Source organism: Mustela erminea, chromosome 10 (genome assembly GCF_009829155.1).
Source record: "Mustela erminea isolate mMusErm1 chromosome 10, mMusErm1.Pri, whole genome shotgun sequence".
Lineage (NCBI taxonomy): Eukaryota > Metazoa > Chordata > Mammalia > Carnivora > Mustelidae > Mustela > Mustela erminea.
The window spans coordinates 37,192,463-37,257,297 of NC_045623.1; the positions used below are offsets into that span (position 1 = coordinate 37,192,463).

General features: G+C 38.4%; 1 protein-coding gene and 1 long non-coding RNA gene across 4 annotated transcripts; one reads left to right on the plus strand and one right to left on the minus strand.

The window, feature by feature from the left end:
* Window positions 1–730: 730 nt before the first annotated feature.
* On the minus strand, window positions 731–51,836 carry LOC116568046 (calcium-activated chloride channel regulator 2-like). 3 transcript variants are annotated; one of them, XM_032303496.1, is made up of 14 exons: window positions 51,102–51,836; window positions 50,078–50,215; window positions 47,335–47,485; window positions 44,732–44,840; window positions 43,501–43,660; window positions 41,242–41,469; window positions 37,353–37,583; window positions 36,339–36,516; window positions 35,224–35,330; window positions 32,656–32,880; window positions 29,839–30,109; window positions 26,638–26,808; window positions 22,574–22,807; window positions 731–1,115 (listed from the first exon to the last, which is right to left on the minus strand). In XM_032303496.1, the coding sequence occupies exons 1-14, from the start codon at window positions 51,285–51,287 to the stop codon at window positions 1,087–1,089; spliced, it is 2,418 nt and encodes an 805-aa protein (XP_032159387.1). In that variant the 5' UTR covers window positions 51,288–51,836; the 3' UTR covers window positions 731–1,086. The 3 variants fall into 3 exon arrangements, with proteins under 3 accessions (XP_032159387.1, XP_032159385.1, XP_032159386.1); XM_032303494.1 differs by lacking the exon at window positions 731–1,115 and adding an exon at window positions 13,413–14,843 and having other exon boundaries at window positions 51,102–51,834; XM_032303495.1 differs by lacking the exons at window positions 731–1,115; window positions 51,102–51,836 and adding exons at window positions 13,413–14,843; window positions 48,701–48,778 and having other exon boundaries at window positions 50,078–50,166.
* LOC116568049 lies at window positions 34,600–41,198 on the plus strand. The gene is made up of 4 exons (XR_004276485.1): window positions 34,600–34,817; window positions 35,188–35,485; window positions 36,364–36,424; window positions 40,668–41,198. It is a non-coding gene; the product is annotated as an uncharacterized LOC116568049 (long non-coding RNA).
* Window positions 51,837–64,835: the final 12,999 nt, after the last annotated feature.

Consider the following 64,835-nt stretch of genomic DNA (forward strand, 5'->3'; position numbering starts at 1 on the left):
AGGAGGAAGCAAGCTGCCTGCTGAGCAGAGAGCCAGATGCAGGGCTCCATCCCAGGATCCTGGGATCATGACCTGAGCCAAAGGCAGAGGCTTTAACCCACTGAGCCACCCAGGTGCCCCCTTAAGAGTCAATTTTAAGCTGTTTGTCATGTTGTACTCCAATCTGACTCCTGCCTCTACCTTTCAGTTCATTACCTCTTCTAGTAATGGCCATTAAGAAGCAGGCATTCATACACTATTGATGGTAGAAAAATTGGTACAAATGCTCTGAAGGGAAATGTTTACCAAAATTTCTGTGTGTTTATCTTTTAACATAGCAATTCCACTCCTAGGAATTTACCCTACAGATATACTCACACAGGTACATAAGATTATATGTACAAGTATAATATAATTTGTCCCTCAAAGCCTATTTTATAATAGCAAGAAACCAAATTACTCAAATGTCCTTTAATAAGGAAACAACTAACTAAGCTTATTTATTTCACATCTATTTTATTTATCACATCCTACATGATCATCTGTATTTTTGTGACAGCATGTATTTTTTTTTAATATTTTATTTATTTGACAGAGATCACAAGTAGGCAGAGAGTCAGGCAGAGAGAGAGGAGGAAGCAGGCTCCGCATGAAGCAGAGAGCCCGATGCGGGGCTCGATCCCAGGACCCTGGGATCATGACCTGAGCCAAAGGTAGAGGCTTTAACCCACTGAGCCACCCGGGTGCCCCTGCTTTTTTAATTGAAACACATTTATACGTAAAAATAAAAATTTTGGATTAAAGACCATTATTTTGAAATCCTAACATGGTCTCATAGGTCTCATAAAAGTCCTATCTTCTCTACCCTAAATTTCTAATTTTTTTCATTACTTTTCTATTCCACTCTCCTTTTTTCCTTTTATCTTCTCCATCTTCTTGCTTCTTTCCTATACTGGTGTGAAATGAGCTCATGTCAATTCTAGAAAAGTTCCTTTAGGATGTTTGTCAATTTATATTGCTTCTGCTCCACAGAGCCGGGGAGGTAGAAAGCAATTGCCCACTGTACTGGATGGCTTCCTCCTTCTTGTGCCCTTGAGGCAGTTGTTTTCAGAAAGCAGCAGTTTTGATAAGACCACCTGTAGGTAAGAGGGAATGGGAAGTAAAATGAGCCACAATCTGGGTCAGTCTCCACCCAACCCAGGAACCATCTTGCTGATAAGAGTTAGATATTCTACAAGCAAGAGGGATTTAAGGAGGGAGGCAATCCTTTTGAGCCTTGGAATCAGGCTCTAATTACCTCCGTGGATAAGAGCATATGTTTCTGTATCCTTGAGTGCTTCTCTCTCTATCATCATGTACTCTATAATCAATATCCTTAACTTTCATGTTATTTTTGTCTCTCTCTTTGTGCCTGATCTATGCTTTTTCTACATCCTAAGATACACGATAGATCAGATTCTCATTTCATCAGAGCCCATTTCTCATCTGACGTTCCCTCTGCTTCTATTCCACGTTTCCCTATATTTTAAATTCATAAATCATCACACAGATCTTATTATGTAATGCACTATCCCCCAGCTTTATATTCATTCCCCTTTTTAATTTTTTATCAGTTAGATTTTCTACCAGCATTTTGAATCTGGATCCTCTAATGTAGATCATCTTTATTTGAATTATTTCTTCTCTTCATTCTTGTCTTCTCAGCCACACTTAAATCTGCCTCACAGTTTTGTGTCCCCTTTCCACCTCACTAAGTCCACTTTTTCTTACATTAATGTATCAAATATCCTTATAAATGACCCCTTTCCCTTTCCTACTATAAAGCATGGTTTTTCGGTCTTGGAACTATTGACATTTTCACTGAGTAATTATTTGTTGTGGGGCTGTTCTATGCATTGTAGGATGTTCAGCAGCATCCCTGGCCTGTACTTACTAGAGAACTCCCTTGCCTGTGAAACAAAAATGTCCACAGGTATTGCCACATGTTCCGTGAAAGGGTAAAATCACCTCTGGTTAAGACCAATTGCTATAAAGATTGCTATAAAGGTAAGGATATAATAAGTTTATTCATATTGTTTCTTTGAGTTAACATTTATGTACAATAAAATGCACTGATCGAATGTACACAAATAAATGAATGTTGACAAATGTATATACCCATGTAAACCACCATCCCAATAAATATATATAAATTTTCATTACTTCAGAAAGCCTCCTTCTGCCCCTTCCAGGCAACTCCAACACTTCTGCTCTGAGACAACCAACCACTATTGGATTTCTGTGTTCAAAGAATATTACTGTTCTCGAACTTCTTAGAAGTGGAGTCATACAGTGTGTGTTCCTTTGAGTCTGACTTCTTTAGCTCAAGATAATGCGTCTGAGATTCATGTACATTGTAGCATGTGTCAGTTGTTTGTTTCTTTTTGCTGCTGAATGATATAGTTCCTTGTGAATTCATATAAATAGCAACATTTATTTTATCAATTCTTTTAATAGAAACTTGATTGTTTTCCTGTTTGGGGTTATTATGAATAAAGTGGCTATAAAAATTTTTATTTTTTTTTAGAAGACTTTATCTAATTGAGAGATAGAGAGTATAAGCAGGGGGAACAGTGGAGGGAGGGGAGAAGCAGACTCTCCAATGAGCAGGGAGCCTCACATGGGGCTCTATCCCTGGACCCTGGGATCATAACCTGAGCCAAAGGCAGATGCCTAACTGACTGAGCCACCCAGATGCCCCTAAAGTGGCCATAAAAATTCTTGAGGAAGTTTTTTGGAGGACATCTTTTCATCTCTTTGGAAGTGGAATTGCTGGGTCATGAGTTAGATATATACATAACTTTAAGAAACTGCCAAGCAGTATTCCAAAATGGTTGCACATTCACCAATGTAGGAAACTTCCAATTGCTCCATATCCTTGTTGACATTTCTTATTGTCAATCTTTATTCTTTAGTTGTTCTGGTGGGAATGGAGATGTATTTCATGATACTATTTTCATTTGTTAATGACTGGTGGTGTTGATAGCCTATATATGTGCTTATTGGTCATTTATATATACTTTTTGAGAAGTGTCTATTTAAATTTTTGCCTATTTTTATTGGGTTCTTTGCCTTTTTATTACTGATTTATAACAGTATTTTAAAATATATATTTTATTTATATAATTTTTACATATTCTAGATAAGACTTCTTTGTCATATATACATCTTGTGAATATTTCTTCCACTCTAGCTTGCCTTTTCATTATTAGCCATGTCCTTTCATGAGCACAAATATTTAGTTTTGATGCAGTCCAACTTTTTTTCTTTTATGCTTAGTGCTTTCTCTGTTCTAAGAAACCTTTCTACACTATAATTGTGAAGACATATTTTTTCTAGAAGTTTATATCTTAATTCTATTTTATATCTGTGATTCATCATGAATTTATATTTTTATAAGGTAGAAGGAAAATTATTTTCCCAAACTACATTTAGTTATTCCAATATCATTTATTGAAAAGAACTCTCCTTTATCCATTGAGTTGCCTTCCCCCATTTGCCTTCCCCACACACCTTTGAAGAAAATCCATTGACCATATGTGTATAGGTCTATTTCTGGGCTCTATATTCTGGGATGTTTTATGGCCTACCTCATGATCTCATTTGGTGACTGTTACATGAGTGCTTAAAAAAAAATGTGTACTGTGCAGTAGTTGGTCGCAGTATTTTATATATGTCAAGGTTGAATTAGTTGATAACATTGTTCAAATTCTTGTTCCATTGTTGAATGATACTTCATTCTTATTGAGTCTTCTCATCTAGTTGCCACAATTTTTGACAGTGGGAGATTTATATATCCAAGTTGATTGTTAGTTTGTATATTTCTCCCTTTAGTTTAGCCAATTTTTATTTCTGGCATTTTGAAGCTCTGTTAATAGGTATATGCATATGCAGGATTTGTATATCTTATTAGCAAATTTATGTTTATCCTTATAAAATGACACTTTTTTCTCTCTTTTCTCAAGGCCTGTTTTGTCTTATAGTAATATATTAATACCAGCCCTCTTATGCTTAGCATTTTCATAATATACTATTTCCTTGTTTCATTTTTGACTTCTATGTCATTGTGTTTATTAATTAATTTATTTAGAATTAATTAAACAATTTTTTATTAACATGTAATGTATTATTAGCCCCAGGGTTAAAGTTCTGTGAATCGCCAGGTTTATACTTCATAGCACTCATCATAGCACATAGCTTTCCCAATGTCCCTAGCCCCACCAACTTCTCCCTACCTCTCTCCCCCCCAGCAACCCTCAGTTTGTTTTGTGATATTAAGTCTCATGGTTTGTCTCCCTCCTGATCCCATCTTGTTTTATTTATTCCTTTCCTACCCCTCCACACCCCCCATGTTGCCTTTCAACTTCCTCATATCAGGGAAATCCTATGATAATTGTCTTTCTCTGATTGATTTATTTCTCCAAGCATAATACCCTCTAGTTCCATCCACATCATCACAAATGGCAAGATTTCATTTCTTTTGATGGCTGCATAGTATTCCATTGTATGTATGTGTGTGTGTGTATATATATATATATATATATATATATATATATATATATATATATATAAAACTTCTTTATCCATTTATCTGTTGTTGGACATCTAGGCTCTTTCCATAGTTTGGCTATTGTGGGCATTGCTGCTGTGAACATTTGGGTGCACATGCCCCTTCAGATCACTACATATTTATCTTTAGTGTAAATACCCAGTAGTGCGATTGCTGGGTCAAAGGGTAGCTCTATTTTCAACTTTTTGAGGAACCTCCATGCTGTTTTCCAGAGTGGCTGCACCAGCTTGCATTCCCACCAACAGTGTAGGAGGGTTCTTCTTTCTCCGCATCCTCGCCAGCATCTGTCATTCCCCTACTTGTTAATTTTAGCCATTCTGACTGGTGTGAAATGGTATCTCATTGTGGTTTTGATTTGTATTTCCCTGATGCCGAGTGATGTGGAACACTTTTTCATGTGTCTGTTAGCCATCTGGATGTCTTCTTTGCAGAAATGTCTGTTCATGTCCTCTGCCCATTTCTTGATTGGATTATTCGTTCTGTGGGTGTTGAGTTTGATAAGTTCTTTATAGATATTGGATACTAGCCCTTTATCTGATGTTGTTTGTAAATATCTTCTCCCATTCTGTCAGTTGTCTTTTGTTGTTAACTGTTTCCTTTGCTGTGCAAAACATTTTGATGTTGATGAATTCCCAATAGTTCATTTTTGTCCTTGCTTCCCTTGCCTTTGGCGATATTCCTAGGAAGAAGTGGCTGCTGCTGAGGTCGAAGAGGTTGCTACCTGTGTTCTCCTCAAGGATTTTGATGGATTCCTTTCTCACATTGAGGTCCTTCATCCATTTTGAGTCTATTTTCGTGTGTGGTGTAAGGAAACGGTCCAGTTTCATTTTTCTGCATGTGGCTGTCCAATTTTCCCAACACCATTTATTGAAGAGGCTGTCTTTTTTCCATTGAACATTCTTTCCTGCTTGGTCAAAGATTAGTTGACCATGGAGTTGAGAGTCTATTTCTGGGCTTTCTGTTCTGTTCCATTGATCTATATGTCTGTTTTTGTGCCAGTACCATACTGTCTTGATGATGACAGCTTTGTAATAGAGCTTGAAGTCTGGAATTGTGATGCCACCAACTTTGGCTTTCCTTTTCAACAGTACTCTGGCTATTCAGGGTCTTTTATGGTTTCATATAAATTTTAGGATTATTTGTTCCATTTCTTTGAAAAAAAAATGATGGTATTTTGATAGGGATTGCATTAAATGTGTAGATTGCTTTAGGTAAAATAGACATTTTCACAATATTTGTTCTTCCAATCCATGAGCATGGAACATTTTTCCATTCCTTTGTGTCTTCCTCAATTTCTTCCATGAATAATTTATAGTTTTCTGAGTACAGATTCTTTGCCTCTTTGGTTAGGTTTATTCCGAGATATCTTATGGTTTTGGGTACAATTGTAAATGGGGTTGACTCATTAATTTCTCTTTCTTCTGTCTTGTTGTTGGTGTGTAGAAATGTAACTGACTTCTGTGCATTTATTTTATATCCTGAAACTTTACTAAATTCCTGTACAAGTTCTAGCAGATTTGGAGTGGAGTCTTTTGGGTTTTCCACATAAAGTATCATATCATCTGCAAAATTGATAGTTTGACTTCTTTGCTGATTTGGATGCCTTTAATTTCTTTTTGTTGTCTGATTGCTGAGGCTAGGACTTCTAGTACTGTGTTGAATAGCAGCAGTGATAATGGATATCCCTGCCATGTTCCTGACCTTTGCAGAAAAGCTCTCAGTTTTCTCCATTGAGTATGATATTTGCAGTGGGTTTTTCATAGATGGCTTTGATGATATTGAGGTATGTACCCTCTATCCCTACACTTTGAAGAGGTTTGATCAGGAAGGGATGCTGTACTTTGTCAAATGCTTTTTCAGCATCTACTGAGAGTATTACATGGTTCTTATTCTTTCTTTTATTAATATATTGTTTCACATTGATTGATTTGTGGATGTTGAATCAACCTTGCAGCCCCAGAAAAAATTCGTGGTGAATAATCCTTTTAATGTACTGTTGGATCCTATTGGCTAGTATTTTGGTGAGAATTTTCACATCTGTGTCCAGCAAGGATATCGGTCTGAATTTCTCTTTTTTGATGGGATCTTTGTCTGGTTTTGGAATCAAGGTAATGCTGGCCTCATAAAATGAGTTTGAAAGTTTTACTTCCATTTCTATTTTTTGGAAGAGTTTCAAGAGAATAGGAATTAATTCTTCTTTAAATGTTTGGTAAAATTCCCCTGGGAAGCCATCTGGCCCTGGGTTCTTGTTTTTTGGGAGATTTTTGATGACTGCTTCAATCTCCTTACTGGTTATGGGTCTGTTCAGGTTTTCTATTTCTTCCTGATTCAGTTGTGGTAATTTATATGTATCTAGGAATTCATCCATTTCTTCCAGATTGTCAAATTTGCTGGTGTATAGTTGCTCATAATATATTCTTATAATTTTTTGTATTTCTTTGGTGTTGGTTATGATCTCTCCTCTTTCATTCATGATTTTATTTATTTGGGTTCTTTCTCTTTTCTTTTTGATCAGTCTGACCAGGGGTTTATCAATCTAATTAATTCTTTCAAAGAATGAGCTCCTAGTTTTGTTGATTTGCTCTACTGTTTTTTTGGTTTCTATTTCATTGATTTCTGCTCTGATCTTTATTATTTCTCTTTTCCTGCTGCTTTTAGGCTTTCTTTGTTGTTCTTTTTTCAGCTCCTTTAGGTGCAGGGTTAGGTTGTGTATTTGAGAACTTTCTTGTTTCTTGAAAAGACTTGTATCACTATATATTTTTCTCTCAGGAATGCCTTTGCTGTGTCCCACAGATTTTGAACCGTTATGTTTTCATTATCATTTGTTTCCATGAATTTTTTCAATTCTTCTTTAATTTACTGGCTGACCCATTCATTCTTTAGAAGGATGCTTTTTAGTCCCCATGTGTTTGGGTTCTTTCCAAACTTCCTCTTGTGATTGAGTTCTAGCTTCAGAGTACTGTGTTCTGAAAATATGCAGGGAATGATCCCAATCCTTTGGTAATGGTTGAGACCTGATTTGTGACCCAGAATGTGAAATATATGGAGAATGTTCCATGTGCACTAGAGAAGAATGTGTATTCTGTTGCTTTAGGTTGGAATGTTCTGAATAAATCTGTGATGTCCATCTGGCCCAGTGTGTCATTTAAGGCCTTTATTTTCTTGTTGATCTTTTGCTTGGATGATCTGTCCATTTCAGTGAGGGGGATGTTAAAGTCCCCTACTATTATTGTATTATTGTCAATGTGTTTCTCTGATTTTCTTATTAATTGGTTTATATAGTTGGCTGCTTCCATGTTAGGGGTATAGATATTTAAAATAGAATATTATGTAGTGTCCTTCCTCATCTCTTATTATAGTCTTTGGCTTAAAATCTAATTTATCTGATATAAGGATTGCCACCCTAGCTTTCTTTTGATGTCCATTAGCATGGTAAATTGTTTTCCTCCCCCTTACTTTAAATCTGGGGGTGACCCAAAGACATTTGGGTCTAAAATGAGTTTCTTGTAGACAGCATATTGGTGGTTTTTGGTTTTTTTTATCCATTCTAATACCCTGTGTCTTTTGATTAGGGCATTTAGCCCATTTAGCCCATTTACATTCAGAGTAACTATTGAGATATATTAATTGAGTGCCATTGTCTTGCCTGTAAGGTGGCTGTTACTGTATATTGTCTGTTCCTTTCTGGTCTACTATTTGTAGTCTCTCTCTTTGCCTAGTGAAACCCTTTCAATATTTCCTGTAGAGCTGGTTTGGTGTTTACAAATTTTTTTTTTAGTTTTTCTTTGTCCTGGAAGCTTTTTATCTCTTCTATTTTCAGTGATAGCTTAGCTGGATATAGTATTTTTGGCCGTATGTTTTTCTCACTTAGTGCTCTGAATATATCATGCCAGTTCTTTCTGGCCTGCCAGTTCTCTGTGGATAAGTCTGCTGCCAATCAAATACTTTTACCATTGTATGTTACAGACTTCTTGTCCTCAGCTGCTTTCAGGATTTTCTCTGTCACTAAGACTTGTAAGTTTTACTGTTAGGTGATAGGGTGTAGACCTATTCTTACTGATTTTGAGGGGGTTCTCTGTGCCTTTTGTATTTTGATGCTTGTTCCCTTTGCCATATTAAGGAAATTCTCTGCAATACTTTGCTCCAATATATCTTCTGCTCCTCTCTCTCTTTCTTCTTCTTCTGGAATCCCAATTACTCTAATGTTGTTTCGTCTTATGGTATTGCTTATCTATTGAATTCTCCCCTTGTGGTCCAGTAGTTGTTTGTCTCTCTTTTGCTCAGCTTCTTTATGCTTGGTCATTTGGTCTTCTATATCACTAATTCTCTCTTCTGCCTCATTTATCCTAGCAGTAAGAGCCTCCATTTTTTATTGCACCTCATTAATAGCTTTTTAAATTTCAGCTTGGTTGGATTTTAGTTCTTTTATTTCTCCAGAAAGGGCTTTTATTTATCCACACAGGCTTCTCTAATATCTTCCATGCCTTTTTCAAGCCCAACTAGCACCTTGAGAATCATCATTCTGAACTCTAGATCTGACGTATTACCAATGTCCGTATTGATTGGGTCCCTAGCCTTTGGTACTGCCTCCTGTTCCTTTTTTAATGGTGAGTTTTTCCACCTTGTCATTTTATCCAGATAAGAGCATATGAAGGAGAGAATAACATGCTAAAACGGTGGCAAATACCCCAGAAAAATGTGTGCTAACCAAATCAGAAGAGACCTCAAATAGTGGGGAGAAGAAAGGGGGTAAAAAGAAGTTAAAAAATTTTAAAGAAAAAAGGAAATATAGGTATTATACTGGTGACTAGAACCGAGCCACCTACTTAATTTTGGGAGACTTTGGTCTCTTAGAAGAAACTACCTCCCAAAATTTTAAAGAAAGAAAAACGAGTGTGTGTGTGTGTGTATACATATATGAATACACACACACACACACACACACACACACACGAATAAGGGTAAACACGATGAAGGGATGGGATATGACTGTAAAGATGAAAATTTTTAAAAATTTTCTAAAAAAAGGAGTTGATAAGATAATTTGGTTGGGAAAAGTAGGAAAAAAAGTGGAGAGAATTTGCTCAGTCTGGAGACTAAATGAAAGCCCTGTGCTAGATTTAGGGTATATTTTGATCTATTAGAAGAAATTATATTCCAAAATTTTTTAGAAGAAAAAGCCCTATATGTATACAAAAAATAAAGTTAGATACAATGAAGGATAAAATATGACTATAATAATGAAGGTTCAAAAAAATTTTATGAAAGGTATTGTTAAGATAAACTAGTTAAAAAACATTGAAAGAGGAAAGAATAAAAGTTAAAAAAATTAGAATAAGAAAAAAAAATTAAGTTTGCAAGACTAAAGAATCATGGGGAGAAAGCCATGAATTCCATGCTTTGCTTTTTCCTCCTCTGGAATTCTGCTGTTCTCCTTGATAAGTGAGCTTGGTCTTGGCTGTATTTCTTGCTGATTTTTGGGGGGAGGGGCCTGTTGTAGTGATTCTCAAGTGTCTTTGCCCGAGGTGGAATTGCACCGCCTTTGTCAGGGGCCAGGCTAAGTAATCCGCTTGGGTTCACTTTTGGGAGCTTTTGTTCCCTGATCACTTTCCATAGAGTTCTGGAGGGTGGGAATGAAAATGGTGGCCTCCCAATCTCTGGCCCAGAGGAGCCGAGAGCTTGGGGCCCCCCTCCTCAGTGCGCCCTCAGAGAAAAGCACTCAATTACTCCCATCTCTCTGGCCTCTGGCTGCACTCTGAGCTCACCCAGCCTATGACCTAGTGTCTCTGTCTCTGGCACACAGCCTGCCTGGAGTCTCCAAACCCAGCAGATCACTGCCACTTTTCCAGGGATATCTCCCCCGACCTGCCATTTGTGGGGTCTCTGCTCAAAGAGCAGTGATCTGACTGTGCCACAGATCACTGTGCCCTGAGCTGAGAGCTCATTCCTCAGCTCCATATCTCTACTGGTTTCCCTGCTCTAATACATGTGAGCTCTGCAATACTCAGACACTCCTGATCCTTTGGTGACCCCATGGGACCTGAGACCACAATGTCCCAGTGAGGGCTCCACCCCTGCTTAGTCTCTGGAGCGATATCCCTCCACGGAGCAGACTTTTAAAAGTTCTGATTTTGTGTTACATTGCTCCACTGCTTGCCGGGAGCTGGCCCCTTCCCCTACGGTCTATCTTCCCGTTGCTTTGGATTTAGTTCTCTGCAAGTCCTACCTTTCAGAAAGTGGTCGATTTTCTGTTTCTAGAATTGCTGCTCTTCTTCTCTTTGATCCCCTGTTGGATTTGTAGGTGTTCAGAATGGTTTGATAAACTATCTAGGTGATCTCTTGCTACCTGATGTCATCTCAGTCTGCTACTCCTCTGCCATCTTGACTCCCCTATGTCATTGTATTTAAAATGAATCTGTTGTAAATTCTATATAGTTGAGTCTGCTTTTTTTATCAAGTCCAAAAAATCTCTGCTTTTTAGTTGAAGCGTTTATATTTAATATAATTATTAATTTAGCTGGCCTTAAGTCTACCATCTTGCTATTTGCTTTTTGTTAATTACCTCTGTTCTTTGTTCCTTTCTTCGACTTTACCTGTTTTATGTTAATTGGTTAGTTTTAGTGACCATTTTTATCTCATTTATTATCTTTTTAGATATATCTTTCTCTATTATTAATGTGTGGCAAGGGGTTTATAAATGCATCCTTAATTTACCCCAGGGTACTTGAATATACAACTTTAAGAGTAGTGTAAATACCTTTTAACAGTGTAAGTCCATCTGTCATCTGTCTGTTCTGCTCTTGCTGTCATACATCTTACTTAATTATGTTATTAATAGAATAACACATTGTTTTTGTTTTTACTTTAAACAGTTAATTGGCTTTTAAAGGAATTAAAAGTAAAGAAAACCAACAATATATTGCATTTACCTATTTACAATTTCCAGTGATCTTCATTCCATACTGGCTCTATATTTTTACCAGACATCATTTTCCTTTAGATTAAAGAAATTACTTTGGTATTTCTTGCTGGTGAACATGATTTTGGCTTTTATTTATCTACCTTCATTTTGAAAGGGATTTTTGCTGAATATAGAGTTCTGCATTGAAAGATTTTACTTTTGGCATTCAAAGATGTCATTTTGTCTTCTGGCCTCAGTTGTTTCTGATGAGTAATCAGTCATTATTCCTATGATATACTGAGGTGTTATTTTCTTTGCATAACATCTTAGAACCATGGGTTGAGAGTTTAAGTTAAATTGGGAAAAAATTTCAGCTAGTATGTCTTTGAATATTTTGTGCTCTGTTTTTCCTCCTCCTACTTCTGGGATGCATTTATATGTATGTGAAACACCTTGATAATGTTCCACAGGTCATTTTGACTTTTCCATTTTTTCAAAATGAAATGTTTCGGTTTGCAGGATTTCTATGTTCCTGTTTTCAAGTCATCTGATCCTTTCATCTGTAGTTCCAGTCTGCTGTTAATCCATTACAAAAATCTTCTTTCATATATTGTATTTTTCTGTTTTAGTATTTTCATTTGCTTCTTTTTAAAGAATTTTGGCATCTTTCCTGAAATTTCTTCTCTATTCATTACTTATACCTATCATTTCCTATAATTTCTTAATCATATTTATAATAGCTATTGTCAACTTATTGTCTGCTAATTCCAATTCTGGAAAAATTTTGCGTGTTCTCTTGACAGATTTCTATTCTTATTAATTATGGGACACATTTCCTGCTTGTTGGCGTGTCTATTGATTTTTTATTAGATACTGCATGATGTGTTGCAGAGACTCTGTATATGTTTTCTTTTTCCAAGTTATGTTCTAGCAGTAGTTTAGTTATTCACAAATCATCTTGATTCTGTGGAGACTTGGTTTTAGGCTTTGTCAAAGCAGATCTATATCTGTTTTGCTCTTGTTCTAGAGCATAACTTCAATCTGGGGATGTGGTCCTTGGAAGAGTTAAATATTTCTAGGCATAATCCCCACTCTCCTCCCACACCTTCTTAAATAGAAATGAAGAAGTAGTATGAGTACCTGGCTATACTCCTACATACCTCTGATGTTAACCATCACAGGCTTTGGATTACTCCCTTAACGTTAATTTTTTTATCTATAAAATGAGGAAGACATTCAAAGGCTTAAAACCCACCACACCCCAACTCAGTACTATATAGTATCAACTCACTGAAGCTATAGAGAGGCAAATACCAGGCTAGCAGGCTTAATGGCAATGAGGGCAGAGGGACTCAATGCCTAGGGACTTGAGTCTGCATCAGCAAAAATTTAGGCACTGTGAGACTTAGAATATTGTGTAAGACTGATGGTTCACAGACATGTGCCCCTGAAGCAAATAATACATTATATGTTAGAAAGAAAGGAAGAAGAAAGAAAGGAAGGAAGGAAGGAAGGAAGGAAGGAAGGAAGGAAGAAAGAAAGAAAGAAAGAAAGAAAGAAAGAAAGAAAGAAAGAAGGAAAATAACAAGTCAGACCTGGGATGTAGTCTAAGCTGTAAGGAGGCAGCTTGGGAACAGAGATTTACTGGTCATTTTACTCTTCAACACTGCTCTGAGTCTCTGACTCAGGCTTCTTTCTCTTTCGTCTTGTCCCAGTTTCCCACAGTTCCCTCCCTTCTTCTCCAGAATTTAATCAAATTTTCATTCTTAATTGGCCCTGGTTTTAAAATAGATCTACTCCACATTATTATTTCTATTATCCAATAAAGTTTGAAGTTCTTTAATATACAAGGCAAATTATTCTATTGCTCAATAATCTTTAAAAAAATAAGGATAGTAAAATTAGATGAAAGATGATTTTTATTTCCTTGTGACCCATGCTTCACTCTCTATTCACTCCCCACACCCATAGATAAATAACCTTTGATGGAGAAAGGATTCCTAGACTCTTCTTTGAACAAAAAATAGAATCAGTTAACCATTTCTAAAGGTCACTTTTTTTCTTCCCCCAGGGTCTCCCATGGTCTCTTCTGTAGTTGAAATAAAATAAAACCATATAGCCTGTGTATGCATTAAGATAAGCCCAGAACTATGTCTTTTATGCTTTATTTAAAGCCTAATGAGAGTTATAACCATTTTTATCAAATAGCACCAAGGCAATAACTTGGAAACCTGCTTTGATAAGAATACAATCTCATATACAATAAATTCAGTAGACTTCTGTTACAAAACTAATGTCATGTGACAGGGATAATACCCACATTTTAATAATAACTCTTACAGTGAAAAAAGATCTCTTAGACCACTTGCAGTGGGATTTGATCTGTTGTATAATTAACCAAATGTCAAAAGGTGAAGAGCTTTACAATAGGGGCTTCGTATATAAAATGCAGCTTGATCTTTAGTCATAAAAAAGCAACCTATTCTGAAAAGATAAGGGGAAATAAAAATTAATCAAAGTAACTAAGCAACTGTTCATATGGACAGTTATACCAACCTCCTTTCCTTTATCTGGGGCTATTTTTCCTCTACAATAAAACAAGCCTTTTTTTTTTTTTTTTTAACTTTGGTTCAAGTTTTGCCCTTGCCTTTGCTTTTAAAGACATTACCTTGGAGAATAATTTTTATTATTTTGCCCATAACCAACGCTTAAGGGTTTCCTAACTTCCTTCCAAAAATAGTGTTATAAAAGAATTTTTGTCTGCTTACCATGTAAAAATCTGACCTGTATTATACAAAAACTCAAAGCATTTTTAATAGTACTGGTGTTAATTTGACTTTACTGGTATGTTTTTGTAAAGTGTAAAGGCCATGATTTTATATCTAAGGAGGAAGGTACTCTGTACATTTGCTCATATTAATTTTGTTCCATTCTTTTTCTTGTCTGCTCTGTTTTTCCTGTTTAAAATACAGTGTGTTATGACTATAGTGAGGCAAATGATTCCTATTGAACCCACTGCTGTCAAAACTCCTTTCAATATAAGGTTGTCTCTGGCAAGTATAGGAGCAGAATATGGAGGGATAAACAGAGATGCCTGAGCAATGTTAGATACAGCAGACTTTAAGGAGCTCCTGTCTATTGCTCGTATTGCCACATAAATTCTGTGGCTTTCTTGCGTCTCTCCATCAGGTTGGTGGTCAGGTCCATTTGTGAAAAACTTTGGTGAGAATGTAAATACCTCCTTGGTCCCAGCTTTCTGAGGATTTAGTTTTGATGTATTCACTAAAATGGCATTGTTAAAGTCATCTTGAATATTCTGTAAATGTTTACTGATTCTTATTTCATAGCTGTTGGCTGAAAATAAAAAATATAAATGGAAAGGTTAAGTCACTTGGTTAAATTTTCTAGTTTACTAAAAATGACTATGAGAATAGCAACAAAACTAAAAATACCTAGAAATAAACATAACAAAAATTGCATATGAAGAAAACTTTAAAACACTACATAAAAACTCATATTGAAACCTAGACAAGAGGAAAAACTTACTGTTTTTTTGGATAGGAAAATTCAGCGTAATAAAGATGTTATTTTTCCCTAAGTTATTTGTAAATTTTACATGATTTTATTAAACCCTCTAGGGGGTGCCTGGGTGGCTCAGTCAGTTAAGTGTCTGCATTCAGCTGGGGACATGATCCTGGGGTCCTGGTACCAAGCCCCACATCAGGGTCCCTGCTCAGTGGGAAGTCTGCTTCTCCCTCTGCTCCTCCCCCCGCTTGTGTGCTCCCTCTCTCTCTAGCTTTCTCTCTCTCAAATTAATAAATAAAATCTTAAAATAAAATAAAAATATATGTTACTTAAGTCAAAGGTAAAAGTTTAGTTCTGAGTTCTGGTAAGGGATATGTGGCTTAGACTAGTTCATAACAGGTATGAACTCTAAAGAAAGCAAAACAACAACAACAACAACAACAATAAAAACCCCCAAACCCCACAAAGCTAAGAAATCACTGGATTCAGGTAAAAATAGGCAGAAACCAGAGGTGTTACAATCCTTAAAAGAAGGAAATCAGAGTAGGGATGATTCATGTTTGTGCAGCTTTTCCTCTTAAGGCACATCCCTCTCCTGTACAGATATGATAGCTGGAATGGAAAGCAGCTACCTTTTGGATCTGAGAAATCAGAAGACTGAATATGGGATTGCTTGAATAACTGAAAGTTGAGGGAGCTGGAGAGGGACCACCCCCAAATCTATGCATTGGCTTTTTTCAGACCATTGGAAGACTTCTAATTATTCATGTATGTATGAAACAATAAGGGCTCAAGGGACAAACAACAGCTAGAAGGCTGAAAAACTGAACAGAGTTTTATTTTAATGCTCATCAAGGGTATAGAGTTTGGAGTGTGAGTCTTGTCAAATTAGAGGAGCATGGTAAATATGTGAAGATATCCATTAAAACACTGAAAGAACGATGCTTTAGGAATAAAGACTGGGTTTCAGAATTAAGGGATATGCCCTGCATTAAGAGCAAAACTGAAATAGACAAACCCTAGCCAAAAGCAAAACCAAGACTCCTCAAATTCAAGGTGAACCAAGATATATATCAAAAAAATTTCAAAACTCTTGGGTTGTCTGGCTGGCTCAGTCAGTTGAGCGTCTAGCTTTGGCTCAGGTCATGATCTCAGGGTCCTGGAATCAAGTCCTGCATTGGGCTGTCTGCTCAGCAGGGAACCTGCTTCTCCCTTTGCCCCTCCCCACTCTCATGTGCTCACTCTCTCTCCCTCTGAAAGGAAAAGAAAGATAGGAGAAAAGAAGGAAGGAAGGAAGGAAGGAAGGAAGGAAGGAAGGAAGGAAGGAAGGAAGGAAAGGAGGAAGAGAAAATATTTCAAAACTCTTCAGAAGAGTATAACAGATTCCAGTGTCTATAATTTACTACCACATGCCCAATATACAGCAGAAAAATCCCTAGACATGCAAAGAAGTAGAAAATGTAGTATCAAAAAAATATCAGTAAATAAAATGAATCATAAATGACTGAGATCTCAAATTAATAGATAAGGACTTTAAAGTAACGACGATGAGGACCACCTGGGTGGCTCAGTCGGTTAGGCATCTGCCTTTAGCTCAGGTCATAATCCCAGGGTCCTGGGATTGAGCCCCACATCAGGCAGGGAGCCTGCTTTTCCCACTCCCTCTGCCTATTACTCCACCTGCTTCTGCTCTTTCTCTGTCAAGTAAATAAATAAAATCTTAAAAAAAAAAAAAAACAACCATGATGAGTATGTGAAAAGTCAGTAGGACAAGTTGGAGATAGAAAATGGAGAGATAGGAAATTTGAGGAGAGATATGGAAAGTTAAAAAAAGAAGAAAATGGAAATTCTAGACTTGGAAAAAAAAATGAAAAAATTCATTTGACATTAATAGCAGATTGGACACAACAGAAGAAAAAAATCAGTAATCTTGAAGACAAGTTCATAAAAATCAAACTGTAGCACTCAGGACAAAAGATAAAAATTAAATACAATTTCAATGATTTTTGTGATTTACTGACATACCTATTTAGTGTATGTGGATATAATATAATCATATATCATATTATATCAATATTATCTAGGAAGAAAAGAAGAAAAAGAATAAAGCAGAAGTTTTTTGAAGATGTGTTAGCTGGAAATGTTTCTGGTTAAAAAGAATACAGATCCAGGAAACTCAGCAATCCTCAAATAGAATAGGCATCAGGAAAACCACACTGAGGCACATCTTGGTCAATCTGGTGAACACCAAAGATAAAAACAATTTAAAGCAGCCAAAGGGAAAGAAAGACACTCTACACTCAGGAGAATAACAGTAAGAATGATAGCTGACTTCTCATCAGAAAAAAAAAATGGAGCCATTAGACAATGAAATAACATATTTAAAGTGCTGAAAGAAAAATTTATTGCCCTAGAATTTTATATCTAGTGAAAATGTACTTTTTTTTTTAAAGAGTGAAAATGTACTTTAAAACTGAAGGTGAAATGAACACATTTTCAGTAATTGAATCCTCAGAGAATTTCACCTGAAGACCTGAGCTACAAGCGAAATGGTGATAGAGAAAAATGCAGACCTACAGAAAGGAAGACTAGAAATGGTGACTATATGGGTTACTAAAAAGGGTCACTTTTTTCTCTTTAAAATTTATCAAAAAGACAATGGATTGTTTAAAACAGAAGCCATAACAATGCAATGTGGTCTTTATAAAAATATAGCAGCACAATATATGACAGCAGCATCACAAAAGATGATGGAGGGTACATGGAATTATACTTTTGAAAGATTCTCACATTATATGTGAAGTGGTATGACATTAATTCAGGGCAGTCTGTGATAGGTTAAAAAAAACTGCATGTTATAGAAAAGCTAAATTTGGAGAAGCTGTTGACAGGAATTTTATTATTTTGATTTTCCTTATATTGTTTTGATTCTTCAAAATTGGAGTAAGATACATATAAAATAAAATTTATCATCTTAACCAATTTTAATGTGTACAGTTGAAGGTGTAGTTCAGCACTTTTTAAGTGTTACATTCACATTGTTGTGCCATTTTGATTTTCAACCATGTGAATGTATTACCAATTCAAAACTAAAATTATGAATAATAAATAATTATGCAAAAATGGAAGCCACCTGTAGTACTAACCCACTCTAGTAATATGATAATTCTTATCTACAATGGCAAAAAATAAATTTAATAATGAATAGAGCAGCTTCAAAGGATTTTGTTCTGAGGAATGAAAACCATAGGATATTTCAAGTTTTAGTTAAAAATGAAAATATTCTGATGACTATGTTTTGAACAGTTTCCAAATCTATAATAATTTTTGATAGACTATTTCTATCCTGCCTAGTAATTAGAATAAAACACCCTTAGAGACAGTTGTCAAAACAAAATAGCTTTTATATTCAAATTTATCAACCAGCTGCTTCCCTCTGAGTAAACCCACTGGGCTTCCTGATTGGTTCCAATATAGGGGGGCAGACATGGGTGAGAAGCTAGGCTGACCATCCTCTCTACACTCACAGTGGAACATGTCCATTGCTCTCTCTGGAGAAAGCCCTCTCCATGGTGCTTTCCCAGAGTCCTCTCCTAGATAATGAAACAAGTAATATTTCATAAGTCTTAGCATTGACAAAGGTTTTCCACATCCACCGCTCTCTCTGTGTGAAATTGATCATCTCATTTTAAATAAAAAGGTAGGGACTCGGGAAGTTAAATGTGCTACCATGATGAATAGTTAGGAAATAGTAGTGTTGGAAATGAATTCATTTCTTCCAACTCCAAATCCCATTGCTTTCTACTATGAGCACCAATTAAACTTTATGCAGAACAGCTATGCAACTGCAAAGACTCAAACTCAGTTCATGCATTCATGGAGAAGCACCTTCCATTTACAGTACTTGTTATGTTACTTCTCTCCTTGTGAGAAAGAGAAGTCAGACTGGTTCTGCGTTTTTGACCTGTTGGGTATGTATCTCTAGGTTTGGTCTCTCTTTTTTCACAGTGTATTTTAGCCAATGAAAGTAGCTCTATGGCCTTGGACAAGACACTTAGACTCTCTGGGTCATTCGCTTACATTTGAAACAACGGGGTCAAACTAGCACATCTTTAAGATCTCTTCTGTCTCCAAACTGTTACAAATGCTGACATTTATCGAACACTTACTATGGACCAGACATCGTTTTAATCCCTCTCTGTGCCTTACTTCATTCAACTCTCTTAACAATACTCTGAGATAGCTACTCATCCTATCTGCTTTTGCAGATTAATAATCAGAAGGTGAAAGAAATTAGTAACTTGCCTCATTACACAGGTAAAATGTGGTGTCTGATTTCACCTTAGCACGGTGCTGTGCAGCCTCCCACTAGGCTACACTTCCTGGCTACACTCCCTCCTGTTTCTTATTTCCCAGTAACTGTGCTGCTTTTCCAGTTATTGAGGCTTACGTCTCAATTAGCATCTTCATCAGTAAATTCCTAGTAGGGAAAGTTCTGAGAAAGACTGAGGTCTGGGGCAGGAAGCTGAAGACTTGGTCCCATCTTCAGGGAGCTCTCTCAACTGTTAACAGTTGCTACTTCCTCTCTTCATTTGAAATCCAGTTCATCCCCTAAGGATTATTTTGGGTCTCTCCTACATTAAGTCCTCTTCCAGCTTATAGTACAACTGAGGGAGAGAGGAGGGCTAGTGGAAAGAACAATTGCTGTTATGGAACAGCTTCTTCAGAAGCAGCACATTTTCAACAATTTTTAAAGATAGTAAGTTGTAGCAATGGTTATATAAGAACATGGTGAAACGATGTCAGAGGAAGAGTATGAATGTCGGGCTGTTAGGCACATAGGGAAGGTAGTCAGTGCAGGGAAGGAGGTATAGGATTGGCACTTTTTGGAGTCTGGCCCCACTCCAAGGGCTCTGCTTGGGTCCTGGTGTAAGAACCTGGCTTCTCCTCTGCTCCCATCCACACTGATTTCTACAGCCTTTTAATTTCTGTGGCTTCCAAGCCATACAAATGGCACTGTGTTAATCTGTGGTTTTTGACCATTTTTTGCCTTTTTTTTCCCTCAGCGTATGGTTATAAATTCTTAGAGTGCAATGACCATCTTAAATTATGCTTATATAATGTTTAGTGCTGTGGTGGGCATGAACAGTAGCTTAATCAATGTATTTTCACTTTAATTTCTTTTTTAAAGATTTTATTTATGTAGCACTCGATGCCAGGACTCTGGGATGGTGACCTGAGCCAAAGGTGGACGCTTTATAGACTGAGCCACCCAGGTGCTCCTAATTTCTAAAAAAGAAATACAAAGGAGATGCACAACATGCTTGGTACTCAGTTTTAGCAATTATTTTACCCCAGACTTTTAATGAAAACCCAATGAAGTAACCCATTTCCATAATGCCTAGTCTGTATACATAATGGCGGTCTGATGTTTTGTTTATTCTGCATAACGGGTCATCTTTTCTAGGATATTGTGTATAGTAAAGGGCTGCTACCTGGAAAAATACTTATATAATTGTCCATATATGAGATATTCATTTATTGCTAACAGGGTTCCTAAGAATAGTCACGTTTTTTATAATTGTGAAGCCAGAGATATACCCCCATTATTTTTAACTCTGATCATAAAGGTGAGAACGCCTTTCTAGACAATAACTTGTGAGGGAAAATAGGCAATGAAACCACGTTTATGGATTAAACAGGTACCTATTTGTTAGTTGGTCTATTCATGACTAATTTTGCTGAATCATCAAATCAGTTATGACAGTGATTTTAGCAACTTAATACACAGCCAGGCACCCCCTCCTTATCTTTGGTGGTTTATGGTTTTTTATATTATAACAAGCCAGGTCTACTTCAGTCATCCCTCTCATCAGTGAAGATGCATGAAGATCTCTGTATTCCATTTGGGATGCCAATTCTAAAGTCCCATATGGTTGTATTTCTTCTTTTCAAGACGTTAATAACCACTAACACTGCACACTTTCTTTCTCCTCTTTTAATTCAGCAGTGTAGTTGAAATTCCTAGGGCTCTTGAAAGAAACAGTTTCCAACAGAAATGGGAGACTGAACCTGCATTTGTCTCTTTCAGTACACCAGGTGTTTCTAAGGGAGGCACTGAGGCAAGAGTGAGAACACTAGGTTCTCACGAGGTGCCACTAGGTGGCACCACTCTTACCTTTAAATATAGGTGGGAGTGTTTGTGGCTCCTTAAATCTAAATAAAAAGCTAGATAGAAGGCCTTAGCGACAAACCAGCGCCCCAGGAAACTTGGCATACTTTCTCTTCCCTCTCTGATTTTATATGCGTCACTTCGTTTCCTCTTCACGGTACCTTATGAAATAAATATTTGTAATCCTATTTTCCGTATGAGGAAACTGAAGCCAATAGAGGCTAAGCAACTGGCCAAAGATCAAACAACTGGACTGAAAGCCAGAGTGGGAACAATTTTTTTCCTGACATGTAAATTACAGCTTTTTCCTTTATACAAAGGACATACCCATCCCAGAGTTTCAATCAGTGCACATCTCCAATCTTTAAAATGGGAGAATCCTTAATTCAGAGTGTAAAGTATTTCACTTCTTTCTTCTCTGACCCGAAGAGACAGATTGGATAAAAGAGCAGGAAGACAAAGCTACAATAGAGATGTTCCTCAGGAGCACAGAATTATTTGTAGTTGAGATGCTTTCTGGTGAATGTAGTAAATGGGTAAAGAATTATAAGCCAAATAAAGATGACCCAAGTTGGAGAAAGACTGGCAAAGGCCCAAGGTGGTCACTTTGACTGATATTGAAAAAGTAAGCTTTCAATAGAGAAGGTTGGTTCCTACAGGCATCTCAATCAGAGGCAACAGGAAAGAAATTATCTAATGTATAATCAATGATAACCATGTTTTGGTGATGGCAAAGCTGTTAGAAAAATTATTCTCTGAGGAAAGTTATTTTGTTGAGTTGCTACAGGGATCAAGAAATGATACAGGAAGCTTGAATCTAGTGTAGACCTTGGAAAAAGGAATGTTGAGAAAGAACTTCATCAGTGTTCATGCACACAAGGGTAAGAAAGCCCACCTAACAGAACTGGGTCTAGTCTCCCTAACAAAAGTGATGGCCAGAAGTGGGGGTGGAAAATGGACCAAGTTTTGCATGACTTATGGGAATTATTCCCCTGTGACTTATAAATCTTTGAATTCACTATCCACTATCTAATCTTCAGAAAACTAAATAACCTCCGGTATTTAGAAGCCTGTGCTCTGTAATGCACAACCCATTTCTGTTGACTACACTACTCTTACACACGGTATTTATGTTTCCAGTCAAGACTGCTAGATGATCAGTGTCAGTTCTTTTACTAGGGCTTTTTCAGTTCTGGGGGAGCTGACAAGCTCCTGTTCCTACACTCCAGTATATAAGGCCCTACCAACAGCTCAAAGCTTTTCATAACAACCCTCTGCAGCTTGGTTGGCTCGAAGCCCTCAAAGCTATTTTTACCCAGCAAACCCCTGGCATAGTTATTAGAAATGCCACCTGGTAGAAACACAGGGAGTGAAACAAGAAACCTACCCTGGCCTTGGTCATAGTCTTCTCCAGGTGCTGTCCAAGATAAAGTCACCTCCTCTTCCACTTTGACAGCGTGCAGGTCAGTGATTTTGCAAGGTGGAAACACATCAGGATGGGGGCCGGCTGGAACTCCTAGCACGGAAAAGGAGCCTCCGGAACTTATTCGGCTAAAGCCCCATTTTTGCTCCTCCTCACTCCTGCCTGCTGATTTTCTTGGGGTATTCATTTGAATGTTGCCTGTGACCAAGAAAAGAACAGCCAAAAACAACAAGTGACCCTTTCCCAAATAGCTTGTTTTTGAGAGATTCTGGAGAGACATTTTAAAAACTTTTTTTGGGGACACCTGGGTGGCTCAGTGGCTTAAGCCACTGCCTTCGGCTCAGGTCATGATCTCAGGGTCCCTGGGATCGAGTCCCACATGGGGCTCTTTGCTCAGCAGGGAGCCTGCTTCCCCCCCCACCCCCAGCCTGCCTCTCTGCCTACTTGTGATCTCTCTCTTTGTCAAATAAATCAATAAAAACCTTTAAAAAAAAAAAAACCTTTTTTTCTTTACGACATCCTTAGAATAATTGAATTTGTTTTTCCCACAATTCATTCATTCATTCGTTTGTTCATTCATTCATTCATCCATCCTTTCTCTAAATAAATATTTTGAGGGTACTAATCACAGATAAAAGAGTATCCCTCTTAGAATTTATAGTCATACTAATAAAACTATGTTTATAAGTCATGATAAACATAAGAAAAAAAGACAGGGTGCTGTGAAGAAAAATAGCACAGGTACATAATTTATAGTGTTCTCAAGGAAGTAACATTTAAAGGCATCCTAAAGGGTGAGTAGGAGTCAGCCAGGCAGAGTGGAAGTATAATATCTCAGGCAGAGGGAACAGGTTGTGTAAAAACTCTGAGGTCCTAAAAAGCCTTGAAATTAGAAAAAATTTAAAACAAGGAGGCAAGTAGTTTGAGATAAGACCAGAGAAGACTCATAGAGGCTCGTAGAGGCCCTTGCAACCTACTCTAATGATTTTAGAGTTTAATCTTACAAACTGTGGGGAAGCAGGGCAGTGACATGACCCCATTTCTTCCTAACAGGTCACTGTGGCTGCTCTCATTAGAGAATGGGCAGACACTGGGCTGTTGAGATAGGCACTGCAACAGGCCAGACAGGGTAACCTGGCAGGGTGGGCTGGGTGACGGCAGTGGGGAGCAGGACAGAAGCAGGCAGTTTGAGATGTGATTTGGAAATAAAATCAATACGAGCTGGTGATAGGTTTGAGTATGGAATGGTGAAGGAGAGAAAGTTGGTAGGAAAAAAAAAAAAAAAAAAGAAAGAAAAGAAAAAGAAACCGCTCCCAGATTTCTAAAATGAGCAACTTGGGAGGAGAAGCAAGCTAAAGGGAAGGAGACTGGTTTGTGATTCCTTTAAAATATCTATTTGAAGATGACAAGGAGCCAGTTAGACATGGATTTCTAGCTCAAAAAAGAGATTTTATTTAGATTTAATAATTTTAAACTTATGAATTGGGAAGTTATTAGCCTATAGATATTATTAAACCCATACGGGTTAATGAGGTTACCTAATAACAATTTCAACCGTAACGATCAATAGCATTTATTGAGTCCCTGGCTCACTACTTGCCAGGTACTTATTTATCTTACATATATCGACTATTTAATTTTCCTAGCAATGCTAGAGGAGAGCACAGTTATTACAGCCCCCCTTTTCAAGATGACGCAGCTGAAGCAAACAGAAACTAAGTAACTTGCCCAAAGCCACACAGCTAGCAGTAGATGGAGGAGCGAGGTTCTGAACCCAGGCAGAGTGGCTCCAGGTGATAGGGTAAGAAGTTTAGACCTGAGCTCTGAGAACTGCCAACACTTAGAGGCTTGATAGAAAAGGAGGAGCCAGAAAAGGAGCCTGACCGCCCCCCATCCAAAAAAAAAAGAAAATCCAGAGCATAAGAGGTAATTGTAGAAGCCAAGAGATGACAAAGACAAAATCAATCAGTTGTGACAGACACTGCTGAGGACTGACATATAGTCTTTGGACTTAACAGCAGAGTGGTCACTGGTGACTAGGGCTAGAGCCATTCCAGTGGGGTGTTTTGGGTGGAAGTCAGATTGCGGTGAACAAAGTCAAAATTGGAGGTGAGAAAATGTCGGCAGCAAGTTTAGACTAATGTCAAGGTAGTTGATGACAGGGAGGTGGACAGTATCTGAAGGGGGACAAACAATAATTTTTTTTTAAAATATGGGATGATAATTCATGCTTGAATGCTGCTCAGAGGGGTCGGTAGAGTGGGACCATGAAAGGGTGAGCTCTCAAGGCCTCTGGATGGGATCCAGAGCAGATCCAGCAGAGACACTGGCCTTTGGAGAGGAGAAGGGTGCACTCTTGTGTCTGGAGAGTTGGTGGCGTGAAAATAGAGCAGCTCCCATTATTTAATGAAGTGTGTGCTCAAAGTGGTCTTTAAAAAGTGAACTGATAAAGTGAATGTTATATTTAGTAGACATGCCTAGGGAAGCCTACCTTTTTCTTTCTGTGCTGCTAAGAGCCTCTACAAAATACACAAATAAAAAAGACAGTTGAATATTACTTTTCCAGTCTCACTGTATACTAGATGCTGATATGTGTATCCTTCAGACTCATAGATTTTAGAAAGATACCAGACAAAAAGGAAGCCTTCAAGCTCTTCAGTAGGAATCAAGTCTTATTCTGCTGGCCATCCCAAGTTCCTTGGACTAAGCCTATCACCTAGTAAGCCTTCAAGTATGTTTGAGGTATAAATGAAAGAAGGAATATTTATTTATAACTAAAGTATTATATCTATATGTGAAATCATATCCACGCTGTAAAGCCATGTTACCTTGCAATTTGATTTACACAGGTTTGGATGTAAACCAAAGTAAATACACAGGAAAGTAAATTATATTTTAGGCAAAACTAAAATTATCAGGAGATGCAAATTCACTGGAGCATCTTGATTATTTTCTACTTAAGGGTACTTAAAAACCAAAAATATGGAATCATGTATATGGAATAGTTATGATTAGTTATAAGCTGCTAAAATTCATGAAAAGTGTTCATAAAGATTCTGCAGTTTTGGAAATAAGAATGTTAAGAAATGTTTTCTGAGATTGTTTAAAATGATTACAGAGTATTTTTGTTTGTCTTCATTCTTCACACACTTCATTAGATAATGGGAGCTGCTCTGTTTTCATGCCACTAAATGCTTTAACCACTGCTTCCCTTCAGGAACTATAACAATGGTGTTAAGAAAAGACGTATATCTTCTATTTATCTGGTGCTTTTCCCTTAAAGGAAGACAGCACATCTTCAGGAATCAGTCAGTTGTCTGTAACATCCAAATTCACATTTATTCAGGAACTCATTTTTGTGTGGATTGTTTGGGCTGTTTCCTTCCTTCTTTCAACTGCTATCAACTTTTGCCTCTTTTTCTTGCCTAAACCTCAATAGAGGAAATACAGGAGCTGTGAGTGAGAAAAAAAAAATCAATAAATTTCTTTTAACTGTCAATAATTTTGATGAAACAGCCACAAGAAAGAGGTCAAAATAATGACTAAAATGAATATACCAAATATCTGTGGGAGTTATCTATTGCCTTCCTGACTGACTACTTTGAATCACTGAGGATTGAAGAGATAGCACAAATTATATATTACTTAAGCATAAAGGGTTTTTTAAAAAAATTTTATTTGATATATAGAGAGAGATCACAAGTAGGCAGAGAGGCAGGCAGAAGAGAGGGGGAAGCAGGCTCCCCGCTGAGCAGAGAGCCCGATGTGGGGCTCGATCCCAGGACCCTGAGATCATGACCTGAGCCGAAGGCAGAGGCTGAACCCACTGAGCCACCCAGGCACCCCAAACATAAAGGGTTTTGAAATTCCATCTCTCTTTCTCATTCTCTTCTTACTCTCTCTCTCTCTCTCTCTCACACACACACACACACACACACACACACACGCACACACACACATACACCCAGAGATAGATATATATATATATTAAATGATGTTACTCAAATAATGGTGCTCATGATTCTTACCATTTGCTATGTAACCTGGTACGTACATAGCACGACTCCCTGGAATAGAATAGGCTAGGCCGCTTAGGCTAGGGGAGTGACTGACATGCACTTTCAAGCTATATCTACCATTTGCAGCAAAGGAGAAAAAATATCTTGAGTAAATTCCATCATTTTTTATAATATCAGCACCTGCATATATAAAAAGAAAGCTCAATATCACCACTTGTCATCACAGTTGATTACTAATATTTGATTAAATCATTAAATAATAAGCTTTACACTGATTCTTTCTTCCCATTTTAGCAAATCCAGTCATCGTCATAGCTACTTTTAATATTAAAATCCAACAGTTCCTTAACTTCTCCCTGTGATTCCTTAACCTCTAAAAAATTATTTTCTGAAGGTGAATGAATTGGGCTTCAGTGCTAATAAAACATTTAATAATCACGTTTAGAGCTCTCACCACTGAAAATACTAGTTTCTCATGGAAATCAAACATATTCTTTTTGTTTATGGTTATAGACTCTTTAAGATAAAAGCTATTCTGTTCCAGGAAATAAATATAGATGCATATATACACATTTCATATAATTTCAAGGGATTTATAAACACCCTACAGCCCTGATGAAAAAAAATCTGGTAGTTTAAAAGGTAATGTGAAATTAATTTCCTCATTAGAGGGTACATGGAACTGTTGTTCTAGATTCTGAGGGGTTTGCTGGCTTGGGGTTTGACAGGCTTTGGTTCCATCCACTGTGATTTGCTTCAGGAGGCATTTGGAAAGCTTGGCCAGTGCTAGGCTTTCCTTGAAGAGCAGTTCAATTGCGAACCAAGTCCATGACTGAATGGCGGGGAGGCCCAGACTTCAGGATAGCAGTGCAAGGTATAGCTTAGCCCAAGTGCAGAACACATTCACTCTTCAAGTGCAGTCGCCCGCCCCGCCCCAACCCTCAGGCAAATAGCTTGTCCTATCTTGGAGTCAGTTCACACCACGTACTCTGCCTTGGCCCCTAGCTCTGTATCACTACTAAAGTGCTCTCAACTCCCCACTGCAGAGGCAGGGCTACTCCTTAACGTGAGAAAAGTAGGAGTATATTGAATTAAAATAAAAAGTGCTGAGCAACTTATTCTCATAATAGTCTAAAAATTTTTTATCTATTGGAAAGAAATAAAATCTTGGTATTTAGTGGTTTACTGGTTAATTAGGTCAATCTATTTGTTAAGAAATGATAAAGGAAAATCTCTCCAAGCCAAAGTTACTACATCCACCTGTTTTAATCCCTGATTCAGAAAGAAATGGGAAAGAACACTAGCTTGGAGGTCGTGGGACTTGGTTTTAAGGTCTGGATTCATGAGGTAGTAGCGGTGAAATAATCTCTCTGACCCGCAGTTTCTACATCTATAAAGCAGGGGCAACTTATCTCATAAGACTTGCATTTTTTAATCCCAGAGTGTTCACGAGAAAGCACATTTTAAATTATAAGGCACTTCATAAGTGTACATTTTATTATTGTTCATGAATCTAACAGCATATGAATACTACTTCCATTATAAAAATAAGTTTTAGCTATGTGTTAAATATTGGGGGGAAAAAACCCAAATTTATACTTTCGTGCCTAGGCAATACTTTCCATTGTTTCTTTCATTAGAGTATAATTTTTTTTTTTTTTGAGTGAAAGAGTGTGAGCAGGAGAGACAGAGGGAGAGGGGGAGAGAGAGAATCTTAAGTAGGCTCCATGCCCAACGCATACCCAATACTGGGCTTGATATCATCAGGCTGAGATCATTACCTGAGCCACAATCAAGAGTCTGACCCTTAATCAACTGAGCCACCAGGCACCCCTAGAGTATACATTTAGACATCAAATAAATGAAATGGTTCCAGGGAATAAATATAAAAGCTACTGGGTTGACTCAGGTGATCTCTCCTAAGAGAACAGGATCTATTCTCCAGGCTAGCCCGCAGGTTGAAGCAAAGGAGAAGCTTTCTGCAAAGTGTATTTTTGGACTATATACAGAAACTAAAAGGTGTGGCCATGGATAAGCAATCAGAGCACGAGACATTCATTTGGATCCATTCCAACAAGCAAAATGAGAGGACTTCTCTGCTGTTCCTCTGAGGTAGATTTGAACTAAAATCCTTTGAATGAACTTTTGTCTCACAGACATCATAGGGGATTGCCATAGCAAGATGCTAGCAACTTGCCAAAACCAAGACTCTTGAAAAATCATTATCTTTCAAACACCAGAGTGCAGGAGTATGGTTTATTAGGAGATCAAACACTTGTGGCTACCCACATAGATTCTGAGATTCTGTTGTCCTTCTGAGAATTTAATTTAGGTAAAGAACAGAACAGAAAGGATAAAACAACAAAGGAGTTTGTTTTTAAGTCAAAAAGAGTCAGAAAGAGTCTAGAAGCTGCTATTTCCCGGCCTGATGCTGTGCTGTGTGTGAGGTGTGATGATGAGGCTCTGAACTCCATGTGCAGAATGAGTGCTTGAAGCAGGGTTTGTTTTTTCTTTCTTTGACTTTGTTTTCCTAGTGGTGGGAAAACCTCCATCATGATTCCACTAGGCTTGCTGGCCTGATCATCTTGGGAACAAATCACACATGTAAACACATAAACATACTGGCTCTTCCCTCTTATCATCCCTTCTGCTTGGCTAAAGAATAGTCTGGGGTTATCTCCTGGGTCATACAAGCAGTTTCCAATTTTCTCTTCACTCCTGGGCCTGAGGAGACCACCACTGCATCTTACTTCTTGAGTTTTCATTTGCTATTTTAATTGTCCAATCTTCTTATTTCAGTGAATAATACAGCTGGCAAACCTTAGAGGAATATGGCCATGTCCCGAGGACATAAAAGCCTGTTCTCTGTGATCTCGATGAGCTGCTAGTGTCACTGGCCAAACAAAAACTAAGACCTAGGTGTCAAGCTACTTCCTCCCACCCTTTTGTCCACCCCACAGCCACACCAAGGAACCTGAAGGACACTTCCCGAGTTCACATTCTCTTTCCTTGTGCAGTTGGGACCCATAACTACTCAGTACGTCAGTGACTCTCTTCAGGACTTGAAAATCTCAAACGATTCGATGAGAAAAATAATCGAATTGAAGGACTTTTACAGATAAGTTTAAGATTGATACGGCAGCACCATAACACAACAACAGCTCTTGAGAACGCGAAAAAAGACAAAAACGACATGACATTCCTAGTTACCTGCTCCATTGTCAAAAAGGTCCAGTGCAACAGGGTCTGCAGCCTCTGGCTCAATTATAGCGGTTACAGTGGCATTAAGAATGGGATAAATCCCCTTTCTCACATTTGCATAAATCATCACTGGATGGGGGAAATGGGTGCTATCTCTTTCCACAAAGGCTTCCACAGTAGCGGGGGGCCTGGCTGAGCTGGAGGCACGAGAGGTCACTGTCACTTTCAAGGCTTGATGAGAATGGTGGGTATTGTTCAGAGTGTAGGTCCAGAGCCCAGGCTGCAAAACAAAGTCTTTTTGTTTTGTCACATGTGAAAGAAAAAACCAACCCTTAATTTTAGCACATAAGTCTAAGCTCCTAGGGGTTTTAATCTTATTTTGTTGATGCTGTATCTTCTGAATCAACTACAGAAGAATGTCAGGAAAAGTAATATCTGTTAAGGGATAACAATTCACTGTTTACATGGCTTTCACAGAAAAACCCACTTTTATTGTTAGGTTTCTCTTTAGGGAATTATACCATGAACTTCTTTGTAGGGAAGACATATTTTAATTCACATTTTTAGAAAATAATGATAAGTCTCTGGCTTCAAAGTATTTTGTAAATATTAATTTGAGCCTCTTCACCCAAAAGAAATTTCAATGTTTTTATTCCTTTTCTACAATTGAAAAAATTACAGTAAGCTAAGTTGATGATTATGATTTATGTGAATTAGATTAAAAAGCAATAGTACCCTTCCTTCCTTTCATGTCCTTCAACCCCCACTCTGAATATCCAGAAATCTCAAGCAACAAAACCCACATACACTACTGCAGACCAAGAAATGGAATACAGTTTTTTAATAAGCCAGTATTCTACAATGTCTGTGTTGAGGAATATATAGAAATATTTCTAACTACCATTGTCTTTTACCTGTCTAGGCTGCCTGGGGAAATCCTGCAAAAGAATATCAGAAAGAAAAAAAAAAAAAAAGCTTAAACTACAAATAACAGAAATTTGTTCTTTGGATAAGATTAATATAAATATCCTTTTTTCCCATTCTTGCTGCTGCTTTTTTTTATTTTTAATTTTTAGAGAGAGAAAGAGAGAGAGAGAGAGTGAGCATGCACAAGTGGGGGGAGGGGCACATGGTGGGGGGAGAGAGAGACTCTCAAGCAGGCTCCACACTCAGCACGGAGCCCAATGCAGGGCTCTGTCTCATAACCGTGAGATCATGAACTGAGCCTAAACCAAGAGTTGGTGGCCCAACTGACTGAGCCACCCACACATCCCACTGTTGCTTCTTATTAAACCCTAGAAGTAACAGGGGGAACACAGTAGAGCTTGAGGGGAAAGAGAAAACAGCAAGTGGTTAAGTTGTGACTCAATGTGGAAAGTAAAGATGCCACCACACCCTACCCAGCCTTCTTCATTGGGATTCATGTGCTTGGCCATTTTCCTCTGAGGTCATAATTCAAGTATTAAGATCATCTATTTATTCTTTTCTTTCTTTCTTTCTTTTTTTATAATCATAACATCAGTAACAGACACTTAATACAAATTTCCATATCAAAACCTTCTCTTTGGATGTAATGTTTGTTTTGCTACAGGGCACCTAATGCAGACTAAGAGGTCAGGCAAAGGCAAAAAAATAGGTAAAGTGTTCTTGGTTTTTACACAAAGAACATGATGTGGAAAGAACATGATGAGTTGAGAGAAAAGTAAGGAGGAGCAGAGCAGAAAGTGTTTGGGAAGAGGGTTAAGAAATTAGCTTGGGCAAAAGTCATAACATAAATGGCCTGATATATATCAGTAATCACATGGATTTTATCCTGAGACCACCAATGAGTTTTGAATAGGAGATAGGTTTAATCAGATGCATTCTTCAGAAGAATCAGTGGGGTAGAGATGAAGCCCAGATGCAGGGAAGCCCCAGCAGAGGCTGCAACAGGGATCTGGGACCCTAGAGAATCGATGGTGCTGAGGAAGGACTGCACTTGGGCAGTGTACGAATGGACCTCATTAATTCACCACCCCGCTGAGAACCACTAGTGGTTCTGTTTCGCTTTAGGACTCAAGCTCTTCTTGCTTTTATGGGCATACAGAGCCCTTGCTGACATGGTTCCTGTTTGTGTCTAACCTCATCACTTCCTCTCTTTCTTTCCCCTAAATCTCCACCTTCCAAGCTGCTGTGTAGTTCATCCATGTTAGCCTACTTGTAGTTCTATGAAGAGCTATATTCTCTTTTTCCTGAGCCTTTCTATGTGCTATTTCCTCTGCTGAGAATGTCGTTGACACCTCTGGCCTCTTTATCCTTCATATTTCCATTTTGATGTTTCTACTTCAGGAAGCAGTCACCTTCCCCCAAAGCCTGTGCCTCATTCCTGTATGCTGAGTACGCTGTTCTCATTCCTACCAGGGTATTTTATTGTAAAGCACCCAGAACATGACCCAGCACATAGCAGATTCTCAAAAACATGTATTGCATATATTCATATTATAAATTCTAGGCATAGTTGTTTTGTTTTTATTTTTTTTGCTAAGCATATAGATAACTGTGTGAATTTTGCAAAGAAGAAAGTAAGCAAAAAAATTATTTGTACTATGCACATGTTAATTTCTACTATTGAAGAGAGAAGACTTTGATATCCATTATTTGATGTTTTGAACATACCTTAGTTGTTTCTCTTAATTTTTAACATTCACAAAATGTGTTTGTATGAATTTAAAGTAAAATTTTGATCAGAATAGGATTTCTTTATAAAGTACACTTAATTACGTGATTCAACTGAAAGTTATGTACTTAACTACGAGTCATCATTATGAACAAGCTCACAGTACCTACCTCAGCAGTTCCTGGAACACAGAGACAAGCAGTCTGCAAAGATGGATTGGTGGCAAAATTATTTGTGTAGTATTTTCTTCCATTAGGATCAAGTAATAAAATCTCAGGGGGGCCACTGGTCTGCCATGTGACTAGAAAGGTAGTGTCATTGCCCACACTGTTATCCACAGTCACAGAGTCTTTCAATTGATGGTGAGGTTTAACATTTTCACCTGTACTTTGGAGCTGTTTGAGAAAATACACATATATGTGAAAGTTTCTAGTGTAAGCATAAACTTTTCATCTTTTCCTTTATTTCTGGGCAAACACAAATAACTGGGCAAAAATAAAAATAATTTATTGACATGTACGGTATTTAGATAAATTACTTTTCATAAAAACACCTTGCAAAGCAAAATATTGTATACTATAGGAGTACAAAAGATATAAAATATTATATTACAGTTAATGCAAGTGTCTCTTCATTATTTTTTATGGAGAGATTTTAGCTGTTCTCATCCAAATCAACATTAGCCTCAGCAATTATAATATTGCTTATAAAATATAATATAAGATTATATAATATATAATATAAGATTATATAATATAATCTTAAAATTTTTTTGCTTGTGAGTGTGCTGAAGGGTTTAATTTATACATTATCTCTTCAGATACTTTTATGGGCATGGAACCTAGTGGGAGGCTTAAACTCATGACTCTGAAATCAAGACCTGAGCTGAGATCAAGTCAACTCTCAAATGATTGAGCCACCTGGGCACCCCTACTTTTATATATTTTAATAAGGAACAAAACACTGAGTTTCAGGGGGCTTGGGTACATTAAAATAATTATTTAACCATTCACAATAAGCCATGTGCACACACGTGTGTGTATGCATACAACACATACAGAGTGCAAGCCCATGACAGCACTGTGCGAAATGCTTTACATATATTATCTCACTTAATCTTCATGAAAACCCTCTGAGGTGAGTACTTTTGTTATCCACATCCACAGATGAGAAGACCACAGCTTAGAGAAGTCCTGTGTCCAGTTGTCACATCGCAAGGAGTTGACACTGGGATAGAGCCCAGGCAGGCTGACATCCGAGACCCCACATTTAATCACTGTGTAGTCACAACAGACACAAGTCAGTAAATAACTTGGAAAATTTTTATTTATTAAATAAAATGCTGTGTAATGTTCTGTAATACTGCTCAAACTTGGAAGCATGTAAAATTTTTGGTAGATGACAGCAGAAACACTGTGGATTATTTGTTGAAGTCTATTTTACAAGTGTTTGTGGACTGCTGACTACCAGGACACATTCTGTGCTGGGCCTGAGCTGTTGAAAGGGATTTAGGTATAGTTTCTGCCCAAGGTCTAGTGAGGTTAATGACATATAACTGGGGAAAGGTGGCCAAGTTTGGGAATATGAGGCTAGTTTGAGCCGTATGAATAATATTTTGTTAAATTTTTAAAAAACTTTCTTGAACATTTGTTTTTATTTCACATTATTAAAGAAGAAATTATATGGTAGATTATTTGGAATAGCCCATTGGAATCTAATTTATAATATATGATCTCATTTATGGTTCACCTTTTCTCACTTCTAATGATGGAATTGTGGTTATTGCCTTACAGTGTACACATAATCTTCATGTTAAATATTTTCTAAGAATAATTTAACTGCCTCCGTTGTTCCCATCAAGTCATTAACTTAGCAGGTTCACTTACCATCTGTAAGGAAACAGCAGATAAAATTTTGTCCAAACCCTCAGTTAGGTTCAAAATATCTTTAAAGCACCTAGAAAAACTCTGGCCCTTTGAAAATGGCTTGATTCGAGGAAGCCTTTGTGAGCAAAGTCTAGTAAATTGCGGTAGTCAAAGAGATATTTAAATTTTTTTAGAATTTAATGAAATAGTTGATACTGTTAATATGAGGGAGGAGCTTCAAAGAAGTTTTTAAAGAAGCCAAAAATGGTAAAAGATTACGACTGATGAAAGTTATTATAGAACTGAAACTGAAGACACGGTTTCTTACTTTTCTTCTTGGCCTTACTTCCACCCCACCTCCAGCCTCATTTTGAGCGTTTAGGAAGGAGCACGCTCTGCTTCCAGACCTTAAAAGGCTGAGATAGCAATTGGAGATTACTCCTAGGGTGAAGAAGAACAGATATCAGGTAAAAGTGAATCTAGGCTTTGGTGAGACCAAGAAGCTCATTAAAAGCCTTCTGTCTGGGTGCCTGGGTGGCTCAGTGGGTGGAGCCTCTGCCTTTTGCTAAGGGATTTCAGAGTCAGTGATTTCAGGGTCCTGGGATCAGGGCCCTAGTCGGGCTCTCTGCTTGGCAGGGAGCCTGCTTCCCCCTCTCTCTCTGCCTGCCTCTCCCTCTCTGTCTGCTTGCGATCTCTCTCTCTGTGTCAAATAAATAAATAAAATCTTAAAAAAAAGAAAGCCTTCTGTGCAAGAATTACTACGTATTCAAATAAGATTAATGAGGCAGTTTGCAAAATTCATCTATTTTTCTTGCTTCCTCCTCCCTGCCCCTCCAGCCCAATCTGTAGGTGTAACACCAAGCAGAACCTGACCTGAAAATGTTGTTGAAAAATGTCTCCGGTTCCAGAAGAAATTCTACTGAACGCATCAATCATGCTGTTGGAGTTTGAGTTATCTGGAACAAAGAACTTTAAACCTCCTGAAATACATGATTAGGATGTTAACTATTAAAATGTATAAAATAAAACAAAAAATAACATGTTAGGTCTTTTTCAACAACCTTTCTTATGGGGAAGGAGTTGGGCTTGACTTGCTTTGCATAGTATCCTACCGGCCACATGGTAAGCAGCAGAGGTGAGTGGTTTTACCTGTTTTGTTCACAGCCTTAATGTCAAGGTCTAAGCCTCTATCTGGTATAGGATAGATATTTATTAAATATTCTTGTAAATAAAGTAATTTCTAGACAGCCTAGGGTAATTGCTATCTATCATTGCTATATATTTACATTTTCGTTTATATTCTGAAAACATTGCTTTCAATAATAATTCAATAAAATCCAGTTTTCAGTTTTTAAGTCAGAAGTAGTCATTTTTATTAATTATAAGGAATATAAGATAAAATTATTTCATGCCTCATTTGGAACAAAAAAATATGTATCTCACAATATGGTATGTGTCCTTATCATGGAAGTTAGTGCATTTAATCTTAAAAATTTTTACCTCTGTGATTATATATGATCAGATTGGTTTAACAAAGAAATGATAAAATTATATTTTCATTGTATCTATATAATTGGCACCTTCTAAGGAAAATATTTAAAAGTCAGGAAAATTGGGGGCACCTTGGTGTCTCAGTTGGTTGGGTGTCCAACTCTTGATTTTGGCTCAGGTCATGATCTCAAGGTCTTGAGATAGTTCACTGGGAGTGGAATCTGCTTGAGATTCTCTCTTCTCTCTCTTCCTCTCCTTCTACCCCTTCCCCACCCCCTTCTCTCTCTCCCTCTCTTAAAAAAAAAAAAAAAAGTCTGCAAAATTTTGGCAGATTTTAACAATGATTTCTGTGTTGTTTTCCTTAAGATAACTGTTTCTATTTTTTTTCCACTTAGGCCACACATTTTATTGACATAATCTGAGCTTCATGGTTGTGCTTTAAATATTCAAGTTAGAAGGAAGTACTCTAAACTATAAATTTGTAGAAATATATTTACCTGTACGATGTGATAATTCCTCTAGATTTTCAACCACAGATGAACCCAGGGCAATGGAATGAATGGTTGAACCACTGCTGAGCACGGTGAGTAAACAGTTGCCAACATGCTCATCATCTCCACTAGTCACTAATATCATCACAGAGCCATAGGCTTTTCCATTCAGTTTTTCAACCACCTGAACACAGAGTACCAGTCATTTAGAAGGAAATATAATTCAAATCTTCTTATTAAACAGAAGAATTAACTCATTCCAGATTCTCCACCTGTGAGGCATATGCCTCTTTGAGGTCTTCTGTGGCTTGCTGCTCTCCATGCCCATCCCCATTCCGTCCTCAACTCACTCCATTCCAGGACACAGGACTTGTCACCCTACATGCCATTACTGGTTTGCTTGTGGAGAGGGACTCTTCCTGTTCGAATCATCACAGCATGCCCCTGGTTTAGAATAGGGTCCATGATAGAGGATATGGGGGCACATTCTTATGTGTTATCACTGCCTCTGATGTCCAGTGAATGACCACTAAGAGAACTTAGAGCAGTGGTTCTCAGCCTTGGCTATGCATTAGAATTAGATAGGTGTAGAATGACTACACACAGAAGACAGACAAGCTGATTTTGACCAGAAAACCCGAGTAAAAATGGGTATAGTTGGGACAGTCCCAGAATGGATAGGGACAGTGTTAGAAATTGTCCAGATGATGCTGAAGTCCCCCAGTCTTGACCATTGTATTTATTATTTATTTACTCATTCCTTCAATAAGCATTTATTGAGCAACTATTACGTGACAGGTACTTTGCTAGACACATAGGGCTTAATGTTAAATAAGATATGGTTTCTGACCTTAAAATAATCCATCGCTACTCTCTTACAGTTAAGGCTGTTATGACCACACTGTAACAGATAACCCCAAATCAGAATCTGTTATCAGAACAGATAACCCCAAAACAGATAACCACAAAATGAAGGAAAGAAAGTGATGGTGATTTGAGGCAGGGGGTGCTCTACTGTACCTCAAATCCCTTCTTAAGCCCTGAGCAAATGCTGGTTTCTGCTTCTGCTGACACAGTCATAGGCAGATGTGAAACCAACAGCTTTCGGTCATTGTCGCTGTTAATTTGGTGTAGCTGGGCTCTGATCTCCCCTTTGCTGTTGAAACTGACGATGCCCACAAAGGTAAGGATTTCAACAATATGCATCAAGTAGAATTCTGCTGCTTGTTGCAGTTTAAGGAGTCTGTCAGCCTATGTCCCAAAAAGGAAAAAAGAGAAAGAAAAATAATAACATTTGGTTGTAGATGAAAGTATGACTAAACAACTCCACCAGCAAATATTTATGCGAATCATTTAGCAATGTCAGATTGTAATTTTTTGAGCTATAAAGTGTGATGCAATGCTGGAATCTTGTTTGATTAATTGCAAAAAATAAATGCTTTTCAAGGAGGGGGACGTGGTTTAGAACCCTGCTTACATTTACCACTATCTAAGAACACATCATCCCACTCTTTCTCTCCAACTCAGAATTCACGATCTATGAAACCAGTTAAAACCAGATTTATAACTGCTTCTTTTAAAATCCAGTCTGGGTAACAGGAAACACCGCAAAGAGACCTGATAATAGAGAGAAGTAGCAGTTAGGATATGTGTGCTGGCACTATGCTCTGTTACTGTGGTCATCTTAGATTGGGCACTTCATCTATAAAGTGGGCATAATAGTATTTTTCTTATTTACGAAAATAGAATCGCTATGAGGATCAACTGAGATACATATATGGCAGTACAGTTATACTTCGAAGTGTTAACCAGTCACAGAGTGGTATTAACGACCAGGTTTGGGCAGGTGATAATCCTGATGTTCAGCAGGGTCACTTGTTCTGAAGGCTGTGCGAGCAGTAAGCTGAGCTGCAGTGACCACCAGCTCAGGGATCAGTGTAGTCTCTGTCTCCAACCCAGACATCTCCCTTAATATCTAGACCTACATTTCACATTGCTTAGGAAACATCACCAATTTAACATCCCACAGGTGTCTCAAACTTGAGACACTTTGAATTCATTGCCTCCCTTCCCAAATGCTGTTTCTTATACAGTATTGGGGAAGAAGTTGGTAGAGTGGATGAAGCAAGAACTTTGACTCCCGCCTTCAACTTTTGCTAATTATGTGACCATAGAGAAATCGCTCATCTTTTGTAGCTTCAGTTTTCTCATCTGCAAAATGGACTTCTAGCCAGCACTCAGTAAATAGCACCTATTTGCTAACCATGTCATCAAGTCATCATTCTTTTTTATAATTAATTCACTCTTATTAATCAGGATTTCCACTCCCAACTAGTTAAGCTAAAAGCCTAGAGCTGTCTTTTATTACCCCTCTGTTATCAGTCCCCATATTCTTGAAAAGTCCCATCAGCTCACTGTCTTAAATTTCTCTCAAGTTCATATTATCCCTCCAACTTATCTGCCATTTCCTTAGACACATCCAATGTTAGTTATAACCACACTAACTAATGTACTTCCCCCAAACACATTTTTCTAATTTTGCCTGTTAGCCACTGCACAAATTCATCCCTTCCCTGGCCTTCCTCCCTTTTTCTCCTTCACATTATCTAACCTAGCAAGTACCTCCTCCTTCTTCAACATTAACTCCAAGTTCATTCTCTCAATGAAGTCATTCTCAGTTACTTTCTTCTACGGCACTAGATACTGCCTCATCAATGTTCCCACAGCAACTCACACCTCTTTGGAGCCTTGTCACATTGTATTATATTTATTCACATGTGCACGTTGTGGATCCATCATTAGATTGTGAGCATTTTTTAAAGACTTGATTATTTGAGAGAGAGAGTAGGGGGGGTGGGACAGAGGGAAAGAATCTCAAGCAGACTCCCTGATGAGCATGGAGCCTGTTGTGGGGCTCCATCTGATGACCCTAAGATCACGACCTGAGCCGAAATGAACAGACACTTAACCAGATGAGCCACCCAGGTGCCCCAAACTGTGAGCATTTTGAAGCAGAGACTATGTTCTGTCATCTTTGCATCCCCCAAGCCAGAACAGTACAGGCACCTAATGAATGAATGGCCATGTTGGTTCAAGTACAATATTGGCAGGAAAAGGGAAGGAATCTTGTTTTGCTATGACTTTAGGCTTATTTCTCTTCTGCTTCCTTTACGTCTTCTCTCAAATAAAATGATCACTTTCACTGTACTTATTCTTCCTCAATAGAGGCAGCTAGCCAATATAAATTACCCTGAAACCATATTTTAAAAGATCATGCCCTAGTCGACTGCAGGCAAGCAGGATTACAAAACTATCCATATGCTGAATGTATTAGTGGAGCTCCTAATATTTCAGAAACAAGTCAAGAAAGGCAAATTTTCTGGGACTGTTGATCTAGAGAATACAAGAGGATAAACTCTTCCTTAGGATAAGTATTATAATAAAATAATAACTACCATTTCTGAACCAAAACCTTCATATTCATTTTCTCATTTATTCCCCATCAGCAGCTTTATGAAGTAGATGGTGGTATGCTGGAAAATGTATTTTAAAAAACTGGATTTCTGGCAAAAGAAAGAGAGAAGAGAGATACTTTGTTGCAATTGACAATTTCTGTGGGGCAAATATTCCCACCATGGCTGATTTCAAGCTGTCACTGTGACATCACTGAAGTCAGAGTTGGGGAAGAGATGTGTAGTAGTAGACCATACATATACAACAGGCCAGAAATAATCTTAAGAGCATAGATCAGAGATCACCAGATATTTTCAGAAAAGTGACAGAAAGTTAAATGTTTTAGGCTTGGTGGGCCATATGGTCTCTGTTGCAACTACTCAACTCTGCTGTTTTAGCATTGAAGTGGCCAGAGATAAGATGAAAATAAATGAGTGTTGCTGTATTCCAATACAGTTTTATTGATGGACACTGAAATTTGAAATTCATGTAATTTATTCACATATCATGGAATATTATTACTTTCTTGATTTTTTTTCTAAGCCATTTAAAGGGTAAATCCATTTGTAGCCTACAGGCTATGCAAAAACAGGCGGTGGGCCAAATTTGGCCCATGAACTGTTATTTACTGACTCTGGTCATAGATAACAGTAAAAAATAGTAGGAAAATAATCAGGAAGTAATGAGTTTTAAGCATGTATTATGTTTTTTAAAAAATATATGTTACTTAACTCTAAATCTACAGAGTTTAATTTTTAATAATGTCTATATTTAACTACTGGCTTGCAAATTTCCTAAAATTTAACAGTTGACTCTAGTGAACTAGTATAAGCTGATTCTGTCACAACACTAAAAGTAGGTATTATACTCCCTATTTTACAGATGAGAGAACAGTTCAGGAAGACTATTTTGCTCCTGATTATAGACAGCAAGTGAAGAAGCCAGGAGAGACTAAAATTTTAACCATTATCTGAGAGTGCTGGGTTTTCAGAAGTGGTTTTCTGGAAGGCTGTGAGCTTCCTGCATGACTGAGGTATGGTTTTCTATTCATGGTGACATGGAAAATACACACACAGTGGATATGTACACTCTTTGCAAACTCACCATTTCTTACCTCAGCAAGGGTTGTGTACCAGTGAGCAAAATATGGCCAGACAAGAGATTCTCTTACACGTCAGAGTTTTGGGAAAGGGTGTTGGTTGGAAAAAAGTTGCAATTAGTAGCAAAAAATCAGGGCTAGGGATTATCTGTGGGTTTCATTTATCTGCCTTATCTCAATTTCTGGCCTACATTCTAAATTTGTTCCTCCTGCCCCCAAGAAAAGATGAAATGCATGACAATTCCATACCTTTGGCCTCTCCTCTTCTGCCCTTAACCTCTGAAAATGAAAAGAATTAAAGAAAAAAAAAAAACCCCAACAAGAATGGCTTACAGTCATTTTGGTTCAAATTATTACCTCTGCCATCTTACTGGACACATCTAGGACTAGACACACCACTTTGTTACCAGCCTGAACAAGGGAGAACACAGGAGGAGGCGGAAGCTCAGTCCCATTCATGGGAAAGCTGTGGTTAAAGTCAGCAGAGTCTGTGATTACATCCCACGCACTTCTGAGGCTGCACATTTGGTTCTGTAGGTTTGGAGCTTCCTGGTTGTGGGTACGTGCATTACAGAATTCAACCACCTAGAAAAAGAATAATTCTCTATCAGAGAAAGAATATTCTCTATCAGAGAATAAAGACACTCCTCTCATATTAGACATAATTCTTCTCAAGCAACTAAAGTTAAACAGGCATGGTAAGCTGAAACATGAGATATCAGCAGTGCTATAGCAGTCCTTTACCACTTCAAGAATGACAGTGAGTTTACAAATATACCTTCACAACCTTTGCTTGAAACATTGGCACCCTTGTGGTACTTGGGATCAGTCTAAATTATAGTCTGTTTGCACTTGGAAAACAGAGAGCAGACCGTGTATATATATCTTAGTCTTAAGGAAACAAAACAATCTTCCACCTCTGTTAGTATGATAGTGTGTTAAAGAAAACACTCTACAAGATGTTATCTGGGTCAGCCTATTCCTTGGAACTATAGTTAATGGCCCACCTGTGCCTTTATTTATTGATCAGTCAACATAAATTGATCTAGTTCAAATATTGTTCTCTGTAAGAATAGGATAAGGGGAAAAAACCCCAACTTAAACCTACTTCCTGATCTTTCTCCCCATTTGGAAATAGAGATAAAATTCAATTCATAATACCAAACATATGCCACCCTTTTTTAAAGTATGGTTTGCATTGCAAAGTAATAAGTTACCGCCTATTCCCAGTGGCTGTATTCCTGCAGAGTAGGTACTTCCTGCTAGCAGAGCCGTGGGAGCTTAGAGCTAGAACAAACCTTGCCGGTCCCATCTCTAACTTCACAGAAAAGGAAGCTAAAGCTCCAGAAGGTTGATACTTGCTCAAGGACATGGTTTTCTCAGTAGCATGGGGAGATGAGAATATAACCCATTTTGGGTTTTGTTATTTGTTTGTTTTTGACTCTTTTCTCTCTTTTGTGACTATGGTTAGAGGACTGTGAAATTTTTTTGATGGGATATTAATGATTAGGTCTTTCAAAGGATCGTGCATACTGTGGATGAAATACTTAAGTTGGCTTCCAATATTAAAGCTAGAAATTAAAAACATAATGGATCAGACAAATATGAAAAATCACTTTAAAATGACAGAATGACTTGTAGCCTTGACTAAACCAGACTGAAGAAGAAAAGGTATTTAAAGAAAAGAATGCATCAATCTAATGGACATTGGTCAGCCCTGGAAACAGAAAACTTCAGAGGCATGTGTTCATGTGCTCCCAGCACCGTGGAGGGGAGATGATGCACAGACATGAGTTTTAGATCTTTGTGAGAACGGATGGCTAGATCAGGTCATGAAGACTGATGCCAGTAAGCCTCTGCATCAGTCTCCCTCCTTTCTGATTCCATTCCCTCCAAGCAGGCTTCTGGTGAGAATTTGGCTTTTTCATGGTGCTTCCTTCAGAGAAAAAATGAACTGGCTAGAGAATGCAAGTATTGGATCCCCATGACAGAGTACGATTTTTAAGTAATAATGTAAAAAGTGTGTTCTAGATCCATATGCTAGTCTCTTGCCAATGCAGGATACTGACAAGGTTGAGTTTCTGAACCTGCAAAGCTAAGGGTTAGTTGATTTCTCTTGGTAAGACCTGGTTTTCCTTTTTAATTTCTGTACTATGCAAAACAAAGGAAAGAGAATTAGGAAACACAATTAAAATAAGAGTGATTTGCTACTTGTTCTTCTTCTTTCTTTTTGGTGGAGATGCTGGGAAATGGTTTGCTACTTCAAATGAGAGAAATATAATCATGTATTACATCACTTAGTGACTCAATACATTTTTCCTCAATACTACCAAATGAGCAATTTATTTTGAAGTCTCCAGAGCTGTCTTGTTAAATCACCTTCCCTAGAAAGCAAATAATCACTTTTCTAAAGGAATTTTTTTTGGGGGGGTGATCATCTTTTGGGGCTTTCTTTGTTTTAACTGTGAAATAAAAACTAGATGAACTCTAAGTTCCCCAAGATCTAAAATTTAGTCAATCTTAATTGCCTTTTTGTTTAAATACTTCAAATATATGAGTCCATCTAGGGAAGAGATGGCATGTTGTAGGAGTTTGTCATTCCAAGGCCATACTTACAGAAGATAAACTTTGCATGAACATTATTGATGCAGTTGAATTTTGGGTGCTGTTGTATATGAACATACATCCTTCTTTGAAAAGTTTACTAATAATACAGTTTTCTTGGGGGCAAGGGCCTTTTTCACATACAAAAATGCCTGTGATGTCAGAGGAACACCTAAAAATAGAAAGAGAAATTGGGTCTATTTCAGAAATACTTATGTTTCTTCTTCATTGGCTTATGTAATAATTTGTTTCAAGGCTTGTAGCTTGCTAGATACACATTAAAACATTTTAAAAACTGCTCTGTTAAGAAAGTTCATTAATTTAGATATGCACTCCATTGTGTTTTAAAGCATTTGATCTGGATGAGGAATTCTCTATTGCCAAGGGTTTTACCAGCTAAACAGGGTCAAAGGAAAAGATGCCAGGAAATCAGCAGGAACTTTTGGAGTCCCCAGGAGGAGCACAAGTGACAGTAACCTGAGTCACAGCTTCTTTGAGCTCATTGCCATTTGACATCAGAGCAGAAGAGAATGAACATGTAATGATGATATTTAAAAGGTTTCCTTCCTAAATAAGCAAACTCAAATCCTACTAATGGGAGTGAAGGCCTATACAACGTTTAGAAGAGAAGTATCTTCCCATTGATGATCAACTGATAATTGCTCAGTATCTACCAAAATTACAGCTGTGGGTACATTTTGATCCAGTAATTCTTGGAAGTTATTCAATAGATATATAGATCTGCCTGCATACATGAAAAATAATATATAGCGTTATGACATGCAGTGTTATTGGTAATAAAAAACTGGTAACAACCCACTTGTCCAACAATAGGAGACTGGCTGAAAATGAGTGAGATGGTACATCCACACAGTGGGACACTAAGCAATTATTTTTAAGAAAAAAAAGAATGAAAAAAGTATATATTCATATTTATTTGGATTTGCCTGAAGGAATACTTAAAAAATAAACAAGAAACTAATAAAAATGGTTACCTAGAGGGCATGAGAGGAACAGGGTAAAGACAACGGTGGGAAAAAATATCTTAGAGTATAGCTTTTTATATTGTTCTCATATTTGAACCATAAATATTTACCAACTTTAAAAAAAATGAAATAAAATTTAAAAGTTTAAAAATGAAAGGATCTCCTCCTTGTCAGTTAGGTTTTAGCTACCATTATCAACTTTGTTTTAAAGTTAAAAAAATAAACAATGAATTTTAAACATGAGGAAAAGTACCAACCTTGTTACTTTAATTTGATTTTGCCCATTTATGTAGAAAGGTTTCTCATCATTGTATTCATCGAACACACCCCAACGGAGATGGGCCCATTCATGGACAAATACTCTACCTGTGGAAGAGAGACTTTGGTTTTGTGTTCCTGAAATCTCAGCGGTGGGCTTTGCTAACTAGTGAAGATGTAACATCACTTGACTATATATACTCACTATAAAGGCTTGAAGTGTAATTCTCTCTGACTTTTCACTTCCTCACCTTCCATTCCCATCTCCTGCTTTACCCTCTACCCTCATAAATGAGGCACTCTGAAAATATATTTAGTCCTGTAAATGTAAATACCTGAAACTGGTGATGAGCCCCACATTGTCTCATTTCCTCAGTGAAGCTGCCTAACACATTTCTGTTTAGCTTCTTACAGGCCTACCATTTCAGGACTGTGGGAAGAGAAAGAAGCTTATCTAAGTACAGTGGACTGAATGCTTATTATCCGCCTCCGCCGCCCAAATTCCTATGTTGAAATCCTAATGCCTCATGTGATAGTATTAGGAAATGGGGCCTTTGAGAAAAGATTAGGTCACAATGTTGGAGCCCTCATGAATGGGATTAGTGTCCTTATAAAGAGATCCCAGAGAGCTCCCTCCTCTTCCTATCAAGTAAGGACGCAGAGAGGAGATGGCTGTCTATGTACCAGGAAGTAGGTACTAGACCCCAAATCTGCCAGTACCTCAGTCTTGGACTTCCCAGCCTCCAGGACTGTGTGAAATAAGTTTCTGTGGTATATAAGGCACTCAATCTGTGATATTGTTATAGCAGCCCAAACAGACTAAAATACCAAACAAGCAAATAAAGTTTTCCTCTTCTTTAGTCTGTGTTATCCAAGCATATCTACTTTTTCCTTGTAAGTAATCCTCCTCTCTAGAGCAATGATTAAAACCCTGGGGCCAGAGAAGGATGAAGGAGTAAAAAAGATCATAAGCCTCCACTCTAGCCTGGACAGTCAGTTCTTTTTTATTTTATCTCTGATTCTCCATGATTGTATTTGTCTCCAACTCTTGGCTCACGGAAACCCCCATCCTCAGCATCAAATCCTTTATATCTTTATCTCTACTTCTCTAAATCTTGGATATCCTTCCGTGTTCCAATCAAAATTACTCCCCAGGAGAAGCTTTTGGGACTAACTCTCTGCCAGAAGTGCATTTTTCCTTTTTTCTGAATTCTTTTAAGTTCTAGGGAACCAGGAAGTGTTTGAAGAGCTGACTGAGGCTGCAGGTGTTGCTCAAGTTTGGGGACAAAGGAAGGGAGGGAGCTAAGCCGAAGGTATTAAGGGAAAGTTTGTGCCTACTCAGGGAATTTATAAGTGCTGGGGAAGAGCAGCACCTCATAGTTACAGGGAAATTTTTTTTTTAAGTGTGTTTTATACAGAGTGTTGCCCCAGTTCCCGCCAGTCATACAGAGGATAATAACATCTATTTAGATTTAAATGGAGTTAAGTGAAAACATCATTTGAAAGGCATTACTTCTGTTAAAATCAGAAACAAAAAATTAAGCATGGGATAGTTAGCCCTGGACCTGTTGATCTGTTCTCTGGACAGTTTTCCCCTCAGATCTCATCCACTAAACACCAGTCCCTAAATCTATAACCCTGCGTTCTCTTCAAAACTCCAGCCATCCAAACCCACCCCGAGCTGGGTCTTCCCACCAGGACAACCGGCTGCTCCTCTCAATCAGCTTGCCTTTCACTCTGTAGCAGTCAGACCTCTATTTCTCTTTTTTCCCCCTCTGGAATATCTCCCATCACTTAGAGTTGTTAGGATTAAATAAAACAACATTTGAAAAACAAATAGCACAACACAGGGCACATAGAAAGTTCTTGTTTTCTTAATACTCTTTCCTATCCTGACCTCACTGCTCCTATTCTTACTCAAGTCTTCGTTTCCTGCCTGGACTTCCAATAATTCTCCTGATATTCACTTTCCCTCTCATTGATTTGAGGGAGCCAGATTATCATTATTATACAGCCGGATTCATCTTCTGAGAACACTTCTATGTTGATTTCACTCCTGTGCTCATAAACCTTCAGTGGTGTGGAGCTAACGTGGGCAGTCGAGGCTCCCCATCCTCCTATCCCAATCCCCCCATGCACTTCATCCGTTTCTTCCACTGCTTCACTACTCACAGTCACTTTGCACCATTAGAGTGGCTACTGCTCCTGTCCCTCAAACATGCTCTGGATTCTTCTGCTGCCACTCTTTATTCACACTCTTTGCCCTTTTCTCTCTCATGGTTCCATTTACAAGCATGACATTAACTTTGAAGAGTGTCTCCTTTGTGAGGGCCTTTCTGAGCACCCTTAGGGCAAAAGGTTCTCTCCTTCTGCTGAATTCCTACAGCACTCACTGTCTAGGCCACTACGCTGGAGTCCAGCTTTTTTCTGGCTCACTTTGTTTCTTATCTTTTCAAGGACACGTATCCTATCTCTCCCCATCCAGATGGTAAGTCCTGAGCAAGTTTCAGGTTCTTTGAGTTGCTTTTCAACACCAAGCACCAAGCACAGAATATTGTAAATAGTTTTGTCCTATGTCTGTTTTTGGGTTGATCACACTTACCTCGTGGTCCATAGCCAGCTATTAAGTCATCATTTAGGAAAAAGTTAGATGTGAAATGAATGTATTTTCCCTCTTCTCCACAACCTCTGTATTGAAGTGTGTATGGGTCATCTCCATGTGCCCCATACTGGTCAGTCACTCTGACATTTGCCTAAATGAAAAGAAATGCTTTATAATACTCTATATCCCAACTGTGATGTTGGTGACATAAACATATACATTTGTTAAAACACTTTAAACTGTACTTTTATGATCTGTGCATTTTACTGTATGAATTGTATTCCAATTTGATGACATTTTTTAAAAGGTATGTCTTATAAGTGGGGTTTAAAATGCATGCACAACTAAATATTGGTAAAATTATTTGGCACTTTCAAAAATATCTATATTTTAAAAGCTTGACAACTTTCCATGGAGTTTGATTATATCCATTTGACCTTTCCATTTTCCATATTAGGATTTTCTCAAAAGTCCACACTGTGAAATTCTGACATTATAAAACCCTATAAAATATAATAAAAATATTTGAGTAAATGTTAAGAGCCATGAATGTCATTCAGACTGTTCTGTAAAGTGTCACAGCCTGTTGTGAACAGCTTTCTGTAGGTTACTTCACCAGTATGGGATAAGTTGTGTTTGTTTTAAGCCATATCCTTTCATTCCCAGTATCAATTAGATCAGCAGTACAATCATTGGAATAAAGTTATATTTCATCTTGTACCCTGACCATTTCAACAATTATTGCCAAAACCAAAGAAAATATCTATTCAAATAGCCATCTAGAGAATACAATTTTATATACAACATTGTTTCTTTTATTTCTAGGAAGAAACAAACATGTTGTTTCAAGACTTACCATTAGAAGTTATGTCCTTAACTTTTTTTAAGCAAAGCTGATTTTAGAATTATAGATCTAATATGATCCTATAAATACACATCACACGATCACTATCTGTACCATATGTGTACTGTTTTATGTGTGTGTACGTGCACACCCCAGAGCAGAGGAAGGAAATGTTCTCATATTTATTTTCCATTATTTCTACAGTGTTTGATTTGTTTTTGCAATGAGCATGAATTAATTTTATAATAATTAACATTTAGTTTTCAAAAGATAAGAACTCAAGTCTGGGGCTTTGCAAAGCAACACCTACAAAAGGGCTACAGATGTCATGCCCTTGGATAGTTTTCACACGGACAAAACCTCTTTTCTATGTCTGGAAATTTGTCCTGAAGCTAAAAGCAAGGAGAGTTTTGCTGGGCATGGAGTACTCAGAGGTTGTTTGGGCTTTCTTCTATTATAATCCATAGTAATACAGCTCTTACCCACTTTTTCTACCTCTCCCTCCCCTCTCCTGCTTCCTACCTGCATTTGACTGTGGATTCACAGGGACAGGAGTCACCTTGCTTGTCCTTGGGTCCTCTATAGTGCCTAGCATGGCCCCTGTAGATAATGATAGTTCACTGTTTGCTTAATTGACATTTGAGGCTAAAGAAATCAGTATCCAACAGGTATAAAAATATCACTAAATGATTATTCTTTCTTTTAATCTTTCAGTTCAGTAATATTCTCATTCTTATTTTAATTATTCATTTCTCAGCCCCCCATTAGGATCAGGAGTATGACCTGGTTTTGATGCTAGTTGTCTCCAATACATCTTTGTTTCATGGAAGGTCAAATTGATTAATACTATCTATATAGATAACTAGAGACGGCATAGCTTGGTGCAAAGAGCATGGGTTTGGGAAGGAAATATGTGTAGATCAAAATTGTGGCTCTGTAATTTACTAACTGTTTGGGACAAAATCCTTACTTTATTTGAGCTTCTGTTTCCTAACTTATGGTAATAATTTGTGATAGCCACTAATTTTAAGGTGTGTAAGAACTAAACAACATATGTAGACTGCCTGGTGCTAAGTGAAAGCTTAAACACTGGCTCTCTCTGGGGCGCCAAGGTGTCTCAGTCTACTAAACATCTGACTCGTCTCAAGTCATGATCTCAGGTTCTGAGACTGAGTCCCCGCGTGGAGACTCCAGTCTGTTCCTGCCCCTTCTGCTAGCTGCCTGGATCCTTGTTCACAGTAACTTCAAACAGTCATTTGCCGAATGTATTTGACATTTGTTTATAGCACGCAGACATAATCATGCATGCTTAACCTGCAGCTTATGAGAGTCCTTCGAAGGTTAAGTTCTTTTTGATTGGAAAAGAAAAAGCAGCCACTCCTCCCCTTCCCCCTTTCTGCCTTCCGTCTTATCACCATACTCCTCAAAAACCGTGTCCTGGACGTGGGTTCCTGTGAAATTCTGCTAATTTACACTCTGGCAGGAGAAGTCAGTCATATTTTATAGCTTACATTTCTGTCTGGACATGCATGTCTACTGCCCCTGACAGGACGGGAGAAGAAGGTAGTCATAATTGGAATTGTTCCCTGCACAGTTCATACGCAGTAGGATAAAACCAGCTTTTGGTCAGTAAGGAAACATTTCAGAAAGGACTAAAAAGGAAAGAGGCCTTCTGAGAGGCTACTTAGACAATGGCATTCGCTTATTTTTTGTTCCATAATCTGTACTCATTTATTATATTTCCATGTATCTTGGGATAACAGTCTTCCCAATACTAGTTGTGTGTTAATATCAATGTCTTGTTTTTGCTTAAGTTCTCACAGTTAAAGTTTAAACAGAGCATACGTTGGTTGTTTTTTTCTGGAGTTAAGCTCATTTAAGAAAACCCTGAATTCTTACCTTTTCATATAATTCTTGTTTTACTTTGCTGTAATTATTAGCTTTCCATGTGGCAGGTATTAAAATCTTTACATTTCTGAAAAACACTCTTCTCTTGGTAGCATTGAATAGGTAAAAAGAAGCTTCAGTTATCATTTCCTATAATCAAACAGAAGAAAAGCTTATCTTGGCACTTGTATATCTTTCGTGTTTTGGTTTTCTGATTATACTTGAGCAAGTAGCAGTAAAGAATAATGAAAATATTTTAAAGCAGCCCATTTCTTTCAGAGATGGCCTTAGACTATGGGAAAACTTGGGAGTAAAATAAACCTCAAATGGTTAACAGGAAGAGATTTTAGGACACTAACAGTGAGTCTGGGTTTGCCTATGTAGTTTTTCCCAGTTTTGTGAAAGAGTTCTAAGCTTTTACCAAACAAATCCCTTTCATATCCCTCCTGTGGGCATGTTCAAGACCACACCTTATGATGACACTGATTTCTCTAAAGCAATACCAACGGGAGGATCTTAAGTAAGGGAGCTACGACCCTCCCCCACACACTGAGGGGAAAATAGTCAATTACTTTACAGAACATTCAGGTGAAAAGAATTTTGCTCTTCTGCACTCCACCCAGACTCTCTTTCTGTCTGAGAATTCTCAGCCTCAGGATGGAATTCAACAACTTGATTTTAATAAGCACAATTGTGCTTATTCATCAGTCAAACATCTGGTCTTTGTTACCACAATAGGTTATTTTTTTTTAAGTTGCTACCCCCAAAACAGTCATGTTAGGAAAACAAAAAAAGCTAAAAGCAGTAGTAACTAGAAAGAACAAATCAAGGAGGGCTAGCTCAACACTCTGAGCCAAGACTACGCATAATTAAGTGAACAAACTGGCTGGACCATGATTATAATTTTTGGTGCTTAAAAGAAATGCTGATCTCTTTACTATCCCAATACAGACCAGGTAAGGTTGTTAGCTCTTTAAAGAAAGCTACAATCCTGTTCTAATGGGATAATGGTATTGATTTCACACCTGTCACTTACCTTAATGTTTGGGATGAGATTCTGATCTTCGGATACCTGAGGATTGATTGCAACGAGTAATCCATCATACCCATTGTCTTGAAGCTGCACTCCAGCTCCCAGGAATAGCAGTTCTGGAATTAAGGCCACCAGGAGAGTCACAAACTTCAGGCTGCCAAGGGGACCCATGTTGTCCATATTGGTCATGTTGTAGAGAAGCCTCCAGTTCACTCACACTGGTCCTACTGGGTACATTGCACCAGTTTGTTCATGGGGGAGCTGATACTTTCTTCCTGAACTTGGAAGGTCTTAGACCTTGTGGTGAAGGAGGTGCCTTTTTTTGCAAAACCTGGGTGGATCTCTCTGAGACCTGCCTCTACATGTCCTTTTCCTCTAGGCAACACCACACTTGCCTGTTCTGTGGCTGAGCTTCCTTTTGAATCACGGTTGAGCAAGAAATTACTCCTTATTCAGTATATCTTTTTCAGAAGGAAGAGGGAAATAAGACAAAAGGAGCTTGAAAGAGGGAAGCCTGGCTGGCTGGGCTGAAAAATCAGAGAATCTGGATTGTTCACTCCACTTTCAGTGGAAAGACAGAAATCTGTCATGCGTCTTCTCTCTCCTCATCCTTGACAACCTCCTCCATCTGTCAGCTGCACTCTGACTTCTACTGATTTTCTACTTCACTCACATCATTCTTTGTTTGTTGTAAGATTCCCTTGTCTGCTTCTTCGGAATATTTGGAAATCTATCCTGCAGCCCTGTCCCTGGGGCCCTTGGGTCAGGTCATCTGGGCAAACTCTCAGCTGATGGCGGAGGGGAAGGTATCACATGTCCCCCAGGAAGGGCCAAGTGCCAGAAACTTAGATGCCTGGGCAGACCACAGACGCCTTTCCCTCTGCTCTCGCTGCGTCTTCTTGCTGGACCAGGGGAAAGAATAAATTTCTCCTTCAGCACCTCTCTCCTGAGGGCAAGGCTGTGCCTCAGTCTACCTTCCATTTTCGAAGGATCTATCACAGGGTCTGGTACACAGTAGGCGTCACAAATATTTTAGGAGTGATAATACTACCTGATAACAACCTAATGCTTTAGAGTTTACAAAGGACCCCATTTAAATGTCAATTCTATGATGCGGGCATAACTCTTCTCTTTTTCAGTGAAGCCTCTGAGTCTCAGGAAGACTGAAAATGAGCCAACGGTGAAAGAAACTATTGTGTGATGACTTTTATCATGCTTATTTTATGGGTGACAAAACTAAGGCTCAAAAAATCTAAGTAACTTGTTCAAGGTTGTGTGAGCATCATCATAATGCTAGAATGAGACCCATAGGTTCCCATTTCCACTGTTTTTCGCGATATCACATTGTCTTGTTTTCCCAGGGAACTGGAAATAAAGTGAGCTTTATTAGAAATGTAGAGCTTCAACGTTGAGGGACAGTGATGGAAATTTTCCTCTGGCTATCCCTCTGCTTGGAACCTCTCCTCTGACTTCTTTTCACTTGTTTATCCTTCAAATTCCAGTTCTGGTCTGGAGCCGGAGCTGAGCTTCCTAACTAGGTCAAATCCCCTCTTTCATGCTATAGCATCGTGTACCTCTCCTTTGAACTATGATCATGGTCACGGTTTCACATTCATTTTGTGTGATTGGTTTTCTGCTTCCCATGAAAGGCATATGAGACGAGGGACTCTACCCTGTATGTTTTTATCACTACCTCCTTAGCACCTCGCCCGGGAAACTCTCAATAAATATTTGTTGAATGCATGAATGAAGTTGAATGAATGAATGAACTAAATAAAAGCTAGTTACAGAAGAACCCTGGATTATAGTGTGGAAATGCTCCTTCCAACTTTATTTTTTTAAGATCATTTTTTTAAATTTGTGAGAGAGTGAGTGAGTGACAGAGAGCACAAGCGGGGGTGGGGAGGAGAGGCAGAGGGAGAAGCAGACTCCATGATGAGCAGGGAGCACAATGGAGGGCTGGATCCCAGGATCCTGGGATCATGACCTGAGCCAAAAGCAGATGCTTAACCGACTGAGCCAGCCAGGCGTCCCTGCTCCCCTCTGCTTTCAAAGTATCTCTTCTAGAAGGCAGCTCTTCTGTTCTGAAGCAGTTTTCTTCTTGCTCTGACCAGAAGGCCCTGGGGTATTGGTGCTCCCCCTGGGTGTGTAGGAGAATGAACATCTCTGGTAACCATGTGACTGCCACAGGCACTCACTCTGTCAGTTCACAGTTCAGCTTCGCTTTCTCATCTCTGGGGGCTGGTTCCCAGCCCTGGGGGTTCTTTACGTCTCTCACAATGAGACAGAGCGGAAGTCCAGAGGTGTGGGGACGATGAAGGCTCTGCCTGTAACAGTGATTCGTTGAGCAGAACAATGAACTTTATTTCCAACTTTTCTTGACAGTTTATTTTCTTATGCCAGTCTCTTGTGTTTTTCAGAAAAACATTATTGGCATCAGTAAAACCATATGCTCAAAAATGAAAGCCAGAAGCAGTACAGAGAGTCACTTTCCAGCAACGATGAGAGAAGAGTTTCTTCTTGCCACCGTGCACACTTGTGTGAGTTGTTCTCTGGCTGAGGGGCTGCTGAGGACTGGCACAGAGCCCTCTCTCCACTTGTTCATGACAATAGTTACAATGACCGCTGTAGCACGAGGAGCGGAATGTTGGCTTGGGATGGCATGCTGCTTTATAAAGAGCAGCTACAAGGAGCAATCTTGTCCCATTTCATCTGAACAAGTGCACTCAGGTTTTGCTCCTCCTAGACTGAAGGTCGAGATATGTCCATTTTTGTCTACCTGCTTTTTGCATCTTTGGGTTTAGAATCCAATGCCTGGATCTGGCCACTCGACTGGCATCCACTTTCATCATCTGTCCCTAGCGGATTCTAGTCACTGACCCATTCTCTGACCGGGTCTGGGGTGTCACATTCACTCCTGAAAGCCTTTTCTCCCACTTCTGCTTTGCCCTCAGCAACTAGGCCTGGGGCGAGGCCAGCTAAAGATCTCTTCTTTCTGCCTTCTGCTTTGACCCGGCCAACCTGACAGGAGACAAAAGTAAAAAGCTCTTAAAATTGACTTGGCTAAGAGACTTAAAAGTCGTTCCTGAGGTGAGTGTCCATTTCTGATAAAGTGTGACTTTGTAACCCCAAATCCCACAATTTATCCTTTCATTCCCCAAATATTCACCGCTCATATCTATAACATTTTATGATATCTAAAAAATGAAATATACCCAAAGTGAAGAAAAATAGGAATTCAATGTTCAGGCATTTATTTCAAGTTGTAGTAATTCTAGGAATCTGCTCTGCTTTTATCTGCTTTCAAGAAAATAAGAGTTATTCCATTTCAGTAACTGAAGAATCTAGAGCACATCTTTGTTCATTGTCTGAATTTGCAGCTCTTCCTGGCCCCAAAAGGCCTCTCTGTTTTCAGGGAGTCTGCAGGCAGAGACCCACAGAGTGAGCCAAACATGCAGTTGGTATCGGAGAAGTCAGGAGATCTGACGTCTTGAAGAGTCCAAAGAAGTTTCGAATGATTTCTTCTCAGGCTTTTGTTTTGTCTCTTTAGCAATCCTGTTTAGAACAGGAAAGCTCACAATGGGGCAGGGCTACAAAGCCTGTGGATCACTTTAGTTTTGCAACATTTATGAGATAAATCAAAATGGAAGTGAGACAAATTGTAAAGAGTAAGAAATGGAATAAAGCACAGTCTGCCAAGGACTCAGATGGCACATTTCATGGCTCCCTTATCCCATTTTCTTCAAACTTACATTCATTTTCAAAGCAAGTGAGTGAAGTGGGTGGTCCAGATAGAGTCCGGGAAGTCACTGGAGTTTTGCTGAGTCACCACCATGTCAGAACTTGAAGCACTTCTACTTCTACTTCTTTTAATTCTCATGATGCAGTCTTTCACCCCCTAGGCTTGCTGTTAAGCCTCCTCCCCATCCTCACTGTGCCAAGAACCATGCAGATGATTTCATGCATGAAAAAACAAAAGAACCTCTAAAATTTGCCAAAATGAATGGAAAACAAGAACTGCTTTTAATGATAACCTAATAAAGAACATGGGAGAAAGGGTATAGAATATTTCTTATTTGCAAAATGGGCATAAAATTGTGTTCCATAAAATACTCTTTTATCTATTATGTACCAGATAGTATATAGCATCATGTGGATGTAAGATATTATCCTTATTATTATCTTTATCTTCCAGGGAAGAGCAAAAAGAGAAAGCAGACATGTAGTAGAATTTTTTTTTTTTTTTAAGGTTTTATTTATTTATTTGACAAAGATCACAAGTAGGCAGAGTCAGGCAGAGAGAGAGAGGAGGAAGCAGGCTCCCTGCTGAGCTGAGAGCCCGATGTGGGACTCGATCCCAGGATCCTGGGATCATGACCCGAGCCGAAGGCAGAGGCTTTAACCCACTGAGCCACCCAGGTGCCCCTAGTAGAAATTTTTTAAAGAGATGAAAAATAACCAGGGAGACTCAGAGGACAATAAATGAAAGTAGAAGCACAAAGACTACATAGTTCTTCCCTAGTCTCCCATTCTGTTTCCTTTCTGCTCTGAGTCTGTCCATCTGTGAACCTCTAAGGCTCTGCCAGATTCCCTTGCTGCCCCAATCCCAGCAAGGGGCAGCAGGTCTTTCCGTCTTCCTCCCTCTCCTTGTGCTGCTTTTAATGCATTTCACTCCGCCAGCCCTGCAAAGGACAAGGAGCAACTCCAACGGGTTGAAAGACCTGGAATTTGGAGGATTAGGGCTCCCCCTTCTGTCCTCAGGAGGCAGGTACCTGGGGCTCTGAATCTCCAGATAAAACTCTCAGCAAGCAGAATTGACCTGTACAGAGCACACCAATGTTATTTACAGTAGTACTTTTCAAAGTTTAATGTACCTAAGAATCACCTGTTCAAATTAAACTCTAACTCTGTAGGTCCAGGGGAGGCCAAGCTTGATTCTGCAAGTGTAACAGGCTCCCAGTTGATGCTGAGGCTGCTGGTCCTTGATCCACGCTTGGAGTGGTCTCCTGGGGTGTATCCCCAGATTTACTTTCTGATTACAGCTCCTACAGGACAAAGAGAAAATGTATATATATATATATATTTTTTTTTTACTTTATAATGGGAAAGCCCTCTGCTTTCCTCAGATCTCAGGAGAAAAGCATTGCATTAATTATGCATTTCTATGGTGACACCATTGTTTAAATATTCTTTGTAAAGAAACAGCTACAAAGTTCAGAGTTAAGCCTGGGTGGCTCAGTTGTTAAGCGGCTGCCTTCGGCTCAGGTCATGATCCCAGCATTCTGGGATCGAGTCCCACATCGGGCTTCTTGCTCGGCAGGGAGCCTGCTTCTCCCTCTGCCTCTAGCCTGCCACTCTGTCTGCCTGTGCTTGCGCTCTGTATCTCTCTCTCTAACAAATAAATAAAATCTTTAAAAAAAAAAAAATTTTAAAACCAACAGCACAGGTGTGTAGGTTTTAGATTCTTGAAAGTCACTATCACCTTTCTATGATCAGAGCCTCTGCCTTAAATTTAATCTATTTTCTTATGGAGCCATGGTAAGATTATTTTAATGATCTCCAAAATGTAGCCTCAAACAAGTCATTGCGAAGGATGAACCTTATTTAAACAGGGGATCGCTTCCTTAACTTTTAGTTTTCTTTTTTCAATCAGTTATTTATTCAAAAATAAAACTGTGTCAAATACACCTCAATAATGCTGTTAAGAACATAAAATCGTGTTTCTACTAGCTACTCGGCCACCATTCTAGGTGCTGGATATGTGTGAAGAAATGGAGTTTACATTCTGTCCTAATGAAGTTTATATTTGAGAAAAGGGAGAGAGACAGCAGGCAAACATAATGGGATATCTAATGAAAGTACATGGAAAATAAGAAATGAGGTAAAGGGGAGGAAATAATAAAAGGGTGGAAGGTGAGGGCTGTTGTTTTGTATCGGGTGCTGGGGGAAGGCCTCTCAGGTAAGATTATCAGGAGTGGGGAAGGAAACAAGCAAGCATCTGAGAGAGAAATGGTTCAGGCAGAGAGAAGGGCAAGTGGGAAGCCCCTGAGGCTGGAGGGGGCCTGAAGTGAGAGACGCTGGGGACAGGTCCCTGGGCCTGGGGGTCTGAGGCGTGGAGGCCGTGTCCTGTGTACAGACCACACAGGCTGGTAGATCATGGAAAAGACTGCAGTTTATCTGTGAAATGGGAAGTCAGTGGTGGATGCAGAAGAGTGATACAATCTGAATCTCAAATTTCCTTTCTGTGAGGAGGCCAAGTGTGGAAGCGGGAGCCAGTGAGGGCTATTGCTGAACACGGGTGAGGCAATGGAGTGGACAGAGCTCAGACGACACTCTTGCTTGTCTTCCTTTAGCCTTCCTTCAGCTTTCTAGTAGTTTCCTTTGTCCTCTCCATCGAATATTTTTTGCTGTCGAGGTGAAATAAAAAGCCCTTCAGCTTGGAAGCTTGTTAAGAGAGGACTCAAGGACTGTTTTGCTTGTCCAGGAATGTGGAGCATAAAGCAGACTGACAGTAGAGGAAATAAAATGAGCAGCAGTGAGATGAAAATAGTCTGAGGTTATTCATAGACAAATGACATGAAAATATAGTCCGAGTTTATAACAGAAAGCTGTGGTTCTTGATGTTTTGTCCACCGATGCTCCATAAATGGTAACTACCGTTATTATGAGTTTAGTTATCTTCTGTTGTCAACGGGGACCCCCTTGTTCCTCAGAGACCTCCATACAGTTGGTTTTTATCAATGTCAATTCCATGACCTGTGAAAAACAAGTCCCCCTCTTCGATTTCTCCAACTACCTGCACGCTTGGCTCCTTAAAATTCCTGCTTCCTAGTTCCACACGAGCTGCTCCCGTGCTTTGCTATAGTGTCCCAAATACAGTGTTATGAGTTTTCCAAAGAAACATGTACATATCATGTTTGCGAACAATTTAGACTTTATTGAAGGGTTAATAGGTGGAACTAGAGAAGGATTTGTGTCACCGAAAAATAAAACAAAGCACTTCCCAATCACTGAAAGCATCAGCCTTCTGGAAATAATTTTCCACAAATGTGGATCATCCTTGGCCCCCCAGTTGTCTCAGTGTCTTTCTATCCCGAGGGATCTTAATTTCTCCTCCTTTCTCCCTTCTCCTTACTTTCAACAGTGAAAGGAACCAACTAACTAATACCGACAAAATCCCTGCCTGGCCCCATAGGCAGCCAGTGTGCCACTCCTCAGTCCTCAACACCACTCAGAAACCAAGCAGCAGGGGAAGATTGGAAGGGCTCTCCTTCAACCTCAGACAGTTATAAAGTGTTCTCCCCAGGAGGAATTCTGGCCAACAGGGTTTTTTTAAAGACTCTTCTGGCTTAGACACTCATCTTTCCAAATGTCTTCAAAATTCACCTCAGCTCATTTCTATTTCTTCTCTAAATTGGAAGTTAAAATATTTATTCTTCTACCATTATTTTTCTTGTGACATGTCATTTCAATTCTGTAAAGTTGCTATTTTCCATTTAACTCACTGGGCCTAGCTAAGATCTCAGAGTTCTTCTCCTGTCCCACAGCGCCTAGCACGCTACTTGGATCCCAGTTTTCTTGAATATCCTGCATATTTGTATCAAGAGTTTTGGCTGTGACTTGTTTGACAATCCCAATAAATGCTCTGCTTGAACTGAGACCATCTTTGATCTCCTTTCTTTTTCCTTATTATTCACCAATTCTTTTTTGTCCCCTGTTTGAATATTTTCTCTCCTGCCTTTTTCTGTTCTCCTCCAAAAAGAATAGGGAGCAACTTAAAAAAAAAAAAATTATTAGAGCAGTATATGTCTTTTACTACATAGCTGTTTTTATTTTTTTTCTCTATTAGAAAGTAATTTTTTTTAGTAAGTTCTCTTTAGAGTCACATAATTAGGAAAAAGGAAAAATCAATCAATTCTTTAATATAATGCCATAATTGGTTACTAAAAATACAATAATCTTTAAAAAAATTTTTTATTAACATATAATGTATTATTTGCCCCAGGGGTATAGGCTTAGACATTTCACAGCACTCATCATAGCACATACCCTCCCCAATGTCCATAACCCAGCTACCTCATCCCACCCCACCACCCCCCCAGCAACCCTCCATTTGTTTCCTGAGATTAAGAGTCTTTAATGGTTTGTCTCCCTCCCCAGTCCCATCTTGTTTCATTTTTTCCCTCCCCACCCCCCATGACCCTCCGCCCTTACTCTCAAATTCCTCATATCAGAGAAATCATATGTCTTTCTCTGATTGACTTATTATGACTTTTTTTGTTTAGCATAATACCCTCTAGTTCCATCCACGTCATTGCAAGATTTCAATTTTTGATGGCTGCATAGTACTCCGTTGTATATATATACACAACATCTTCTTTTATCTATTCATCTATTGATGGACATCTAGGTTTTTACCATAGTTTGGCTATTGTGGACATTGCTGTTATAAACATTCAGGTGCATGTGCCCCTTCGGAGCACTACATTTGTATCTTTAGGGTAAATACCCAGAAAAATACAATCATCTTAAAAACTAAAAATGTACAATGGATGATATATTTTAGCTAAGATCAGATGTTCACAGTATAAAAATATGAAGAGTATTTTAAAAGCAGTGGTTATAAGAAGTGACAAATTTTTTAAAAGAAACTTTTTGGGAAGCATTCTGTCTTTTTCAAAGAAGAAAAAAAGAATGAATTTCTTAGTGTCATAATTTATCCTAAGTGTCATTATATCAGATACATGTTTTATCTTCACTTGGATAAGTTATCATAATATAAATTATTGCAATGAGTCACACACTGTAAATTGCTTACTGAGTAGGGGATAAAGCCCAAAGAGTAAAATTCCAGAATGTAAGAATAAAATTTTCTGCCACATCTGTTTTCAGTTATATACACTGTTATTGGCATTCATCTTTAATCTTGTATTATAATAATCATGTATAAGCAGCAATTAAATCATTAAGTTTTTGGCTTTGAACGTTGGGCTGATGAGACTGACATCCCAGCTCTGGCTTTTACCCAACCATGTGGCCTTAGGTAAGTTATTCAACATCTCCATATCTGATTTTCAGCATTTGTAAAATTGGTATAAAATTTAAATAGTACATGTGGTGATTACAACTTTGTTTAGGTCACAGTAAGTGTTTAATTAATATTAATCCATGTTAACTTATGGCTGTTCTTTGGTGTGCTTGGCGGCACTGTTGATTGCCCAGCTAGAGGCTTGCCTCCTTCTCTTTCTTGCGGGCAGAACCTGTCTTCTGTGACAGAGGTCAAACCTGTCTGATGCTCATTTTTCCAAGCCTCCCTTATACTGGGACACAACTGTGACCTGACTCAAGCTGATAACCAGGATTAGTCTGCTAGAGGAGGGAGGTGGAGGAGATGGTGATGTTGAGATTGTTTATAGATAATATTTTCCTTCCTGTGAAAAAAGAGAGAGAGAGAGAGAGAGAGAGAAAGAGAGAGAGAGAGAATTACCTAGGAAAATCGCACCCTTCTTTCCTACAAGAGTGCAGGAGCTGAGGGAGACTTTGCGGCCCTTAGGTGGAAGGTAAGGAGGGTAGCCAAAAAGTGAGAGTTAGTAGAGCTGAAAGAAAGAGCCCGTCCCTGATGACATTGGTGGCAGCTGTGCCAGTCTGGAGAGTGTTTAACTCCAGACACCTTCCTGTGTGAAGTAGGATGTATCTTTAACCTGCTGTTTGTCAGCTATTCTGTTACTTTCAGCCTAAAATGTTCTAATTGATAAAGACACTTCAAAAAATAACACTGATAATTTCTAAAAAGTGGCGATCAATATTTGGAACTTGTATATAAAGTGGTTTAACATATAAGTTGTATGATATTTTGAGTAAAAAAATAATATTAATCTCCTAGATAAAATTTCGGCCAACCAAATTGATCTTCCATACAGAAGGGTCAAGCTGAACTTTCTTAAACCAGGGGACACAGACCTAATGAAAGAAGGCCATCCAAAGTAAAAAAGCTTAAAAGAAAATAATTTCCTTTAAGATTTTATTTGTTTATTTGAGAGAGAGAGAGACACTGCAAGTTGGAGGGAGAGGGAGAGAGAGTCTGAAGCAGGCTCTGGGCTGAGCACAGAGCTGGAGGCTTGATCCCACAGCTGTGAGATCAGGACCTGAGCCAATATCAAGAGTTGGCCACTCAACAGACTGAGCCACCCAGGCACCCCTAAAAGAAAATAATCTTAATTTTAAAAAATTTTTATTATGTTCAGTTAAAAATAATTTTTAAAAAAGCAAACAACAGGGATGCCTGGGTGGTTCAGTTGGTTGAGCATCAGAAACTTGGTTTCTGCTCTGGTCACAATCTCAGGGTCCTGGGATTAAACACTGTGTCAGGCTCCATGCTGAGAAAGGAGTGTGCTTGAGATTCTCTCTCTCCCTCTCTCTGCCACTCCTGCTCATCCTTTCTCTCTCTCTCAAATAAATAAATAAATAAATAAAACTTTAAAAGAAAATGCCTTTTACAAGAATGTTCATAGAAGCCTTATTCATGATAACCCAAAACTGCAAACAACTAAATATCTGTCAACAGGAGAATTGATAAATGCATTGATATATTCAGATAACTGAATACTACTACTCCACAATAAGAAGGAATAAACTACTAAAATATGCAACAACATAAATCCATTTTAAAAACATATATATTGAGCAAAGGGAGGCAGATGCAAAGGAATATATATTGTAGGTCTGCATTTAAATGAAGATCAAAAATAAGTACATTTATCTCTAATGACAGAATTAGAAAGTGGTTGTCTTGGAGAGTGCATGTGTGAAGAGTGAAGGTAGTTTTGGTTAATGGGCTGGAAAGAAATGCAAATAAGCTTTCTGGGTTCATGTAAATATTCTAGGTCTTGTTGTAGGTAGTAGCTTTATGGGTTGTATAATTATCAAAACTCATATTCTGAACATTTAGTATCTGTGCATTTTATTGAATGTAAATTATACCTCAATTTAAAAGTGGCCTGTAGGCTTCAGGAATTAAGTAATTATTGAAGGAAGTCTTTGATGCGAATGGCAGAAAAAAGAATAAAAGATGAAGGGGTGGGTTTGCTATTTATAACTGCACTAAGACGCTTAAAGAAAAATGTGATAAGCTCAGAAGTTCAGAGAGTTTCTTCTTCTTTTTTTTTTTTTTTTTAAGATTTTATTTATTTGACGGAGGGAGAGATCACAAGTCGGCAGAGAGGCAGACAGAGAGGGGAGGAAGCAGGCTTCCCACGAAGCAGGGACCCCAATGTGGGGCTCGATACTAGGACCCTGGGATCATGACCTGAGCCAATGGAAGAGGCTTTAACCCAGGCACCCCAGTTCAGAGAGCTTCTATGATTGCCTTAAAAATGTTATCTCTCTGAGTTGCTAGAATGACACATCCAAATCAAGGATTAATGCTGTGAAAGGTTAAACTACAAGGTAAGTTAAATAAACAGACTCACCAGGTCTTTCAGGTAAAAAATTAAGGCAAAATTAAGGTAAAAAATTAAAATTGAGAAGTTGGATCTTGAGAATTACAGAATCTTTGGGTCAATTTGCATCATTCTATCATCTTGATAGACCCTACAGAGCTCTTTGCTTTCTGAAGAATCTTCCTTCTTGTCTTACAAGGCCAGTCTTGTCTTCTTTGAAAATTCTGAAATGACTTCATCTGAGGAATTTACCTTGTGAGGAGTTCGTGATTCTTCTCATAACTCACTGCTATCACTTCTTTATATTTTTAGACTAACACCACCAGTAGAAATAGAATTTTAGTAGCAAAATTAAAAACTAAATTTAAAAAAGAGCTCAATTTAAATTTTAAATCTTATTTAACTCAAAATGCCCCAAATATTATCATTTCAACAAATGATTATTATAAAAATTTTGTTCTTTTTTCAAATGCAGATTCAGTGTTTGTTTTGCCCATAAAACATGTCTCAGTTAATACTACTCACACTTTATTTTTAAAGATTTTATTTATTTGAGAGAGAGAGAGAACACAAGCAGGGGGAGTGGCAGAGGGAGAAGGAGAAGCAGGCTCTCTGCTGAGTGGGGAACCTGACATGGTACTCGATCCCAGGACCCCAAGATCATGACTGGAGCTGAAGGTGGACGCTTAGCCAACTGAACCACCCAGTTGCCCGAAGACTACTTGTATTTTAAATGTTCAGTAGGCATAGGTGGCTAGTGGCCTCTACATTCTCTATATTGGACCAGAATTTATTAATGTTAGAATTGTTAATATTTGGACTGAATATTTTTTGTTGTAGGGGCTGTTCTGTTCATTGTAGAATGTTCAGCAGCATCCCTGACCTCTACCTACTAGGTGCCAGTATTACTAAGTCTATATATCTATTGAGTTTGATCTCATATAATCCAGGGTACAAGTAAAAATTCTGACTTTGGAGAAGTTAGAATTATGTTGGCAGAATTATGTTGGCAGAAAACTATGGAATATGACAATGAATTCCAGGAATGTTACACCAGGGACAAAGGAATACAATTTTGATGAGATTGAAATGATCAATATGGATATATTTATCAAAGATAATGGACACATAGTGCTTACCTGAGCACCTGGAAGTGGTTCAAGGTTTACTTGGTGGGTTGAAACCCAGATCCAGTAGTGTTCTGCACGAAATAAAGTTGAGATGCTAGAAATCCCATGATATATTTTAGAGGATTGACTTAAAAGACTTAGGGAGGTAGGATGTTAGAATGGATTGATCATGTGTGACTTAGTCACCTATCTCCAACTGTATCCTGAGAAGGCCTGGAGGACCTTCTCTTTGCTAATGCATTGGGAAAATATTGGGAGAGGAAGTTGTTGTCCTTTAAGCCCAGGGATGAAGTTAGAAGGTGCTGCAATTGAATAGAACCTCTAATTACCTAATGGAAATAATAGGATCTCAAAATGGCAGAGGCCAAGTGATAGCACTAAACTATCAGGGATGAGACAACAGATTACCATAATAGGCAGCAGGGCCAGAACAGTAATAATAGTTGTTTGCCTGGGAGGGATCTTCAGCGGTGCAAAAGTGATTATGGTGTTCCTGTAATTGAAATGGATGGAGAGCCTACTAAGATCTTACTTAACCTATAATAATGAAAAATTGCTGGATCTGAGAGAGATCAGAACTTCACTACCTTAGCGGAGATTTACAGCACCTTGACCTTGCTTCTTACTTCATGGCTGTTATAATAGGAAGGTCAACTGGTAGGCCATGGAATGGCCCTTTTCTACTGAAACAGTTAACCTAAGTCCCATACCATATTTCTAAGGAATTCTAGTGATTAATGCCCCCATTAAAGACTTGAAAGATACAAAGGTGATAATTCTCACTGCACTCCCTTTTAATCTATCTGGCTTGGGTAGAAGATCAACGGGTCATCTAATATGTATATCTGGATGTAGTCTTTTTATCAGGTGAGTAAGTACAATTCCTAGCATCTACTATGCAGATATCGCTCTGGCAATTCACCCTAATATGTGTAGAACAACTGAACTTGTTTTTTAATCTGGAAGTGAGAAAATGTGAGAGAATTTATTGCTTTATGTAAGAAGTATGTTAGTTCTTTAGTTCTCTGTCATACTATAGTGTGCTGAGACCATGATCATTTCATCGCCTTTGGGACATCACTTTTGTCTAATGCATTAATTGTGTTGTGCTGACAGAACCTGATGTTCAGAAAATGGCACATACCTCAATGCCTTGTGTAGTCAATTGT

What these genes read in the sequence shown, in the direction of transcription:
- LOC116568046 (XM_032303494.1), bottom strand. Translation starts at nt 51,287, where the DNA reads ATGACCAATATGGACAACATGGGTCCCCTTGGCAGCCTGAAGTTTGTG. An exon ending in AGCTGGCTATGGACCACGAG is followed by an intron (nt 44,841 to 47,334) that starts GTAAGTGTGATC and finishes TCTCTTCCACAG; the next exon opens with GTAGAGTATTTGTCCATGAA. An exon ending in AATCAAATTAAAGTAACAAG is followed by an intron (nt 43,661 to 44,731) that starts GTTGGTACTTTT and finishes TTCTATTTTTAG; the next exon opens with GTGTTCCTCTGACATCACAG.